This window comes from Plectropomus leopardus, chromosome 11 (genome assembly GCF_026936395.1).
Source record: "Plectropomus leopardus strain MGB_pleo_1.0 chromosome 11, ASM2693639v1, whole genome shotgun sequence".
Classification (NCBI taxonomy): Eukaryota; Metazoa; Chordata; class Actinopteri; order Perciformes; family Serranidae; genus Plectropomus; species Plectropomus leopardus.
The window spans coordinates 34467-106555 of NC_142186.1; the positions used below are offsets into that span (position 1 = coordinate 34467).

Here is a 72089-nt window from a genome sequence, read left to right on the forward strand (position 1 = left end):
GACCATTAAACCCAGAGACAACATTTTTTACACAGTCAGAATTATTTTTTTAACTAAGTGTAGGAAAATTTGCTTCTGTATTTAATTCTCACACTCATAATCCATCAAGGGTCCCAATTATGTAAATTTACACTGATCCAGCAACATAGGCCTATGTTTTTTCCTAGTGACCTCCTACCCCTGGCATAGGGGACAACTTTTTTATTACGTCCCTGTACGTCCATGCAAACTTCAAGCCCATACTGGCAAAAGTGTAGCCTACGGGATATCATACAAAATACACACACACACACACACACACACACATATATATATATATATATATATATATATATATATATATATATATATACACACACATATACATATATATATATATATATATATATATATAAGATCCTTAGCATTTCTTCATACCAATGAGCAGGCCCATCAAGTCTGGAAGTAGCACTGCATTCACGGTTCAGTTCAGATACATTGATTGTTTTTGTAAGGGCTAGGACATAATATTTGTGTATGAAATTCTGGTAAACTAACTTATGATTTTGGAATAACAAAATCAAACCTTTTAAAAATTTGGCCCTGTAATTTTCTTGCTGAATCTCAATCAAAGTGACTAGCCCAACGATACAGGTGGTGGTGCGCACAGCCGTAATGTCCCTCCAGTCCGTGGGGGCGCCAGCGTGCTGCAGCTCTGTTAGTAAAAGAGGAAGAAGAAGAAGAAGAGGAAGAAAGGAAGTGGAAACGAAAGCAGTAAAGCCAGTAAAGCTAGCAGTCCAACGGTGAGGGTACAGATGTATTGCACTGCTTGTTTTCAGTGCTCAGTTCAACAATCAGGTACTTGTAACGCATTTCGAACTCTTGATAGCAAGGCAGTAGGAACTGACTGCCAAAATTGCCACATTGCTAATACTTTCTATGCCAGCCGGAGACACTATCAGGAGCCATGTTACGTCCTTGTCACCGACTAACGCAAGGAGTCATATTACAAACAACGTTGAAGCTGTAACCCTAACTATCCTCTAACATAACGTCGACTTCTGTAAGGGATGGCCCTGTTGTTTTAGTTTGATTAGTAAAATAGTTGCGGTTAATTAGCCTTAATTTGACATTTGTTTTGATAAGTGCGTCATCCACAGCGCTAAGAGCAGCACGCATTGCTATGATGCTAACGCAACAGACAACTGCAACCCAAGGTTGGGATGCTGACTCCTTGGATACTTATTTTCGAAGATGTATTTATCAGTTGCTAACACTGAAGACCATAACAGATAAATGTTAAATTGATTTACGATGATGGTGCAGAATTATCTATTTTCTTCTGTTTGCCTTAAGTCGCTTTGAATGATTGTTTGCTACTGGAAGCTGTGATGTGCTGATTAGAAACGTTTTGTGACTCTGATGGAATTGTGTGCGTAGATATCAGGGCTGCTGATGGACTGGCTGCAGAGGCCATGGTCTAATAGTCATCTGTTGACAAGCAGCTTCGGCAATGTCTGCCAACTCCCTCCTGAGGTACACCATCAGGTAACACTGCTTTGAAATGTTCTATGACAGGACTATGTGAATGTTATTGGCTTTAGCTTTGCCAGCTTCAGCTTTCAGCTCAAGAATAGAGCAGGCTGTCATGATTGTGGTAATCAAGTGTTGATGCAAGATAGAAGGTCATGCCATAAAGGATTCATACAGGTCTATAGCAAATTTTATGGTAATACATCTAATACTTGTGGTGGAGTGTTGGGCAGACAAAATAACTGTCAATTTTTTTTAACTTAATAGCCAATCAGATGGCATATCATCACCATGTAAAGGATAATAGCAATAATAATAATAATAATAAAAATAATCATAGAACTTATATAGTGCTTTTCAAAGTTCTCTGAAAATATGAACACTTGCAATCATCATGATTTTGCAATGAAAAATGAATATAAAACTAAGCATCGGGGAATAGAATCTAGATTTTTGTTGCAGCAGAGGAGTCTCCAAATCCCTGTGAGCCTGTTTAGACCTGGTGTGTTAACATGTGTTTTGTTGAGCCAAGTGCAAGTGGACAGCTGACATATCGCAGTTCATACCTGTGCCTATTGTGTGTCTCCAGATGACCACTTGTGTGCAGATTTCATCAATGCCCTGCACATAGTTATTACACCCACATTTTTACTAGCTGCCCTGTTGAATGTTTGCTACTTACGTTAGCTGTTGTGTCAGTACAGCTGGCGATATCACTGTCAGCAGAAATAAACATGTCTCCTCCTTCCATAGGGCCAAACGAGGGATGGTTACAGAACACTTTAGTGGTTTTGACAAAAACTGGATAGGTTACAGAGCCTTAATGCGCTGTCACCATAATAACCACTGCTTCCTGCACTGATGATGAAGACGCATCAGGACAGTGTTAGCATTTATCCTACAAAAGACAAGAGGTCAGATGCACCCCCAACCACAATAGCAAGTGGTTTGAGTGATTGGATCGGACATGTGTCTTGGTGGCTGCTTACTATAATCTATGTAGGGCTATCCAGTTGTGATCAGGTCACCCAAGACGCATGTTGATGCCAGGTCTAAGCTGGGTTTAAGTGTCCTTAGCAGCTAGAATGGACAGTCAAGACCAGTCTGCTACTGAGGTTAACACACTGGTATTTCTATGATCAGCAACTACAGTATATAAACTCTATGGATGTTCACTGGTTTGATCAAGGTTTGTTTTATCCAGAGACAATCCCCCCACCTAGCTCCTCAAGTTCTGCTACCACCACTGAAAAAAAGTCCTGTATTCACCTTCGTTTCTTATAATGAAATACAGTTGATGGATTTTTACAGTCAAGGAGATTATTTATTAAACATTTGTGCCAAGATGATGCATTTATTGACAGTGCAATTGGATCATGCCAGCTTGGATACAGTGATCTTTGACTTAAAACAAATGTGGGCCAGGGGCATCAGGGGCATTAGGTCCCCCCACCCGGCCCTACTTCCTGCTCCTCTACTTTCCCCACCCTAGCTCAGACCGCACCAGTCTTTAATCTCAGTCTTTATTGTGGTCTCAATGACACATCTGTGATGTAACATTTTGTGGACTGTGTTTTGCATGGTTTTGTATCTTTTGGTGATAAAACCTGTCCACAGACAATAATAATAATAATAATAATAATAATAATAATAATAACAATAATAACAATAATAATAATACATTTGAAATCCTTCAGGTTTGAAACTGTTCACCAACATTGGGCTCAAGATTTGCAATACGCAATTGCACTTGGCTGAAAAACAAACAAGCAAGCTAATTAAACATTAAATATGTCAATATCCCCCCACAGGAATGAGTATGTTTCACTATCACCATACTTAATCCCTGTCATCTCCACAAAATGGAATAAAACTGTTAAATTAGTTAACTTTCATATCTTCTTCTCTGCAGGCTGAAGAGGAAACATGTGGCTGCATGTGTGGTTCAGCAGAGAGCTCTGTCAGGGGCAGATGCTGTTAATGCACTCAGACCGTTTTATTTTGCTGTACATCCTGACTTCTTTGGTCAATATCCCAGGGAACGGGTATGTCTTGTGTATTTCATGAATTGCTCAGTAGAATAGAATATGTTGTAAATAAAACTGAGGACTGATGACTTGTGGTTGGGCTGACATGAGGTGTTTTAATGTGTTCAGATTGTCAGTAGTAGGGATGTCCCGGAAGGATTGTCATCAGGTCTGATCAACACATTTTTCATTTGATCAGGATTGGTTATTTTAAACACCCACCCGATCCTTTGTTTATGTCAGTTGTCACAGAGTTGTCATCGATGGAGACCACAATTTGTTTATTGTAATGCTGTGACTCCAATAGTTAGAGACTGATTTTTTTTCATGTTCAGCTAATGCTGCTACACCATTTTAAGTTGAATTTAAATTTTTGTTCATTTTTAGTGAACTAGTTTTACAATAATTTTGTAATAAGTGGAATTGTGACCGAGTGTCATGTATTGTGATTGGGAATGTATAAGTTCAGCTAAAATAGTACTTTGAAGTGGAATTGTGATTAAACCACCAGTGGTTCCATTATGCTCATTTTTGGAACACATACATATTTTGGGGGTTTAATAGAATAGGTTTACATGCTTTAATGTTCAAAAAACACATAATATATCTCATACTGCCCTCTACTGCAACACCTCTGTCTGAAACAGTCTGTCTGAGCTTATGTCCCGCCTTCCGAGAAACCCAGTTTGCTCTGATAGGTCAGCTAGCTCTCTCAATGCACATTGTGTTCTATTTGTTAGATTGATGTCACTAAGTTACGGAAGTAAAGACTAAAACTCAAAGGAGCTGTTTCATGCAGCTTAGGAGCAGTGTCTTTTGAGGGAGGGAGAGCTCCCTTTGGCTTGGACATTGGTCTGTATTACTTAGTAGGGATGTAATGATCCATTAAGCTGGATCAATATATCAATTCAAAGAGCAGTGATCGCCTATTATCGATGCTAAGTCTAAACATCAATCTATATCATCCTCTTTCAGATCCACATTTTTTTCAAATTCTTTGTCACAGTCATACAGCTTCAGGCAGGTAATGGCAAGCAGACAAGAGAAAGATGATGACAGTAACGTTATTTACTCTGGAATAAATCATCAATATGGAAATATTTTGTTTTCAGAGAAACTGCGAGTCATCAGAGCACATGTCATGTGTAAACTAAAGTCAAGTCAAGTCAATTTTATTTATAGAGCCCATTATCACAAAACATGGTTTGCCTCAGAGGGCTTTACAGTGTACGACATCCCTACACCCTTAGATCCTCGCATCACCCACGGAAAAACTCCCGAAAAAGAACCCCTGTAACGGGTAAAAAAGGGAGAAACCTCAGGAACAGCGGCAGAGGGATCCCTCTTCCAGGACGGACAGACGTACAATAGATTGATAAGGAACTCAGAAACATCACGTCACGTCTCTGTGAGGGCATCACACTTTGCTAACATAATCTAGCAACATTAGCTGCTCAGTTTAAAAAAATGTTGTGCTGAAATTCATCTGCGTTGTTCTGTCGGGAGATGTGGTGACACAAACCAGTGGTGAGTAATAGAAAGCATTAGTAATACATGTAAATTGATTTAAGTTATGAGTACAAGAAAAGTCGTCTAGCCGTTAAGCTAATTTATGTTGATGTAAAATGCTGTAGGCTTATGCTAATCACCTTAGCATGTTATGTATGTGGGGGAAATATGACTCACAAAAGAGAGTTGTTTTGTCTTTGACCTCCACAGTTAGTGGGCTGAATTTTTTAGTTTTGTTAGGTGATCTTGTTTGTAGCCCATGTTTTATGGACGCTAGAAGTTTGTCTCCAGGGCATTAAGTCAGATATTCCTGATGGAAAAAGATCATGGTCTGAGGTAAAATGAAAACATTTTCTTCCAGAACAGGGTTTTCTGACAAAAAGGACCAGTTTTAATTATTTACAATTATTGAGATGTTTTTATCTCTTTTGGCAAAGACAGAAATGTCAGCTTCCTCTGTAACCAACTGTGTTAAATGGGCAGATAATATTTGCTCAAATCTAACGCAGTCCCCTAATTCAAATCGAATTAAAATCGTTTCGAGGCAGATTTTTTGATAGCGGCAAATATCGAATTGTTGCCCAAAGAAACAATGTAATATTGTTTTGTGATAAAACCAGTGATTTACACCCCTATTACTTAAGAGACCCTTTACAACCACAGAAATGCTATACGAAACAATAAAGAAAATGGAAAAATCCAAAAAGCAAAATAGGTCCCCTTTAAAATGATGTGTATTTTTATTAGAATGCTACACTCTGAAGACACATTTAAGTTTAATTACTTCATTATTTTGTGAAGTAATTTTTCATTAAACAAATGCTGGACTAGTGGATGTAAGAGCAATTTCTTGACACGTCAGTTTACTCGGTGTATCATATTAAAAAATGCTGCACTAAGTAAATTTAAGAGCATTGTCCTAAAGCATTTTAGTTTTTTAATTTGGTATATCATATTAAAAAATATGCTGCACTAAATAAATTTGAGAGCACTGTCCTAAAAAAACATACTGTTTTTACTTGGTATTTTGCACTGTCCAGCATATACACTGGATTGATTTAATAACTTTAAAGCACAATGTTTAAAGTTCACTGTGTTTGATAACCTAAAAGTACACTGTGCAGCTATGTTATCATTATTCATGCACAAGTATCGGATCAGGACTCAGTATCGGCAGTTTCTCATTTACACAAAAGGGAATGATGTTGTTACTTGGTCGTAGGCACGAGGCTGCAGATAGCCGTGATAATATACAATTACAAGATTACGACCTCGAGTGTGATATTGCTTTTTATACAACAGTTATACAAGCGTCATTTATTGGTAAACAGTAATAAGTGACACAGTGCCAGCTATAGCCATGTTGGTGCCCATAGGTGAGCCCCCACCCACTGCTCCTGTCGATCACAAGAAGTAACAAGGATTAACTGGGACATTAAGTAATAATACTATTTCTGACAACATTGCAGTGTATCAGAGACACCGGGATTTAGGCTGTAAAAGTCTATTGTTTCATTCTACTTAATGTAAAGCAGCACTATACAAATTTACTTTATTTAATTTGACTAAGACCTGCATTTAGTTTGTAACAAGATTAACAGTAATATTTAAGAAATATCACACGAGAGGGAGTGATGTTGTGCTCGTATATCACCACGGCTGTGATTCGGTCGTAGGCAGGAGGCCACAGGCTGAGTGCTGAAGTGAACGGCGGGATACTAAAACGCGTCCGTCACAGCTGCACCCTCCTAGGTATCCTCATAACTTTTAGTAACATATCCCACTTTTAAAACATATCCCACTTTCACTCTTACACTAATTAATGGATTGTGAACAGCCGTGACGTGGAGTGATACATGCAGAGTTAAAAGTTAACAGTCCTAGTGATGTTGTACTCCTATATCACCACTCATGGAATGCCTCACGACCAATCAGATTGCTTGGTCAGAACTAATTGTTGTATAATCAGTAATAACAACAACAATGATAACAGCAGTTCCTCAGAGACCACAAATAATTGGCTGAATTTACACACTTCAGAGAGATGGCATATTAAAAGGCCCTGCTCCAGCAGCTGCTGGGAGCTTCTGCAAAAGTCACCAGAGTACATCTGGACAGTTATAGAGTACACTAGCCTATTACTGCACAGGCAAAAACATGTACCTGCAGCAGACAGTGTAGGACAAACAACTGCTGCAGTTTTTTCTTAGTTGTAATTAGTCATTAATAAAATAAAAGAGGATGCACCACAATTAAACAGTAACACATGCCCATCAATTTGAGTAATTTTTTGTCCATATTGGACAGCTAATTTCAGCACAGTGTCTAACATACTTACTGGGTAGAAGGAGCAGCACTAAGCAGCCAGTAGCAGCAGCAGCAGCAGCAATGAACTGTATAAACTACTGGCTTGACATTCAAATTATTCATAAACATCCCCCAATTCTTCGCAGCTAATCATAGTATCATTATCTAGCTTTGCTTGATTTTAACTGAGATAGCTTGTACAAATGAAACGTCTTCATACAAAACTGACTTTTTTATATTATAAAAGAAGACATACCTCTATATTTGGATGTCTTTTCCTCCTCTATTCTTAGTTTTCTAAATTACACACCACACATTTTTCTATGAAAAAAAAAAAGTAAACATTGATAACTTATAACCTGCCAATTGACGTGTTGACAGGCTTCTATCCCACTCTTACCTGAGGTGTGCATCAGTAACTCATCCCTGGCTTTCACTTTCAACATGCAGTGCCGTCAGTGCAGGCTGGTCAGGGATAGGTCAATGGTGAGAAACAACAGGGACACTGAGTTTATTATTATTTCTTTCTTTTTGTGTTCATTTGTTATTTTCAAGTCAGAACATGAGGAAAGGGCACAGCAAATTATTATCTTCTTTTTTTCTCTCTCTGAGCGCAACCAGTGGCGCCCCTTAAGCGTGTAGCACTCTAGGCAATCACCTATGTATGTTAGACTGTGTGTGAGGATCCTATGTGGCAGCAACCGCCCCAGGGCGTCGGGTCAGGACACTTTTTATGTTCAGGTGTGCTTTAAGGAGAGGCAGAGTCCATAATAAAGTTCAACTGTTTATCTGAATTTTGAGGATGTACAGTATCTTGTGCAGAGTGGTTTACAGTGCGTGGTTTCTGAAACACAATCACAACAATACAGATTGATTAGAATTAAAATACAACTTAAATACAAAATACACTTGAGCTACGTATTCTAGCTAGATAACAACTGAAATGCAGCTACTGCAGATTAGCAATGATTTCAGATCAACTAATGAAATTAAATGAATGAGAAGGAATAAGCATGAATCAGCAGTACTCCACATTCTTAGATACAAATTAGAAGGCCGTACTTTTACTGATCAATTAACATTCACCATGAGATATTTAACCAACAGAGATTAGCAATACAGCAACATAAACTTCACTGATAGATGCTAGTTTGCAGTTAGCTCCGCTTAATTAGCTGTCAGCTATTTATGCAATTTAAACATTCACAACAGAGAAAAACGACTCTTTAACGACCTAAATACACTCTTAATAACTCTAACAGAGTGCAACGTAAAGTAAAACATCACCATTCACAGTTCAATGGACGCAGGCACGGCAGATAATTCAGATGATCGTCACTCTGCACCGAGCGGTCTGTGTATGGTGCGTTCAATGACTTCACAGCTGTGGTAATTTACAGTTGCGGCAACAATAACAAGGAAAAAGGGCATGCACAGAGATAACCTTTTGTACAACCTATGTCGCCTATGCCAAGAGCCAGCCCTTCATCACTTTATCTTTACTAGAGTCTTTTAGTGCTGATTCTAATGTGTTTAAGCAACTACGTAAAGTAAGGCTCTCTGTGTTTTCAGTGAAATAACTCTCTTAATAAGACTGTCTAACAGACACTTTGGTGGCCTGTGCAATTCAGATGAGTTAGTCTGATCAGACAGTTTGTCGCTCCAGCATGTGCCCACTCCTCACTGTCTCCTGTCTTCTTTTCTCCTCCCTCAACCTGACTAACTGACAGCTACATGAACAGCACCAACTAGTTGTTTGAAGCTGTGCTTACACTGCACTGTAAACATATCCCACTTTTAAAACATATTCCACTTTCATTCTTACACTAATTAACAGGTTTTGAACAGGAGTGAAGCTGAGTGATACATGCAGAGTTAAAAGTTAACAGTCCCAGTGAGGTTGTACTCCTATATCAGCACTCATGGAATGCCTCTTGACCAATCAAAATGCTCGGTCGGGACTAACTGTTGTACAACATTATACAAAGAGTGTGTAACATTTCATGTTGTGTTTTACAGGAAGTGAATGAGAATTCATTAAAGAGGCTAAATGGCTATCTGGAAAACCTGCAGAGGGCTGGCTCACGCTCACTTCAGCCAATGAAGCTCACCTTTTATGTCAGGGACACAAAGGATGGCAGTGATGTGCAGCCAGACCTTCTCGCCTCAGGTATGTACTCCAATAGTATTGCTCATAATATCTGTGAGTTCTGTCTTTGCTAATTTAAAACCTCTCACTTGGTTGTCAGGGTTCCGGTCAGTGAGTTTCACCCTGCGCACAAACGATGTCTTAAGCACAGTGATGAATGTCTTGAAGTCCTGCAGCCTGTCCATAGAGCACATGAAAGGAGTGAAAGCAAGTTCAGAGGCATCCAAAAGTCCACCTGAGACGGGGCTGCCTTTCTACAGACCTATCAAATGGGATAAGAGCTACTACACCTTCACTGGGTTCAGAGACCCCGAGCAGGAGCTGCAGCAAGCCAGGAGAGTGGAGCCTACACTCATGTTAGTAACACTCAACCTCAGCTCTGTATCTCAACTCACAAATATAACTGCCATACATGTAGTTCATAAGAAAGGCATGGCTGTCTGGTACAGACTGAGATACCATAAACAATTTAGCTTCTTCTAAACCTCAAACTTTTGATAACACATTTGTCTTTAGATTAAACAACCAAGATACAACATGTGTCAGTGACCTTTAGGGATGTTGGTAGGTGGTTTTGGACCACCACTTTGGACAGAGCAAGGCTAATTGTTACCTCTGCTTCTGTTCTTTATGCTAAAATAGGGAAACCACCTCCTGACTCTAGCTGTGTAGAGCACACAGATGTGAAATTGACTTCCATTTTATTATTTTACCCTCTCAGAGACAATGAAAAAGCAAGTTTATCATAAAAGCAAAATATTCCTTTTGATGATGTCAAGCTATGCCAGAGAGGGGTATTTGGGAAGGAGAGCTTTAGTGAATACGTGAATTTTGGCCGGCATTCAGGCCTTTACAACCCTGATTCTAAAAAGTTTGGACACTTTGTAAAATGTACTGTATTTGCAAGTTCTTTTCGACCTATATTCAACTGATTGCAGTACAAAGACATGATGGTCAGTTTTCAAACTGATAACTTGTTTGATTTTTGTGAATATATGCTCATTGTGAATTTGATGTCTGCAGCACATTCCACATTTCCAGCTGTGTTAAATTACCTTTTATTCTAACAATGCTCAGAAAGCATTTGGGAACCGAGGACCCAAGTTGTCCTTAAAAAATGTTTGGAGTGTTAAGTTTTAAAGGTGGAATGCTTTTCCATTCTTGGTTGATATACGACTTCTGTTGCCCAACAGTTCAGGTTCTCCTTTATCTTATTTTACACTTCACAATGCATCAGATATGTTCAGTGTGACACGGCTCTTGGGTCTCATCTATAACAGTTAGGTATGCACAAAACGGGCTGTAAAAGGGGCAAACGCCACTTCCCACAAAAGTTGTGATCTATAAAAACAAACTTGGCTGGTATAATGTTCACACCTCTACGGAAACCCTGACCCACACATTTTAGATATGGCAAACTGGTAGTGCAGATGGTGAGGTAATGAACTGAAGCCAGACTGTAGAAATTAACTAGAAAATGCATTTCCTGCAGAACATGCGTGTGGATGCCAATAGCTGAAATCAGTTTTCAGAGCATGTTTGAAAATGCATAAATCTGTTGCTGAATATGCATAAATTTATTGCTGAATATGCATAAATTTATTGCTGAAAATGCAGAGATGTATGACAAATTGAAGTAAATATCTGAAAAACTGGCAGAAATGAAAGGCTGAACTGCTTTAGTGAAGAAGCTACAAATTGAACTGCAAGAATGTCATAGGAAGAAGTTTACGTCAACTGAAAAGATTAAAATAGTCAATGTTTAATATTTTAGGCATAAAATGTAGAAAATAAAATGAGAGGCATAAATGTCCTTGAAGAGCATAACATTTTGACATTAATAGGTTTCTGTAGCTTAAAGTAGGCAGAGGTAGCAGTTGACCGGAAAGTACAGGAGAAATAGTACTAGTAGTATTAGTAGCTTGAGTGTTCGCTGTAGAAGTAGTAGTTGTAGTTCTGGAAGTAGAGAAGGTAGCAGTACTTCTATCACTACAAGGAGCAGTACTTGAGGCAGACAAAGACAAAGATACTTAAGAGGCCATAAGGGCCAATTAAGGGCCCCATCCACCTGAAGGGCCACAAAGGCCAATCAATGGCTTACTTGTGGCCCCTCCTCCAGAGGTCTGCCAAGTGGACCATTAATTACTAACTGGTAAATTTAATTGGCCACAAGGGCCAAATAAGGGCCCATTCCACCTGAGGGGCCACAAGGGCCAATGCCGGTAATATAAAGGATCAGTTAACCTCTTCTCCCCTCTCTCCTCTCAGGTCAGCTCAAAGAAGGCAGTTGAATTAGATGGAAATGTACCTGTCAAACTACTCAATTTTACAGCCATACCTTTCACCAAACAGTCAAAACATTGCAACGGGAAGAGAAAAGAGGTTCTCCTGAACACGCACGTATCATTTTTGTCTGAAAAAAATTCTGATAAATTGCCCAAATCATTGCGTTAGAAACAGTCTCCTCTGCCATTTTCCAGTAATTTCTCATCTCAGTTTGTATTGGATTAAATGGGGAATTTTTTGGGTCTCCCTTATTTTTGAGGTTCCATGAGCCAGCTATGTTGGGTTGTCGGCTTTCAAACGTGCGTTAATCTGACCTCCACAAGTTTTTCTACGTTAGGATGTACAAATTGTGTACATTGACTGCTAGCTGTGGGAGTAGCTCCAATTTGTTCGGAAAAATTTTAGATTATTTTTCAGCTCCTTTACACTCTGCCGAGATCCTCTCCACTCTAGCCATGAACATTCCGTCTCCATTTGACTCCATTATAAATGCAGAAATCGTCTGAAAAGAGCATAAAACTTAAATCGCCAAAACTCAAAAACTGTACGAACTGCATGAGCATCCACACTAATAAAGAGAAGAACAAAAATAGTGTGGCTGCTTAAGCATCCACACTAAATAATTACACATATAATACAACTGTCACAAATTCAATTTTGCCTCACTTCACACATTACCTGTAGATCCTCTTTATCATAAACATTCAATCCAGCAGTCTTATTTGTGCTCATGAACTATAACTTTTACATAAGCACATTTCACTTGTTCATTTCAGTTTATTTCATCAGTGCCATCTCACTGTCACATGCCCCAGAGCACAGAGGAGACATCCGGACTGTGTATGGCGACACTTGTGGTCAGCTGTGAAGCAAAATGTGCACATCATCAAAAGCATGAAATAACTGTAAAACAGAGCATCAACAGTGTTCAATAATATCTTCTAATTCAGTTCATGTATCATAAAGTACAACTTCGGGGCACCCAGGGGCTTAGTTGGTTAAGAGGTTAACTCCTCGCTGCAGCACCCACAGGTTTGGTTCCAGCCTTGGCCCTTTGCTGCGTGGAATCCCCTCTCTCCCCTTCTCACTCTTCTACTGTCTTGTCCAATTAAAGGCTAAAAGCCCCAAAATAATAATCTTAAAACAACAAAACAAAGTAAAACTTTTATTTTTATTTATTTTTGTATTTAAAATTGCTGCAGTTAACAGGACTGTGCACAGTGAGTGCACTTGAGACACCTCCATTGCTGTCACAGACACTTTGCCCTCTCCAGTCACCTCAAAGGACCCATCTTCACCACCTGTACATATGGACTGCATGAATTAATAAACTCTGTAAATAAAGCCAGTCATCTCCATGCACTCCATATCCTCTTTATGAATTTTAATCATAATGCAGGCCAAGATTGTCATAACAAACTCAAATAAACAAATAAACTGTGTTCATTTATCAAACTTTCATTTTGAAAGTCAGGGATACCATTGATGTCTCAATCATTCTGGCAAGGCGTAAAAAAAAATCAATTTGATGCTGTAGTTGTCTGTAGCCACTGTAGTCTGTAGTTCTTTGCATTGATCATTTATGGTTGAATGTGGACATGTAGGAGGTGGGATATGATGCTGATCCACTTGCGGACAATTCCAAGTTGATATGGGATTTATAAAAGAAAACTGCAGATTAGCCGGCCTATGCCTTGTTTTATATATCTGAATATTTTCGGTGCATGCAGATTTTGGCTTGCCTGTAGGTATGCTTTAAGTATGAATGCCATGCTCTGTTTTATTTATGAGACCCGTGCAGATTGTGTCTCACTGTCTCACTGGGATAAGCAGGGACATCCCTGAAAAAGATGTCACCTAGATGGCAGCATATGTTGCTCCAAAACCTAAATGTACCTTTTCAACATTTATGGTGCCTTCACAGATGTGCAAGTTACCCATGATGCCATGGGCATGAACACACCCCCATACCATCAAAGATGGTAGCTTTTGACCTTTGAGTTGTTCACAATCTGGATGATTCTTTTCCTCTTTAGTCCGGAGGACACAACATCCATGGTTTCCAACAACAGTCTTTCACAAAGGGACCAATTTTGCTTGTGAATGACTGAGCCTTTTGAGGATAGAAGGTAGATTTACTAGTTATTTTTTAAAGTTTAAAAAGTGAAATTTCATTTGTCCTTGATCCTGCTGCATCTTCAGAGTTGAAGGATGAGTTGGTTAAAATCAGTAGCTACTATGAAAATTCCATCTGGGTCTTTGGGCATGTTGCTGCTTGTGGCATCATTCAATTACTGCAGTGCAGTTTTTGAATTTGCATCTGAGTCTTGTGCCCTTATGGCTCCCAACACGGTCCACTGGTCTAGTGCACTAGCTTGATCCGAGATGTTAGGGGTCAACCATGTCTCTGTGAAAATGTGTGCAGGGCAGTCTGTGATTTCTTTGATTTTTGCTAAGTGAGTCTTAATCACATCTCATTCACTTTATTGTCTTGCAACCAGACATTAGTTAGAAAAAGGCTTGGTAGAGGAACAGCTCTCGGTCCAAGTTGGGTCAGCCTTGCTGGCTCTCCTCCCTCTCTTTGTCCAGTGCTTTCGGGTTCGTTTCTCCCGTCTGGTCTGACTGGCCACTGGGTATATGCTGTTGGTGGGGATTCTCTTGCGATTTGTTGCATTCAGTCCAAAGTCCACACAACTTTTTCCCAATGTTGATAGGTCCTTCTCTATCCTAGAAAAGTCATGCTCCAGCAGAAGGGGCCATGGAGTCGAAAAAATAGCAAAATATAGCAAAAAAAGTAGCAAGGATTTGAGGAGCTACAGAGCCTGTTGTCTACCTGCTGTCGTTGAAGCAAAATTAGCTTAAAGACCTGCTCAGTGCTGGACTGTTGTCCACCCTGCCAAGTTTGGAGAACATTCGAGCATGTTCAGTAAAGTTATAATAACTTCCCCCTCTATGGCAAAATATCATTAACATTCGATGCTAAGCCACAGACAGTCGCAATAAGTTTTGCCTGGGGCTTTGATAACTTCCAGTCTTGGAGGTCTTAAGATTATCAGGCAGGATTTCAACTGGATCCCATTAATTATGTTGGTCAAGTTTGTAAAAGTATATTTTAAAAAAATCCTGTAGCCACTAGGTGGCTACAGGATGCAGAGTGAATTTTGTCATATGGATGTGTTCAGTGCGAGACCCTTATCAAACCTATGAAGTTTCAGGTAGATTGGACAATGTTCGCACTACAGTAAGTTTCTGTTTTACGGTGAAACATCAAAATTCGACAACAGTTTTGCGCAGACCTTTGATAACTTTTCATCACGAAGGTGATAAAATTGGACACTGTGGTCAGTTCTCGGGCCCTAAAAATGCCGTTTTACTATGTATGTGGTAGGTATGCTCTTAAATCTATTCCAATGGATTTTTGGCTGATTGGTGGGCAATGTTTTACTACAAATTGTCAGAAAAGGTCCTCTGATGTCCATTTGACTCGCACCTTGTTCAGACTGATGACTCACGTGAAAATGGTTTTTCTAGATGCAGTTTTGCCCCTCATTGGGATGGCACCCCAGGTAGTTTTTTTTTAACAGGAAATAGCCACTGCTGCTGGAAACAAGCTTAATGAGTGCACTGAGTAAAAATGTAAAAGTTGTGAGGTGTAAAAAGAGGATGCTTGAAAGCTCCATAGACATGGGGGGAGCTGCATATTTGGGGATAATTCTATGTGGGTTTATCACAACTAAAGATGTCGATCATTGTGTTTTTATAGAAGTCTTCCTCTAATATTCAACTCAAACTGGTTTCATATTATCTTTTCTTTGTCAGCTTGTGGCTCAGGAACAATGAACCTGAGGCAACAAAGAAGCACAGGGCCAGTCTTCCTCTGAGAGAAGAGCTGGACAGACTGAAGAAGGAACTGTGTCAGAAATTTGACCTTGTGGATATCAGGTACACTCATCTCTAATCTTTGCCCTAATGCTTAGTAAGTGCTGTGGGAGCTGCTAACTCTGTGGTCTACCTGAAAATGTCTACTTATCTGTCTGAACAATCTGATAAGCATTGTGCTAGGCATAATAATCAAACGCTTACTTGGTTCAACATCCTGGCTCTTTGGCTCTCAGTGCAGAGTAACAACGAATGTCAGCCTAGTTAGAGTTAGGGAATCAGCAGTCAGCCCTAAGGCTTGTTCCTCTCTATTGTACTTAATGGCAAAGCATGATTGAAATGACACAAAAAAAGATTCTCATAGAAACTGGGACTCTTGAGCTTCAATTAGGGGTGGGGCAGCAAAGCTGCTGGTCCCTTTTGTTTTCCCAGGTGTTATTATATTATTGTTATTATTATTATTATCATTATTATTATTATTTTGGGCTGGGCAGCAAATCTGGTGGTCCCTCTTGTTTTCCTCAATGCAGTTATTATTATTATTATTGTTGTTATTGTTATTGTTATTGTTGTTATTCTGAGGAAATCCAACTTCCCATGCTTAAAAATAAATCAAATTTTGCACATAAGTTCCTGTGCTATGCCAAACTTCTTCAGCTGCAAACACAAGCCAAAAAGTCCTGCTGGTGGCGCTACAGCAACCCTCTAAATTTTAAAAGTTTGAAAATCTGTAATAAATCATTCATGCATGCTGCAGCTTTGCAACACACACTAAAATATAAGCCCATTTGTGAAGAACTTTCTGTACACTTTACTGTGGTACACATTATGAAGTCCATCTCTCTGTTTTTTTTTTTTTAATCAAAAACGATAAAACTAATTAAACCTCTCTTTTCCCACATTTTTTCCTCAATTGACATCAACTTGCTTCATCCTGACACTGTCCTACACAAATGGTACAGCAAAGATTTATCAAATCAAGATTTTTGATTGATCAAAAATTGAGCCTACAGTGCATCAAAATGTTTGACTAAACAGTGCTGTAAATAGTACTTACAAATTCTTGCCAAGTAAATCCTAAAGGTCCGTGGTTCATCCAGTGTGTAACATTTCAGAATTTTATCTAGCCTCATGTGATGCAGAATGCATGTTCTAATGTTGCTCATTGTATACCAACTCATCTGCTGCTTGCTGCTAAAAATACCTGGCCCTGACCCGTTGCTGCATAGCAGCTATAATTCAAGATTTGTGCCTGATCTTTTGTAAGCCTGTATACATATTACCATGATAAAGACATCAGTTGTGTTGTGTAGGTGGCAGAGAAGCTGGGGAGTGGCCCACAGGTGCAGTCAACTTCAGAGTCTGAGCCGACTGTCTCAGCAGAACCCTGAGGCCCTGATCAACCTCCAAGGTAAAACGTCTCACTGAGGACAGGACATCTCTTTGCTCTCACAGCTGACAGTAATCCAAATCTGCCTGTCTTGTCATAGCATATTATTTAAAATTTACCATCCAAACAATGGTAATCTTTTGTGTAGCTGGTGAAATCTTAACATTCAATAACCATTTGGATAGTGGTGAAAAAAGTTTAGAGATCAAGACGAACATCAACTACCTCTTTCCTTCTCTTTATTTGAAGGCCATACAACTGAATAATTCAAAAATTCATCTCTTTGATGCGTGTGATGTGCTTGTGATCTTCTGTGGTGCCTTTTTATTTGTCTCAATTGTCCCATTGGTTCCATCAGTTGTGTCCTTATCTAGTATCTTTCTCCTGTCCACTTAAAATGCAGCACAGCTCGATAGATAGGGTCATATGGAGGCATCCTCTGTAGACCGAATGGGAGGCTAGGCAAACTCTAGAGGGTCCAATGTGCTGGTCAGTGAGGAGCAGATGAAATCCTTAACCAGACATTCAAAGTACAGTGAACCCTTGCTATAACGCGGTTCACCTTTCGCGGCTTCGCTGCTCCGCGGATTTTTTTTACAGTGCATTTATAACGATGTTCTTCTCTCGGAGAAAGACTCCTGTGCAGCCTGCAGTTGAAACAGACGCTACAGCGCAGCGGAGTGAGGACGGAGAGGCACAGCTGGAGGGACTGTGAAATACGCGTGAGTGACAATGTTTCCAACCTTGTATTCATTACTATACTGTACTGTATTCAAATTATTGTTTTACAATACCGTTCTTTAAACTATCATAGTTATTTGTAAGAAAATGTTAATATTTTTATTTCTTAAACAAATTTTGGGCCTGAAAACAGGTTTTGATTTTTGGTTTCATTCTACAGTACAGTATTGCATTGTAAAATAATAGTAAAAAATAAAGCTGACTACTTCACAGATTTCACTTATCGCGGGTTATTTTTGGAACGCAACTCCCGCGATAAACGAGGGTTCACTGTACTTCATAACTACAGAGATGAAAGCCACTGGGCAATACTCATTCATGGCAGACATATTAAAACTTGTGGGTATGACAGACGAAGCCAGTGAGCTATTGAATATCATTGTGAACAGCAGTGCTAGTTGGTCACCACACAATTTGAGGACATGCCCACTGATGCCATATGGCGCCGCTGCTTTCTCGATGTTAAGATGCTTGAAAGCCCTTCTGACATGCTCAAAAAAGGGAGGCAGGTGTCAGAGGTGTACCCACCCATTCATTAATCCCTGCTATAGCTGAGTTTGCGAGTTGGGTGTAGGTGGCTTTAAAACAAGCACAGAAATCATGTAGCTCACTTGCATAAGATGCATCAGCACTTGACAAGGAGGATAGTTTTGGCTTGTTATCTGTCATTGTTGTCACCTGGAGTTGTAGTTTCACTTTCCTCCCGAAGTTCCCTTTTACTGTTGTTCTTTCATAGGCTGCTTAATAATTGTACGTTTTCCTAGACTGTGCTCCTACTGTATAGGCTACAGTGCGCATGTTAACAGCATCCCTGATAGTTCTGGTAAACCTGCTACTCATACACATTTAAATTTTTACACGTGTATACATATATATGTAGTCTGTTTTACTTAAACTTCCCTCCTTCTGTTTCAAAATAAAAGTACTCTGACAACTTCTCTGTCCACAAAAGGGTTGGGGCTTAGTCTTGTATTACATTGATACTGATTGGTCTGTGGTCTGAGATAATTATCGGGTGAATTTCAGAGTTGTCTGTCTGGAAAACAAGAGAGTTACTAATTTAAAATAATCTATTCTGGAGAAATTTCTGTGGAAGGACGAGTAATAGAATCCCATCAGTTGTTGACACAAGGCATTTTATTTTGAGCCTTTGACAGAAATCTACTCCAATCATTGGTTTTTTCACCCTGTTGACGAACGTGACACCCACTGCCGTCTGCAGTGCTTTCCTCTTTACCACCTACAAACGGGACCATTTTGGGTGCAAACAAATCCATTACTGTGGAGGTATTATGGGTGATAAAGGCGGCTAATTCTCACAATTTTTACAAGTTGTGAAGACACAAGCAAGCTTTCTGAGGTCTTGGTCCAACAGCCAGAAAGCTGCCAAATTTGGCGTAGTACCCCAGTGTTTCCTCTAGGATTTTTTTCAGCAGCGGGGGCAGGCTCTCCGGGGAGCCGTGGCGGCGTAAACAAATGACGCTTTTTAAAGGCTGAATGTAAAAATAAAAAATAATAACAAAAATTCAACAATAAAATAATAAAAACAATAAATAATAATTTCTTGATGGGGCTGTAATCAGTGGCAAAGTTTGCACCCAGGCTCAGAACAATGGATTTTTCTTGGTTTTTTGTAGAACAGCTCTAAGGCTCTGTTGTACGGAAATTCCCCAAGAGGTGGCCCGTTGATGCATACATGCTGCAAGGTGATCCCCCTGCAGCCTGTTTCTCAAGTCAGTCTTCACCTACAAATAGAAACAATAATTTTTAAATTTTTTTTTTTTTTTTTTCAACCCATTTAGGGTCCCAGCCTGATAGCCTGTGTTTCCCTTTATGTTTTTCTCCTCTACTCTCATCTCTCTCTCCTGCACCATCACTTTGCTCTCCTGCTCCTTCACTCGGCACTCCCCCTCCTGTACTCTGCTCTCCTTCACTTTGTTCCACTGCTCCTCCCTGTCTGTTACTTGTCTTATACGATTACATAAAACATTAACGGTAGATAATTTACACTCACGTCACATTTGATTACAAGTGTGAACATAATTTTTTACCTAACCATCATAATTTGAGTCAGTAAAAAGGCTAATGATACCTGACTAGTGCCATCCTCATCAGGTGTCTTTCTCTTCTTTGAAAAATATTTGAACAAGCTCATCTGAAAATGCAGTCAGCAGTTACATCATGGCGTGTATATCGCTTAATGCTATCAATTAGTTTACTCACATTAGCGACACTGAGTTGAGTTGGCACCGGGCCCAATTAACTTAAGCTACGTAACCTTAGCTGGCCATCAATATTTTGCGAATGTTTATTTAACTAATAAAATCTATTATAAGTTTTCTTAAGCTAATAAGTCTACCTTTTCTCCGGTAAGTTGCACGCTATTTTCAAGCCGACACTCCTCTGACTCTCCGACCTGATGCCTGGATGCGAGTAGCTAATTAACGTCGGCACCAATTAGTTCTGTTGAGGGGTGGGAGGGGGCGGTGGTATCTACCCCAAAGAGTAGATACGGAGCAAGATAGTTATCTGCCTCAGCACTCGCGACACCCAACGCAGTGCAGGACTGTGCTGTGATGCAGCGGTGGTGTATTTGCAATTTAAAAAAAAAAAAAACAACCAAAAAAAAAATGACATTTGAAGGAGGGGTGGGTAGGATTTAGGAGTGGCGGGCCGCCACTCCTAAATGAGTGTAGAGGAAACACTGTACCCTCTTGAAATCCTTGGATTTTTTAGGGCTTGAGCACTGAATGGGTGTGAGGACCCTATTGAAATCCAAGGAATTATTATTAGGGCCCAAGCACCAAACGGTGCAAGGACCCTCTTGGAGTGCAAGGAATTATTATTAGTGCCTGAGCACCGAACCGGGCGAGGACCTTCATCAGACTGAAAGAATTATTAGGGCCCGAGCACTGAATGGGGTGAGGACCGTCTTGAAATTGAAGGATCTGTATGAGGCATTTAATTGGCATGTTCTGCTATGAACCAGGAAGCAAACAGGAAGTGGTATGTAACTCTGCTGTAAGTGGTCCAATATGACCTAAACTTCACAAGTTTGATAGGAGTCCCGCCCTGAACACATTTATATGACAATTTTAAGCGATAATGCGAGCGCCACCTATTGGCAAAAGAAAGGCAAAGTTTTACAGTAAGATGTCCAGCTCCTAATAGGTTGACTTGATTGATCTCAAAATGGTCTCAAAAAATCCTAAAAATGTTGATGATGCTTGAAAATGAATATTGTGAGTTTTTGTTGAAAGGCGTTACCGGCTTGGGGTGGATAATTTCGATTTTTCTACATGACATCAAAAACTGTTATAACTTTGCCCCAGATGGTCAGATCTTTACAAGATTTCACAGATATGTCAACGCCTGAAGACATCTGCAAGGTAAATTTTGAATCATAGTCATAACGCACCAATTGGTAGCAGGAAGTTACTTTTTTTACTCTTTGATTTTTCCCCTGTAGCATGTTAACTCAATTAACCTCACATTTGATTAGAATATTGTTAAGACCTTCATGATGCACAAAAATTAAACTTTTGAGTTTTCATCAAACAAGTTACCCTTTAATCGCCATAAAACTGAAAGCACCTTTTGAGGGGCAAGCATGCACCAAAACTCACCAAACGTGGCACACACATCAGAAGACCTGAAACGTGATATTTGATATGATTTTTTTTTGCACTTCTGTGCCAAAATGGCTCTGTTGCGCCCCCTACAGATTTCAACGAAGCTGCCCATGTGGCACATTTCACCTAGAGCTACAAAACTTTAGAGGCATATGTAACAGCCCAAGACCTACAAAAAAGCCTCTTGGACCTATATCCTAAACCCAACAGGAAGTCAGCCATTTTGAATTGAATGTGCAATTTTGGTGTATTTTTGGCCATTTTCAGGGGTTGCTATTGCTCATTCTTCTCCTACAGATTTCATCATATTGACTTCAAAATTTAAACATCCTCTCAGAAGGCCCTGGAACTCAAAAGTTATTACATTATGAGTTTTCGTCACACTGTGTGGCCGTTACTGGGCCACACATTTCCATGTCTTGCCATTAACCAGGAAGTAGTTTATAACTCTGAAGGACATGCTCCAATCTGCACCAAACTTCACATGTTTGATTACAGTCTTGCTCTGAACACATCTACATGACAACCGTTATCATTACTTAGAGCACCCCCTACTGGCAACATGAAATGTCATGGAAATTACATGCTTTTCTTCTTTGATGGACTGCTCCTACAGATTTTATCCAATTGACTTCAAATCTGGTGACAAAACCTTTAAGACCTTAATAATGCCTCCCTCTGATGTATAGGTTTACCATGAACACTGTTGCCATTGAGTGGTTGCAGCCAAAGAGGAAGTTGTTGTAACTTCAGTTTGCATCGACCCATTCGCCCCAAATTTCAAAGTTGTGATCCAGCTGTAGCCCTAAACACATCAACATGTGATTGAACTATGATGTTCACTGCGTCACCTACAGTACTTACAACAGGAAGTATGTCTCATACCACAACTATCCTTTGATTTTCATAAAATTTACATGTTTTGGTCTACAGATGATGTAGACCAAGATGACATAGAATTTGTGTGTCCAAAGGAAGTAATTCACCATGTAGAATATCTGACTCAAGGGTCCAAACTCTCGGCGTACTTTTTCTGACTTTCACTGAAATGGATGATTGCGTTACTCAGAGTCCTGCCAGTAGCTTGGACTTGCATGGGGGTGAGAGGGCCTTTTCATCGCTGCTTGCACATGTTGGATGACAGTCACCCTGAACACATCTGCATGATAAGTATTACCATGTCTTATAGCGACTCCTACTGGCCACAGGAAATGACATGAAAATCAAAGGTTCTTCTTTGATGTATATCTCCTCCAGATTTGACCCAATGGACTTCAAATGTGGTTTCTAAGACCTTAAGACATGTGACATAACAACTGACTTAAAAAAAATGAGTTGTCATCATACCATGTGGGCGTTGCTTGGTTTCCAACTTTGATGTTTTGCCATGAAACAGGAAGTTGCCGTAACACAGCCAAACATCATCTGATCTGCCCCGAGTCCTGGCCTGAACACATCTGCATGGCTCAATTGAGTTATCATCTTGGCGCCACGTACTGGAGACAGGGAGTTATATGTTTTATATTTTGATGTGCACCTCCTTACAGGCTGACCATATTCAGCTCAAACTGGTAAGAAAAGTGTTGAGACCTTGACAATGCCTGCTTGTGATTTCAGAGCCTTTTCATGAACATCAACATGGGGTCACCCGCCAAACAGGAAGTTGACTTGACTTTGCATCAACCGATTGGCCCCAAATTTTACAAGTGTGATCAAGGTGCAGCCCTGAACACATCATGTCAATTAAGCATGATAGTCACAGCACCACCAACTGGAAAACACAACTATACTTTGATTTACATGACATTTACATGGTTTGGTGTACAAATTATGTAGACCAAGATGACTTACATTTTGTGTGGTCTTTAGCTTCACCACCACACCACAGGAAGTATTACCCCACATGAAATATCTGACTGAATGTACGCTGTTGCTGTGGCAATGCAGTATTCTCCACCAAACAGGAAGCTGCTCTAACTTCTGTTTGCATTAACCGATTGGCCCCAGATTTTTTACGGGTGTGATCAGATTACAGCCCTGAACACATCAACATGTCAGTTAACCATGATACTCAATGCACCACCTACTGGCAACAGGAAGTATACTTTGTAACACAATTATCATTTGATTTACGTGGAATTCACAGGCTTTGCTCTACAAATGATGAAGAACAGGATGACTTAGATTTTGTGGTCTCCAGCACCACCTAGTGGTCATAGGATAATACTACACTGTGTGAAATATCTCACTCAATGGTCCAAACTCTCTGCATGCACTTTCTGACATTTAATAAAATGAACTATCATGGGACATTTAAAGTTATTAAATTTTTGATTTTTTTTTCACACCATGTGGACGTGGCTTGATTTCCAACTTTGATGTTTGGCTATGAAACATGATTTTGGTCATAACTCAGCCAAACATATCTGATCTGCCCAAAACTTCTCATGCTTGATAAGAGTCCAGGCCTGAACATATCTGCATGGCTCTATCAAGTTATCATGACAGGGCCACCTACTGGAGACAGGAAACTATATGTTTTATATTTTGATGTGCACCTCCTTACTGGTTGACCATATTCTGCTCAAACTTGGTAAAAAAAAAAAGCTTTTAGACCTTGACGATGCTTCCTTACTATGTCAAAGATTTTTCATGAACAATTGCCATGGCAACATGGTCTTCGCCGCCAAAAAGGAAGTTGTTGTAACTTCACTTTGCATCAACTGATTGGTCCCAAATTTTACAGGTGTGATCAAGGTGCAGCCCTGAACCCATCAGCGTGTCAGTAAGTTATGATAATCACAGCGCCACCAGTTGGCAAAAGGAAGTAAGCCTCTTAACACAGCTATACTTTGATTAAAATGACATTTATATGGTTTGGTTTACAAATGATATAGACCGAGGTGACATGCATTGTGTGGTCTCCAGGGCCACCTAGTGGCCACAGGAAGTATTACCCCACATGTAATATCTAACTGATGGATCAAAACTCTCTGCCTGCTTGTTCTGACTTTCTCTGAAATGAAAGCTCATGGAACATCAAAAGTTATTCAATTTCTGAGTTTTCATCACACCATGTGGGCATGGCTAGGTTATCAACTTTGATGTTTCACCATTAAACAGGAAGTTCCCAAAATTTCTCATGCTTGATACAGAGTAGTAGTCCCGACGTGCATGGAGACGCGAGGGCCCGTTCATCGTTGCTTGCAGTTTTAATTATTATTATTATTAGCATTTTTTTCTCTTGAATGAATTGCTTTTTTGAGGGCTTTAACATATTAAAAAGTCATGAAACTTTGCAGACTTATCAGGTCTGGTGAAAAATTTCATATTTTAATGGTCTCCTGTGTGGGTGGGAGGAAATGTATCAGTTGTGAAACTTTGGAGGCCTGTGCAACACCCCAGTACCTACAAAAAAGTATCTTGGGGCCATATCGTAAAACCAACAGGAAATCAGCCATTTTTAGTTGAAGTTGTAATTTTGGTTTATTTTTGGCCATTTTCAGGGGTCGTAGAACTAGTTCCAGAACTTTCATCAGATTGACTTCAAATGTCATGGCTACCTTCATAAGACCTTTGACAGCAAAAGTTGTTCAAATCATGAGTTTTCATCACACCATGTGATCTGTATGAGGCATCTAATTTGCATGTTCTGCCAGGAAATGGTATGTAACTCTGTTATAAATGGTCCAATATGACCCAAACGTCACATGTTTGATAGGAATCCAGCCCTGAACACATCTATATGACGATTTTGCACATATGTGATTTTTTTGGACTGATGTGCCAAAATGGCTTTGTAAGGTCCCCTACAGATTTCAACAAAGCAGCCCCCACAGTACATTTCACCTAGAGCTACAAAACTTGGGAGGCACGTGTAACAGCTCAAGACCTACAAAAAAGCCTCATGGACCCATACCCTAAACCCATCAGGAAGTCAGCCATTTTGAATTGAATGTGCAATTTTGGCGTAATTTTGGCGTATTTTCGGCCATTTTCAGGGCTTGCAATTTTTTGATCATCTACAGATTTCATTCGATTGACTTCAAAATTTAAAAATCCTCTCAGAAGGCCTGGGACATCAAAAGTTATTACTTTAGGGAGTTTTCGTCACATTGTGCGGTTGTTACTGGGCCAATCATTTCCATGTCTCACCATTAACCAGGGAGTAGTTTATAACTCTGAGGGACATGGTCCAATCTTCACCAAGTTTGGTGACTGTCTTGCCCTGAACACATCTACATGACAGCCATTACCATTACTTTTACTAGTCCCTACTGGCAACATGAAATGTCATGGAAATTACATGCTTTCGTCTTTGATGGAATGCTCCTATATATCCTATACGGTTGACTTCAAATCTGGTGACTAAACCTTTAATACCCTAATGATGCCTCCCTCCGAAGTATAGGTTTTCCATGAATGCTTTTGCCACGATGACCCCGTGGTGACTGCCAAAAAGGAAGTTGTTTTTACTTCACTTTACATCGAGCGATTGGCCCCAGATTTTACAGGTGTGGTCAAGCTGCAGCCCTGAATACATCAACATGTCATTGAACTATGATACTCACTGCGCCACCTACTTCCAGCAGGAAGTATGGTTTCCCCTACAATTATCCTTTCATTGAGATGAAATTTACATTGTTTGGTTTACAAATGATGTAGACCAAGATGACGTAGATTTTGTTTGTCCAAAGGAAGTAATTCACCATGTGAAATATCTCCCTCAAGGGTCCAAAGTCTCTACATACTTTTTCCAAGTTTCACTGAATGAAAGTCATGAAACTTTGAGTGACTTATCTGGTGAAAAATCTGATATTTTACTTGTCTCATGCTTGGGTGGGAGGAAATGTATCTACTTCTACATGACAACCATTATCATTACTTATAGCGCCCCTACAGGCAACATGACATGTCATGGAAATTACATGCTTTCTTCTTTGATGGTCTGCTCCTACAGATTTCATCCAATTCACTTCAAATCTGGTGACAAAGGCTTTAAGACCTTAATGGTGCCTCCCTCTGAAGTATAGGTTTACCGTGAACGCTGTTGCCACGGAGACCCAGTGGTTACCACCAAACCGGAAGTTGTTTTAACTTCAGTTTGCATTGACCAATTGGCCCCAGATTTAACAGTTGTTGTCAGGCTGCAGCCCTGAACATATCAACATCTCATTTAATTATTATAATTACTGAGCCACCTACTGGCAACAGGAAGTAAGCCTCGTAACACAACTGTCCTTTGATTTACATGAAATTTACATGGTTTGGTGTACAAATCACGTAGACCAAGATGATGTAGATTTTGTGTGGCCTCCAGTGCCGCCTACTGGCCACAGGAAGTACTACACCATGTGAAATATCTCACTCAAGGGTCTGAACTCTCTACTTTATCCAACTTTCACTGAAATGAATGATTGCGACACTTGAAGTCCTGCCAGCAACCCCAACTTGCGTGGCGGTGCAAAGGCCCATTCATTGCTGCTTGTAGCTTTAATTTAATTTGATTTTTTTAAAGGCTATTGAAATGTTCTTTATCATCACACTATTGTCAACAGGAGGATGATCTTATGACAGAGTGGTAACCTTTGCATGTGATGAATGCATGAATGATTCAGACTTTCTCTGTCGGTGAGCCTTCATAAAAAAAAAAAAAAAAACACAACATTGCCCACTACTGGATTTGTATGTTAATGAATTGCAATAAACTGGATCTTCTGTTCTCTGATTGCCAACTCTGAAACATGATCATCTTACATTTACAGTAGCTAATCACACTTCTGATGTCATTTTGGTGAAAGTAAGACAAAAGTAGTGTAATGCATGGTCATAAAAAATTACCTTAAAGGCATGGATAAGTCTTGAAAAAATTTGGGTAAAAAAGTCTATAAATCTTGATTGTTTCTAATGCAATAAAAGTTCGGCCTAGCACTGTGACGCTGTCTGAACTCATGCTGATTTAGGCTCCGTTTTAGTGTGTCAGAACGTGTGAAAATGGCTGTTTGTGAGTTTGCTTACAGTCAAACAGTTTTAAGTTTATACACTAGACCAGACCGGGGACCGGGATTCAACCCAACTCGACATGGCAGTTGTAAAACTTAAGTGTTTTAAATATGCAGTGTCAAAACAGCATCATTTTCAACCTCTGATTTCTCTGATTTAGCTTCACTGCTTAAGACCAACAAAATTCACTTGCATAGATGTGTAGAATTAATCTGCCCCTCCACCTTCCCTCCAGGACACACTGTGGTGTTTGCTGACCAGTCAGGGATGAATGCTTCTGGAGACATTATGCTGGGAACCATGGATGTTCATCATCAGTGGACCAAAGTAATGCAGCCACAGTGCTCTTGCTGTCACATCTGTTTTGTCCTTCTTGTTTTGTGACCCCTCCTCTGCCTGTGTGGTTTCAGATGTTTGACCAGCTGCCCAGCTATCACAGCCTGCAACAGCAGACAGATTGGCTGAAAGAGAGGATCAGCTTCCTCCTGGGTGGGACTCAGGTGGTCCATGTGGATAGGCTGGGACCAGTCCAGCCCATCATTGAGCACTACAGCACCCTTAGCACCTTCCACAAGAGTCTGATGTCCCGACACCTTCGCCTGCACCCCAGGAGCCTGCAGGGGCTCACAATGTTGTTGGAGAAGTACGCTTTCACATTACCACTGAACACCTCAAACATGTGACATGCTACTGTGTCAGCACACAGTAAGACATCATTTGTTGTTTGTGTTAATCATAGTGACTGCTCTAACCCCAGTCTTCATGAGATGGGGCACTTCATTATCCCCACCATCTGTGATCCTCCTAAGCTGCAGGTCTTCCTCCAGAGCCACGCACCCGAGGCCAGACAGCGAACCCATCGCAAAAATCAGTGAGTCAAAAATCATAGTTTATTCTAGAGCTGCCTCCTCCCAAAAGATGATTTGATTTGTTACTTGAAAGTACCCACAGACAGCTCACATTTTATTTTTTGATTTATTTTTTTTTAAGCAGCATTATTGTTCATAGCGTGGCAGGCTACAACAGAGTACTGCCCCAAATTGACAAAACTTTAATGGAATTAGAGAAGAGATACGGAGACAAGCAGTGGGGAAAAGATTTACTGAAGGGTTTTCTCAGGGTATTGACAGGAGCTTGAAATCCTTGTAAATGTTTCAATTTATTGGTGCTTGCCCCTTTGCGTCTGCATGTGACTGAGATCTGTTTGTCTGTCTTGTTGTGTGACTCTGTCCCCTAAAGATACAGTGAGTGGAAAGTTAAAACATGCCAGAAAGGTACCTTTTTAATGAGCACTGGCTGAAGGATGAAAAATACAAAACATGGGTAAAATGAGGACCAACCCCTCATGTAGCCTCCGGCAAAGTCTCCCAAAAAGACATGCAGCTCTTCATGGTGGGAGAGTTAAGTCACTTTTATTTATCACAAATCACAGATTGCATCAGAGGTCTTTACAGCATACAACATCCCTCTGTCCTTATTCAGTTTTGTGTGTTGATGTCAGAAATACCCAGATAATTCATTAGAACACTGATATGTGTTCAATAAAGCATGTATTATCTGTATTGAGTTAGAGCTAACTGACACCAAAATGTATTTTACCATTACATTTCCTTATTAAATAAAAATTAAAACTAAAACTAAAATAAATTTAAAGTTCAGAAAAGTGCACATTTTTGCCTGAGCGGAACTTAACAAAAGTAATAAACATTTATGCAGGATTTGTCAACCTGCATGTGTGTGTGATCTACAGCTTTAGCGTTAGCAACAGGTTGCAAAACATCTGTGTGTTGTCAACTCAAATGGTTACCTAGGTTGATCGTATTGTTGCAGTGTTTTAACATTGACTCACAAGGCCCACACACTATGTAACTACTATCGACTTTGTGTATCCAAACGTCGGCTTTTAATGTTGTTGGTGCTGGTTTTAACACACCACTACATACCACTGTCAGCCTTTTAATGAATAAATAACAGACGTTGTTTGGGGGTCGAGCGGGGCCTCTGATCAACATCAATCACACTCCGGCGGCAATCACACTGCCCCCATGGGAGCGAGGGTCATTGCAACGGAAATGATTGATTTCAGGATTTTATGAATCGATATTGAATTGGCAAAAAACATATTGCACTACACTAATGACTCAATCAGGCTGAATGCTCTGCCACCCCCTCCTTCTTTCCGTCACTCGAACGAGGAAGGACTTCAGTTCAACTAAAACACAAGAAACTTGTGCTCCAGAAAAGGACAAGCTCTCAATGAAGAACCTAAGGTCACTAATCAGATATTATGGCTTAAATAGAGAGCAGTGAAAATTAACACATCTTTGGGGTAATCTAGTGGGAACCTCCTTTCATCAGTGTTTCACCTAGTTAGTCCCACAACACACACACAAATAGACTCTCTTTTTTAAAACCTCCTGAAGTCTTCTTCTCTCTTTAATACCTGCAGCTAAGCTTCTTAACACCTGATTATGTCGACACGTATGATAAACTAATTTTGCAGCTTGACAGATTATGTCTTAAGGTTGCAGTACCTGAACACAATGGGCATGATGGGTCGCCATTTACCCAGAGCTTCAGGTTCTGGGGGGTTGGCAACACATCATTAGAAGCTCCTTTTAGGAATCTAATGCGGCTCTCCTCCATACTCCACAGGTCCCTCCAGCTAAACTTCCTACTCTCTACACTTTCCCAATTCAACCATTGTCCCTGCTTAGCTTAAGCCACTGCCCTAGCACCCCTTGCAGTCTTCTCCTGCCTACACTGTAATACATTTCCTGTAAAAAAACAGTAAAGAACTGGCAGCTCAGTTGCCATTATGTTACTGTAAAATTAACATCTATTTACTGTCACTAAAATTTACAGTTTTGTACCGTAAATAAAAAAAACAATGTGAACTGTAAAAAAAAACAGTAAAGAAGTGGCAGCTGAGTTGCCATTATGTTGCTGCAATTTTGTTAAGAAAAACAAGTTACAAGACTGTCACTGACTTTAGGTATTACAAAACCTGGCCACAAGCATGGAAGGCAAACCGTAATAAAATTAACCTTTTCGATTTTTCAATCCTGTGAATAAAATGTAAGAGAAAAAGCAGCTTCTTATTGCACTTTACTTTCATTTTAATGTTAACATGACATGTAAAAACTTGACATGCTGAACAAATTGCATGTTAAACAGTGAACAGTATTACATATAAAAATTACATGTTAAAAACAGGGGGGGATCAGCTCCAAAATAACTTATACTAGCAACTTCTTCCATACAAAATTAACATTGCTGCCCCTCATTCCCCCTATTTTAAAATGTCCCAAGCCATGAACTAACACCTCAGCAAACCATAACATTCCAACCTTTAACATCCAAATAGATCATATAGTTTCAGAAACAGAACACAACACATAAAGAATGACAAAACAAATACAAGGTGTAAGACTGAGATGTCATGAGTGAATGATTGAGAGAATAGAAAATATCAGAGAAAGAGACAAGAAAAGATGTGTTCAGACAGGGAGAGAGATGAAGGATGAACGTGGGTAACAATAAGAGGGAAAGTCCCACTCCAAATCCATTAGTCTCTTTAGCAGAGTGGACACGTGGGTTGACAGTTGTGCTCTTCTTGGTTGTAACTTTGCCCGTTTTCTTGGATACCACTTTGCCTCGGCCAGTCTTGCTGCCTCTCTCAGGGTTGATTCCAATGAAACGTCTGAAAAATGATAGTGTTTAAGTATGTAAAATCAAGTTATTGAACTCAATCTGATAAATACCACAATAAAAGGCAGACAATCTATAGATGATTGAACACACAAGAAAAATTCAGGTAAGTATCTAACCTCTGGATGAACTCGAGGGTGCATGCTGCCTCTTCTTGGTACTGTAGATTAAAGGTGTAGAACGTTGAAAACAAGGCAGCAGGCCCCGTCAAGAACGTGGGTTGAATCCCCTCACACAGGATGTGTCCCTCAAGGCTGACCATCCAGCGCTGAATTCCTGCCATGTCACCTGAAACTTAGAATTTAATCCATCATGAATATTCTGCCCATCTGTATCTTAATCTTAAAGCAATAATAGTACAGTAACAGGGAGAAATGTTAAGTTTTTTTCTTGTTACAAAGTAGTTATTGTGCATCTGGTTGGATGTGTAGCAAAAAAAACAGCTGTGTTTTTTTGGTGCTTTTGAAGACAAACCTGCCTTGATCACAGAGTCAGCAATATAAAGTTTATCTCACCAATTGCACTCACTAATTTTGTAAGCAATATTGTTTTGGAATGGTACCTTTAAAAGAAAATTTTGTTGCTTGCATATGCAGTGGTTAAACATACCAAGTAGTATCAGACGAGGAGTTTCAGGTACGTTGATTGTCCTCTCAATGTCAGCTGTAGTGGCAGATCCCTATGACATAGAAAGTGAAATACAAATTGGGCTGTTATAAGATGAGTCATTGTATGACATAGTATATGTATATATAAAAAGAAAACTTACATCTGCAAGTAGGATCAGATTTGTAATGTCCTCGGGAAAGTGAGCCATCAGAAGCTGGAGCACAAAACATGGCAACTCGACATCTTCACACACAGAGAGAACCTCCTTCACTTTTGCATTGGTGGGTTTAGTCTTAAAAAATTCAATGATGGCTTTACCACACTCCTCTATGGCAAGCTCCAGAGTGCGCAGTACAGGGATGTCTGTGAGAAGCTCAAAGTGAGAATAGAGTCCTTTCTGGGAAAACAGGTAGGGCCATTTGGATTTTAAATCTTCGATTGTTGGTGCTGGCAGAACATTAATGTGGCACCGTTGTAGATAATATGTGTCTTCCGTCAGCTGCTTTATTTCAGCTCTGTCACCTCCATTTACTCTTTCCCGAGTGTACATCTCTTGGAGTTTTTGATGTTTGCTCTCTACTGTTGTTTCAGTCTCCTCTGGTGGTAGGCTGGGCTGGAATCTCGTACAGCCATATGTGTCTGTTGGTCCTCTCTTCTCGCCACGGCCAGAGGTCCAGTGCTGCTGAAAGCTGCTTGTGCGGTTGAGGTTTTCGATTCGATTTTTTTTAACTTGGATTAGGAGTGATTCATATCCACTTCCCAGAAGCTTACCATTGTCCAGTTGATCAGCAAAACTGTTCGGATATTGACGGACAATGTTTCTGCAAACTGTAAGGCACTGTGAGCGTGTTGGGTTTGCCTCATTTTTCCTCATCTCATCTGCTACTACTCTTACCATCTGCCACCGTGCAGCAGGTGAAGGCCTCTTACCATCTGATATGGCTGAACAAATGTCTGCAGGCATGAGGTTCCATGGCACCTGAAAAGATTCTGGCCATGATTTCTTTACCTGAGAGGAGGGCTGGCTGTCTTCAGTTACATTAGATGCTGAGCAGGAGGCCACAGATGAGGCAGAATGACTGGAAAGTGATGCAGAATCACTGCTATCAGCAGTGGTGGGAGAAGACAGGACTTCAATGTCCAAGGTGATTGTCTCTGCCTCTAAAATTGACAAAAAAATGAAATAGGTCACACAGTTTTTAATTTCCTTAAATGAATTATTATGATGTATAATGAAATAGCAAGTAAGCAAACATACCCAGTTTGAATGCATCCAAAAGTTTTCTCTGTTGAATAACAGGTAGCAAATCTGCAATGTCATCTTCTTTGACATATCTGAGGTCTTCTCTTGACTCTAAACTAGAGCTTATTAACCTCTCGATCAAAATCTCCTGGACAGCTTCAGAAAGATTTGGCAAGGCTCTACGGACTACCTCCTTCAGCTCGTCCACCAAGGTCACCATTGCTGTCTGTTGAGAGGAAAGAATGGTGTGGAACAACAATTGACATGTCACACAATGCATACTCTGGTAAAGGGTAATAATCAACTAGGTCGTCTTGTTTAACACAACAGTAGCATTCCCGCAGTGGTGTCAAGCCATAAACACCTATATCATGAAGAAGCAGGGCTTGAAATTTTTTAGTGACAAAATACACTGCTGAACCATTGTGGATAAGTACCACAATGATCTTTCCCATCACAAGGCCTTCAGAACTTTCATTTATAACAATGAGCATGTTTTTTTTTTTTGTACTTTGTGCCTTTCACAGTTGCTACATGAGCAATCAAAGTATTATCAGGTCCAAAATCAAAGCTTGATATTGATGCCATGATGCTGTGATTGAAGTCTGTAGGAAAAACTCAGCTGCCTTTTTCACTGCAACAGCCTGTGGGAGGAGATTGCCAGCATTGAGATATGCCTGGAGGAGCTGGTGCCTCTCTGTAAGAGTTGAGCACAAGTTTTTAAAATTGTGCAGTTTTCTTGCACACTGTTTGAAATAAGTATGCTTACTCTCGAACCGGAGTGTCCACAAACCAATAAGTGGCCCAAAACGGATTATGAGCTCTGGATAGTGGCTTACAATGTGATGTTTGGGCTTTAGTGGTTGACCAGGGAAAGCTTGCTTTCTGAGATGCAAATACTCATCAATAAGCACTCTCAAATATGCAATTTGTCCGGCTGAAATAGCTGGTGCACAAATAAGAGAAACAATTTCTCTTAACTGTAAAACCAGTTGCCAAGTTTGATTGTCACCTGGAGATTTAATTTTCTCTCCAATTAGCACTGGCAGCATCCTCAACAAGCACCAATTTTGGACAGCATGACCACCCAGCTTATCACTTCCTGGACTGACTTCACAAGGTCTATCATTTGCATCATTCCCTTGATACTTAAACTGGTTAATCCTTCGGTTCAACTCAAGATAAGTGAATTCTTTGTTGACCTTCACCAGATGCTGGATGTATAACGCGAGATCAGAGGCTACAGTGCCTTCAAATAAATCATGGCCAATACATGGAGGCAGTCCAGGCTTACATACATGAAAGAAGGACAGTTCATTGAACAAGGAGTCATATTTGATACCTCCACTTTGGACCGAACCACCTTCAAGTCTCTGTACATGTTCTCTGTATGACTGCACTGTGCGTGCCTGCAGAGAGGATCTGTCTGAAATGTGTTTCTGTCTATTTCACAGTATCTGCAGAAATGAACACTCAAGCTGAAATTCTCAAGAAATCCTCCAATCCCATGTGACCCTAAATTGTCACCAGCAATAGCATGCAGTATTCCTTTACAGACCTGTCCATCAGGTAACGCCACGCCATTGCTCTCAAGATCTTTCAAATCTTTGACCAGCTGACCCATGACCAAATCCTGACCAAAATACTACTAAATCTTGTTCTTTGCAGAGCAGAACAAGTTGCATCTGGTCAATACTTGACCTGTGGTGTGGTAATAAGTCTGCCAGTGTGAGATACATTGCAAGTACTTTGTGCTTCTTTTTTCCAGACCCTAATGGGTTCACCACTTCAAATGCATCCTGATAAAGGATCAAGTGACTCTGTTTGCACTGGGTTTTCAGTAATATTTTCCCCATCCCACACATCTTTAAAGACATCTTTAGTTTGGGCACGTGTGTGTACTTCATTGTACTGGTCTCTTACAGACTTGCACTGAAAAAGTTTACTTTTATCAGTGCTACTTCCGACATATTTCCATATTTTTCTACGTTTTGTCTAAAAGTAACAGCTCAAGTTATAGTCTTTTAATACGGCAACACGTTTGCTGCAAATTAAGCAAGCTGCTTTACTACCAACATCCGCGAAAAAATACGTGGTAATCCATGACTTATTAAACACTATGTTCGGGATAGACCTTATGCTTTTTTTTAACACTCATTTCTAGTAGCAGGCTTCTTGAAACTGAAGCTCCCTGCATCTGTATACGCTCACACAAACTGACCCGCCTCAGCCAGATGTCAATTTAGCTGACGCTTCACAGGAAGCAAACTCAACAGTCAAGCGTTTCAAAATAAAAGCCAATTTATGATATTTAATTTTATTTATTTATTTAGTTTATTTGTTTCACCCACACAATTCTGTGGTTTCCTCCTGGGCCGGGCAGAAACATCAGGCGGGCCGTGTAATGCCCAAGTCTGTTACTACACATCTAATTTTGAAACATCTTGAAAATTCCTTATGACTTGTGTTTATGGATTTTAGTTCTGCATTTAATATATGTGCAATATTTTGGTATAGGGCATTGTTTCATATCTGATGTAAGGTTGATGAATTGACTTGTGCTTAGTGTGTGTGCAATTATGTGTAGGGCATTTGTGCAGTAATCTTGTATAGGACTTTAGTGTAACTATCAAAGGTAGAGCATACATGCCATTCAGGGCACTGTTAAATGCTCTTTGGGTGTATCGACTGGTGGGGATACTGTGTGTCAATTGTAGTTTGGTTGTATTTGTGTGGGATAGTGTCGCCTGTGTTCTCTTGTTACTGTATGGATCCAAGGAAGATACTGCGTGTTAAGTGTGGTCTGACTGTATATTTGTGTAGCCTGGGTCTCTTGGGTGTCCAAGACAAATTTCTCTGAAGGGAGACAATAAAGGCTACTCTTATCTTATCAATGGACTTCAATTAGCAATTACAAATACCTCAGTGTTACTACACACGACAGTGAGTCGAAACTGCATTCATTTGCATTAACCATACTAAAAATTATTCAGTTATTCATTGATTCACACATCTGCCAAAATTCAACTGAATATAATTTTTTCTTAAATTTTCCTTTTAACCCAAACTATGAACACAGCGAACACAAAAGCAGATGTCATCAGCTCTGTTACTGACTCATTGATGTTTGTGTTTGTCCAGGCTGCAGGCAGAGGAGGAGGCTCTGGTGAAGCTGTGTCTCCACAATCTGTCTCTGAAGACTCTGTCCAAGGAGCCTAGTGTCAGCTCCAGCCAGATGATCCTGTGTTGTAAAAGGCTGGTAGAGCAGCGCTCTCCCCTTATGCAGGGCCTTCACATCTGTGTTTCTCACTTCTACTCAGTCATGCAGGATGGGGACTTGTGTGTCCCCTGGGACTGGAAGAGCTGAGCTAGAGGGACACGGCCAGTGTTGGAAAGAAGTATTTTTAGTGGTTAAATGTTGTTCAGGCAGCAAGTATACACATTTTACAGGGTCATTTGTTAGATGTCAGGTGGCCAAAACAGATTTCATATATGTTGATTCTCAATGGCAACTTTTGGAAAAAGAAATAATCTGTTATGGGGTTAATTCAAACTGACCATAGATGGCTCATCCAATAAGCAATTTATCCTCTTGCAGGAAAAGCCATATTGCGGAATTTGATTGACAGTGGAGGTTAGTTATTCCCAATTTAGGGTGAGGACTGCAGGGGTTGAGAAGAAGAAAACCATTCTGCTGCATAAAATTATGTTGTTGTTTTTTCAGATTTTTATCAAATGTTTGCTTTTATTCTTAAATGCTGGAGAATTTGATGTCTTCAGGTATGAAAATGAAAAGTCTGAGAACCAGGAAATGTTTGGTTGAACTGTGATAAGGGAAGCCAAAAAGTTGAGAAGGCAGATGTGAAATATGTATTTTTTTCTTTTTTTTTTTTTTCAGACAAGGGTTTTTTGTTTTATTAAATGTTTTGAGAAAGAATCTTAATCATAGTTCTGTGAAAGACACAATTTGTGCCATGAATGTGCACCACCATGTGCAACAGTCAGCAAACCACCAAAAAGTATTACAGAACTGAAACTTATCAGTCTGATTGACAGTCCGACACTGGTCAGATGAAAAAATGTAGTATGCTCACAATAAAATATATGTACAAACTGGAGCCTGACCACATTTAGTTCTCAGTCCTGACCGGCCACTCTGAAAGGCATGAAAACTAGTGTGTCGAAACGGTCCTGATCACATGAGCTAAACATTGTGTTTCTCCATATCAGTCTGGACCCACCAACCACAGACTGTATGGATGACAGACCCCCACTTACCCCAGCTATGCTTAAGTGAGGTTAAAATACCCCAGATATGGGCGCTGCCATCTTGCGATGTTCATGTTATTGAGAGCTGGATTCTGCTCAGTATCAATATCCACAGTGGGGGAGTTCCCACCAAAACACCTGTTTGACTAATCACGAACAGCCCATTTAAATGTGAGTACATGGATTGGCTGTCACAGCCGTCAATCATGATGGAAAATCCCCTTTTTGTAGAACTAAATAACTAATTAAAACCGAATTTATCACAAAAACACTTGAACAAACATCTGGGTGATGTGAACTACCATCTGTGACAAACTGTCTTTCGGTCTGGGAAAACTTTATGTGCTGTGTACTTGAGTTTTTAGTTTGGCCTATGTCCCATTTACTAACATGGAGGGGCAGGCTTTAAGACCTATGCTGCAGACAGACACCAGAGGGGGATCCAGATTGAAAAGTTACACTTTGGGGGAGCTGTCATGTTGTCCATCTTTATACTGTCTCTGTTGCCAACCCAAACACTTTCAGTAGGCTGGAGTTACTCACTTTGACAATACTGATGTGTTAGCATTAGTGTCTGCTCCTCTACTTCACAAATACATTGTCAGTTAATTATACTATATATACTCTGCATGTGAAGGTGACTGTTGGCAACAAACCCTATGAGGGTTATGTGATACACTGGCGTTGCAAATATAATGCAAATATGATGTTATTTCAGCATTTCTCCTTCAGCAGCCAGCTGCCTCTTGACTGCTAAATACCAGCTGGCAGCGTCCTTGTTGCCTGTCTGAAGCATTGTGAACCAGTGTACATCTGCATGGCTGTGACCCCCAGTTTTGCAGCCTCTCCTCCATCAGCCAATCAGGGGCCAAACAACAAAAACATTGTAGCTTATCTGTACCAGGGAACATTATCTTAATCACTAACAGAGCCAGTAAGTAAATCAAGCTTCCGTTATATCTGGTCAGAAAAACAGCAAATATGTCTTATACTGTGAGAAACTCTGCCAGTGCATCCCCTTGTTGTTTAATTGTTGTTGTCAATTGTATTACTGATGTAACTTCATTTACTGCTGTGTTTACTCTGCTAATGTTAGAGTTAACACTTGTTGCTGCAGGAGCAGCCTTTACTTTTTAAAAGCAGCAGCCTGAACGCTACGTCATCACGGCAGTCCCTGATTGGCTGCCTATATTTTCAGGTACAGAGTGGATCCCTGATTGGTCCAACCAGACTACAGTGGACTTTCAGGTCTTTCAGGTTGGAGAGAGTCCAAACTGAGACAGGAAGAGAAACAGATCACATCATCATGGTCTTACCACGCTAATGAAAAGTCTGATGTCAGAAAGAGGATAACAATACTATTTAAGATTTACTCTTGGTCTTTAGACAGAAATGCTGCATGGTGTCGCAGTGGTTAGCTCTGTTGCTTCACAGCAAATAAATTCTGGGATTCAAGTCCCAAGTTGAAGTATTGAATTTAGTTCCTGAGAGCTGCACGCAGCTGCTGACTGTCCTATAGAGGACAGGTAAAATGCAGATTAGAATTTCGCTGTACAATGTACATGTGACAATAAAGAATAGGTCTTCTTCATTAGTTTGTCACATTTTGTCATTTTTATCCTTAATAGTTTTATTCTACAATAACTCAACATTTTTTTTCATTAAAAGCCTTTCACGTCAGCTCTGAGCCAAAAAAAAAAATTCTACTCTCAAAAACTTGCATTTCTTCAGCAGTGACAGGTTTAAGAGAGGATTTGTGAGCACACTTACTGATCGTCTATAAAAAGCTCAAAATCTTTCTATCTATGGTCTCAAACACCTTGACACGACAAATAACTCATTTCAGACAACTGGGATTTGTACCCTTGCTTACTGATCTCACTGTGAAGAAGCAGAAAGATAACTTATTTTGAGCCTGAATTCTTTCTAAATCTGCTGTGTGTTAGACAGGAGGTTTAAACTCAGGCCCTCTCACATAGTTTATGTCTAAAAGTAGACTTTAAGCTGTCATAAAATACAGCTCTGAGTTCAGACTGTTCACATACAACATAGCTTCTCTCACAGATAACAGCCACCACTGCAACAAACTCATTCTATCAATTTAACAGCTCCATGGTCTAGAGTCAGACACACATGGCTGATTATTTACTGCTAAACTACAGCTCACAACTTGTACCAAGTGTTTTGCAGCTTAGTTACACATCCTGGGCCCTATTTCAGAAAGCAGGCTCAAAAAACTCTGAGCCCAATCCCGACCTCTGAGTTGATTGAGCCTGAATTGGGAAACTAAGTCTTCAGTTCCAGAACAGGTGATCAGAATTAACTCAATCAACTCTGAGTAGGGGGACTTTTTTCTGCATGGGCGTGGTTTGCAGGACGCAGCGGTGCACACATTTGCAGGCTCCGTGACCATCTTAGCCCTGCTCAGCTTGTACACTGAGCGCATGCTGAGTTGCTCGTGATGGAGGGAAATTTAGGTTACAATAGGTTGTTTGCACATGACGTCACGTCACCGCAACCAAACTGTTGTGCTGTTTACTACTGTGCCAACCAGTCAAATAGGGAAAGAAACAAGAGCTACTTTTGATTCCTGGAAGTAGTGACATGTAAGGGTGAACATTTTTTTTTAAACTCACAAAGAAACGGTGGCAGACATGGATTAAAAACTACACACTAAATAAGCAATATTCACACATGATTTTAGTCCCATGCAAATCAGTCATGTCCGTAAAGTTCCATGGTAAATTACCTACTTTATTTCATGAAACACAGAGGTCATGGGATGATACTTGTGCTGTGTGAATCGGAATCTCAGTGATTTGCTGATGATTTTTTTTTCTTTTCTTTTTAAATTGTTTTTTTTAAAAATGGAAACTGAAATGCTCACTGTGTGTTAGGTAAAACAAGGCACACTGTGGTAGGTATGCAAAAAAGACAGACAAGGAGCCAAGGACCAGCTTACCTCTGAGCAGTGGTGGAGTGGTCTTTGGGCAGTCACAGGCACTCTTGTGTAGGAGAGGATAGTAGTAAAGGAAAGTACAGAAAAAGAAAAATGCAGACGTTAATCAGTCTAGTGGCCTTCCTCAGGGTGTTGCTGTACTGCTCTACTTCCTCTACTTCCTCATTGAGTGGTCATCCCTGGTCACATGACATGTGTAACACAAACATTCCACTTATTTAAAAAAATAAGTGGAAATACCACACAGTGGATTTGTTTTATTTTTTATTTTAATAAAAATGGTTTAAAGTCAATTTCTTTACTCGAGCCTGGAAAAGTCATGTCATCCAGTTTGAAATTCTGAATGTTTTATTTATTTTATTTTTTAAATTAAATTTATTGATATAGAACAATGCACATTAATCAACATATCAGCAAATTTCATCCGTAGTCCTAAGGCTGGTATCACAAAGAACATAAAATGTAAGACAAATTCACACTTGTGTCCAGTTTTGTGCCTCGGCACATTACAGTCTCGTCTGGTTTGAGCTTTGGTATTTATCCTGTTATTGTGCTTTTTCCGGATAAAAAGATTTAATGGTGGGGGGGGGACAAGCCCATTTAAAACCTTAAGAACACGGCACAAATCCCTGAACATTAAGTAACTGTCAAAGTTTAAAATATTATACTTACTAATGATATTACAGTAATGGAAATGGAAAGGCTTTTTGTCCAGGAATTTGACTGTCTTCTTGAAGAGAGACTTGATGGGTTTTAATGTGCCTGCTGTTTTATGTGTCAAGGTTGTAAAACAATATGTTATGTGGGAAAAGATCATTGCATGCGGAGAAAAACATGCATACAATTTTTTTTGTGTTAAGATGTCAGCATGAGCTTTGAAACCAGTGAGACACTGGTACCGTGGCTGCAGATAGTACAACAGCAGCTTCTTGCTTTGTCTTAGTATGTGTATACAATACTGTGTTGTCCACATATAGCTAAACTTTCACAGTTGAACAAACATTTGGTAAGTCATTAACATCAAGACTTAATAAAATAGGCCCCCGTATAGAGCCTTGTGGGACACCGGCTGGGCAACTGAGGTAAGATGAACTTGAAGCACTAATTTGAACAGCTTGTATTCTATTAGACAAATATGATTTCATCCAGCAGAGGGCACTGTTTGAGAAGTTAAAATGATCGAGCTTTGACAGCAGCACATCATGATTAATTGTGTCAAAAGTTAATTTTAAATCCAAGAAAACGGCTCCAACATAGCAACCCTTGTCTCATAAACTTTCGATGTTCTCAACGGAATAGCAGGGGGTTGTCTCAGTCAAGTGATATTGGTGAAATCCAAACTGCATTGGGTGGAGAGGGGTATCACATACAGTATATTAAGATGTTCTATTAATTGCATGGAGACCCATTTTTCAGCCCCCTTCGAAACAATAGGTAAAATACTTATTGGTTGATATTCTTCTGGTTTGTTTTTATCGCCAGTCTTAAAGACTGGGGTAACTTTGGCTGTCTTTCAGACTGTTGGTACACTTGACTGTTTTATGGACAAATTTATCAGATGTGTAATTGGTCTTGCATGAGCCTCTATGTTAAGTTTTAAGAAGCTGCTGGCACAACCAAACACATCTTTGGTTTTGGAGCTTTTCAAAGAAGAAATGATTTTTAGAACCTCACAGACAGTTATGTCTTTTATATAAAACACAGGCTTGCTTTCATCAAGAGACTTAAAGAAATAACTGGCTGTTTAAAATGATTTGTTAATTCCTCAACTAAGCTTATTAAGATATTTTAAAGGTATTGACAATAACATCCATATTGCTAGTTAGCATATCATTCACCTGGAGCTGTACATTATTGGGCTTTGTGTTGTTGTTTTGACCTAATAGTTTGTTTAAGTTTTCCCATATTATCTTTCCATTTCTATTTGCCCCCTCTATTAATCCAATAAAAAAGTCTACTTTGGCTTTGCCAATCTTTTTCACCACTTTGTTTCTCGGTGAGGTGAACATGTGTTGACCACTTATAAGCCCTGTTTTTAAAGTTTTTAAGGCTTTTTCTCTCTCTTTCATCAATTTCCAAATACCGTCATTTAGCCAAGGTAGTGTTTTTTTACACTACTTGTGATCTACCTTTTTTGTGAAGAGATTGACAACTTCCTTGATATTGTTAATGAAAATGTCACTGCCATCCTCAATTTCATTACTTGTCAATACATTGGACCAGTCATAATGTTACATAGCATACTTTAGATTTTGTTGTTCATTTTTAGGTACTATGTTAAAGCTGCTAATCCTGGATGATCTAGTTAGGTGTTTTTTGTGTCATTTTCTAGTACACAAAAATTATGATCAGACAGCCCTAATAGAAGATTAAACGTTTTGGTAATCCTATCAGTCTTGCTTGTGAACATAAGATCAATTATTGTTTTTAAGGTTTTTGTTATTCCTGCTGGAACTTATATGACTTAAGATTGAAGCTGTCTGCAAATTGTTTCATTTTTTTCTGTCTGTTTTATTATCCCAGTTTATGTTAAAATCACTTTTAAAAATAATTTCCCTTTTAAGATTAGTGATTTAAGAATGTATTAAATTGATCATAAAATGTTTCTTTAGCAGAGGGGGGCTGTATAAACCTATGATGGTGAAAGACATTTCAAGGAAAAGGATTATATTCAGACCAATACATTCATATAAATTTCTGTTGGCACACAGAAAAACACAAAAACTGTTGTTCACATAAACCAACAAACCTCCCCCTCATCCTTCCCCTCTGTCCCTTCTAAATGTATTATACCCTGAGATGTTCAATGCAGTTGTAGGTGATGAGTCAGAGAGCCAACTTTCTAATAGATCAAGAATGTCAGTGTATGAGTCAGTCAGTAGATGTTCCATTTGTTGCGTTTTATTCATAATACTACAAATGTTAATTTGTCCAAGTGGAAGTCCCTTTGGTTTGGAGCGGGAGTCCCAGATGAGTTGTCAAGAGTTTGAAAGAAGTGCATTTTGTGTTGTTTCTTTAACAGCAGATTAATTGACTGCAGTCCTAGGTGCGGTGCTTAAGTTCATAGTTATTGTTGTTGCTGGGGGTGCACCAAAGTCACACTCACCATTGTTTGTGTTGGTCGGAGTAACCTGTTGAGCTAATGTGTATTGTACTTAATGTGATAATCCGGTATTGGCGTCTTTTGATCGATTCATAGAAGGTGGAATTCGATTGGGATTGTCCGTGTGAAAGCTGTATGGCACCGCGGCTGGTGGTACATGAATCTTCGATGCTCTGGAGAGCTGCACTGCTTTGTGAAGCCGCCTTGCCAGCTGCTCCAGCAGCTGCAGCCCAGACAAGGGCGCTCTGCCCCACACGTCCCGACAAGGCCATGCAGAGCCGCCGGTGCCCGTCGCTGGCTGCATCTGTGCAATCCTCAGCTCTGGTGGTGTTATGCCAGAAAGAGCATTGTTGATGCCGTGGGTGAAAAGAGCAGGTCAGTTGGGTCCACGCCGTAGGAGGTAGCTGGCACAGGGGACGCGCCACGAAGCAGGCACATCACGCTGTGGCCGCCACGCGTAGATGTAAAGTCACTATTCTGCAGGTGAGGTCCTGGTCTCAATTCTGCATCTCCAGATAATACCAGGATTGTTAGTAAATACAGAACATCCTTGGTTTGGTTGTTTGTTATACCCAGAGTTTTAGATTGTCTTGCATGGCCACTGTCAAGCAGTGTCTTAATGGCAAAGAGTTAGCTCAACATTTTAGCCAGGTGAGCCTGGTTGTCTTGTTGCATGGTGTAGCAGCAGCGCACAAAGAGCAGGGATAGGGATAGGCAAAAGCAAACTGTAAATGATTTTTGCATAGTTGTGATGGCATTCTCCTGTTGAACTGGACCATTTTTTTAATGTTTTCGCTGTTGGAATTCTGCTGTGGTGTAGGATTTACTAAGTTGGCAAGGGGTTTCTTGCATGGAATTGTTAAAGAAGTTTTTTGATGCAATCACCCTCTCATGTGGATGGCCTGATGTGTTCCATTCCCTCTGCTCTTAATAGAGTTTCATTGCTGGAGTGATGTTGGTTGAAATGTCGTGCTATGGGGTAGTCAATGTTATTTGTTTTGATGCCATGTTGTTTGTTTGTTGTTGTTTGGTGTTCACTACCGTGGTCCTTAAGTCTGCGCTTAGTTCATCCCATGTAGAAACAACCACAGGTAGGTGAGGCGATGGACCACATGGATGGTGTTACAGTTAATGAAGTCTTTGTGTTGGTAGGTGTGGTTGTGATTGTCTGGGTGCGTATAATATTGTCGCTTTTGTAGGTGCCAATTGGTCTTTTGCGTCAAGATTCATTTTTTTTTTTTTTTTACCAGAAGGTAGCTGTGCACCAGTTTGTCTTGAAAACCTGGTTGAGAGTCTGATCACAGGAAAGTTTAAGGCACTGCATTTTCCCCAGGAGCTTTTTGCCACTCCTTGTCTTTGAGACCCTGGAGACTTACGGGCAGCGCAACAAACTACATCTGCCGCTCAAGTCCTTGGAAGAAGAATTCAAAGTGTCGCGAGCCAAAGAGATGATGCAGTACTGAGACTCCAGCAATCAAAAAGTGGCTGATATTGGAAGTCAGAATGGGGAGGAAGTGAAGGGCAGCAGACGCTGTGCGGCAAGCAGAGTCAAGACTGCATCACAACAGGCTTGTGGGAGTGGTGAGGAAGAGGTGAAGCTCGACTAGGATAATTTTTAACACCTCACATCAACACCACCAAAGAAATGGATAGGTGCCGCTTAGTCCAGGAGGAGGTGAGAGCAGCACTTTGAGGAAGAGGGAGCTTGCAGGATGGTTGGAATGAGACAACAGGAGGTGTGGACAAGATTGGAAAATGCGATTGGGAGGAAGGAGATGTGGGCCAGGCTGTGGATAGCTCAACCCCAGCGGATCGAGTTTCTTATACAGGTGGCGTACATTGTGCTTCCCAGTCCATCAAACCTTTACCTGTGAGGCAAAGTAGAGTCACCAGCATGCCTACTGTGCTCCAAGCATGGAACACTGGAACACATCCTGAGCAGCTGTTTAAAGACATTGTGGGGAGGGATGCTACTGATGGAGGCACAACCAGGGGCTGAAGGCAATTGCAGAAGTCATTAGCACAGGATAGGCCAAGCGTCACTGCCAATTCAAGCAGGCCATCACCTTTGTATGAGCTGGTGAGTAGGCAAGACCCACTGCAAAACCATCTGCAGGCATCTTGGCCTTAGCGAGCGACTGGAAGCTGCTGCTGGACCTCGAACAGCAACTGAAATTCCATTACCACATTTGTGAGCACCACCTTGAGACCAGACATTATTCTCATGTCTGAGTCCACCAGACAAGTGGTTCTGCAAGTACCTTGGAAAGACCGCTTGAAGGGGGCCTTTGAGAGGAAACTTGCCAAGTATGAGGGACTGATCAGCACTTGTCAACAAGCAGGAGAGCTAAGTGTTACCTGGTAGAGGATGGATGCAGGGGATTTGCAGCCAGATCCCTGTGCAGAGCCCTCAGCTCATTGGGCATTGAAGGGGAGAGGAGGAGAAGAGCAATCTGAAAAACCACCGAAGCAGCAGAGAAAGCCTCAAGATGGCTGTGGCTCAGAAGAGGAGAACCATGGGGTGCAAAGTAGCTAGCTTGCTATCTGGACACAAGCTGGGGTCATTATACGCCCTGGAGGAGGGCGTATAATGTGGAAGACCCAAAAACCCAATAATTTCAGGAACATCACTGAAGGTGTGTCCAGAAGCATCCGTAGACATACTTGCACAGTTATATGTTAAATCTAAATGTTTAAATGTTGAATCTAAATTTTCTATGTTGAATCTTCAATCTAAATGTTATATGTCATATCTAAAGATTAAGGTAAGGTAAGGTAACTTTATTTATATGGTATAGTAGTACAGGCACATGATAATGATGTTGGCATGACAACTCTGGCAGCTCCTTCATTCTGGACAGTGTAGAGGTTGTGAAGTATTATCCTAGTGTCAGCCTCCTGCTGTGTGGATTCCAGAGCAGGAACATCCATAACATACCCTTCTGTGAGACCAAGCTCTTTGTCTTTTCTTTGAGTCCACCACATGGAGGAGATAAGTTGGGCCAAGAAAAGGCTCCACTTGTTCATTCTCCCAACATTTCTCACAAAGGAAGCCCAGAAGGTTTGCTTTGTTTGCTGACAAATCATGTCAGTGCTGGCAAGTAATCACTCAACAGTAGGTTTTTGTATCACTCAGTGATGGTTCTAAATCTTTCACCTGTGTGAAAGACTGGTGTATTATAGTGGACATAGCATCAATAACTACTGCTGTCTTTTGTCATCTGGAGGCAGATCAGGGATGTCAGTCACTTCGGTCTCATCTTGCTGGATCTTCACTAGGCTTGCCTTGGAACCAGTTCTCATACTGCCATATTCCTGGAAGAGGGATGGGGGAAAGTCACTTCATTCTTGGTTGCTGTGAAGTCAACAATGTTGGGCTTTCCAGCACTGGCATTGATTTGTGTCATGCAGTCATGTATGGAAGAGCAGTAACTTCATTGCCTTTGCCAGTTGCAGATGTTTTCCCCCAAGACTTCTTTGGTTTTGTGTTTTGGGGCAATGTTTGTGTTGACTGTTCACTACACACACACACACACACACACACACACTCACACACACACACACACACACACACACATATATATATATATATATGTATATATATATGGTTGGTAAGGTAAGATCACCCTTTATTAGTCCCACTGTGGGGACATTTGCATAGTTACAGCAACCAGGAGTAAGCAGGATAAGTAGCAAAAGAACAATATAAATAGTAAAAAAAAAACAAAAACAAAAAAAAATTGGCTGGAGCCAATCCCAGCTGTCACTGAGCGGAAGGCGGGGTACACCCTGGACAGTTCGCCAGACCATCGCAGGGCCGACACATATAGACGAACAACCATACACACTCACAGTCTCACCCAAGGGCAATTTAGAGTCACCAATTAACCTGAGCTGCATGTCTTTGGACTGTGGGAAGAAGCCGGAGACCCCAGAGAGAACCCACGCAGACACGGGGAGAAAAATATTAATACACCAATTGCACATTGAGTTAGTTGCACTAGTGAAAAAAATACACTTCAGTACAAGTCCAGTTGGTGTGCTTGGTCTACTGAGAGCAGTGCGGGTTGTACAGTCTGACAGCAGTAGGATCTGAAGAAGAGGTTGCTCTTTAAAGTTAGCAGTTATATATATATATATATATATATATATATATATATATATATATATATATATATATATATATCCCTGTGGCGGCGGCGGTCGCCGAGGCGAAAACCCGGGCGTGGGAGGAGTTTGGCGAGGCCATGGAAAACGACTTCCGGACGGCTTCGAAGAGGTTCTGGACCACCATCAGGCGTCTCAGGAGGGGGAAGCGGTGCTCCATCAACACTGTGTATGGTGGCGACGGGGCGCTGCTGACCTCGACTCAGGACGTTGTGGATCGGTGGAAGGAATACTTTGAAGACCTCCTCAATCCCACCGACACGCCTTCCGTTGGGGAAGCAGGGCCTGGGGACTCGGGGGTGGGCTCCTCTATCTCTGGGGCTGAGGTTACCGAGGTGGTCAAAAAGCTCCTCGGTGGCAGGGCCCCGGGGGTGGACGAGGTCCGCCCGGAGTTCCTCAAGGCCCTGGATGTTGTGGGGCTGTCGTGGCTGACACGACTCTGCAACATTCCGTGGACATCGGGGGCAGTGCCCTTGGACTGGCAGACTGGGGTGGTGGTCCCTCTTTTCAAGAAGGGGGACCGGAGGGTGTGTTCCAACTACAGGGGGATCACACTCCTCAGCCTCCCCGGTAAGGTCTATTCGGGGGTACTAGAGAGGAGGGTCCGCCGGATAGTCGGACCCCGGATTCAGGAGGAGCAATGCGGTTTTCGCCCCGGTCGTGGAACTGTGGACCAGCTCTGGACCCTTGGCAGGATCCTTGAGGGTGTGTGGGAGTTTGCCCAACCAGTCCACATGTGCTTTGTGGACTTGGAGAAGGCATTCGACCGTGTCCCTCGGGGAGTCCTGTGGGAGGTTCTCCGGGAATATGGGGTTTCGGACTCCCTGATACGGGCTGTCCGTTCCCTGTATGACCGGTGCCAGAGCTTGGTCCGCATTGCCGGCAGTAAGTCGAACTCGTTTCCTGTGAGGGTTGGACTCCGCCAGGGCTGCTCTTTGTCACCGATTCTGTTCATAACTTTTATGGACAGAATTTCTAGGTGCAGTCAGGGTGTTGAGGGGGTCTGGTTTGGTGACCTCAGGATTGGGTCTCTGCTCTTTGCAGATGATGTGGTCCTGTTGGCTTCATCGGGCCGTGACCTTCAGCTCTCACTGGATCGGTTCGCAGCCGAGTGTGAAGCGGCTGAGATGAGAATCAGCACCTCCAAATCCGAGACCATGGTTCTCAGCCGGAAAAGGCTGGCGTGCCCCCTCCGGATCGGGGACGAAGTCCTGCCCCAAGTGGAGGAGTTTAAGTACCTTGGGGTCTTGTTCACGAGTGAGGGAAGGATGGAACGGGAGATCGACAGGCGGATCGGTGCAGCGTCTGCAGTAATGCGGACTCTGCACCGGTCTGTCGTGGTGAAGAGGGAGCTGAGCTGAAAGGCAAAGCTCTCAATTTACCGGTCGATCTTCGTTCCTACCCTCACCTATGGTCACGAGCTTTGGGTAGTGACCGAAAGAACAAGATCGCGGGTACAAGTGGCCGAAATGAGTTTCCTCCGTAGGGTGGCTGGGCTCTCCCTTAGAGATAGGGTGAGAAGCTCGGTCATCCGGGAGGAGCTCGGAGTAGAGCCACTGCTCCTCCGCGTGGCTCGGGCATCTAATTAGGATGCCTCCAGGATGCCTCCCTGGTGAGGTGTTCAGGGCACGTCCCACCAGTAGGAGGCCCCGTGGAAGACCCAGGACACGCTGGAGAGACTATGTCTCACAGCTGGCCTGGGAACGCCTCGGGGTCCCCCGGGAAGAGCTGGACGAAGTGGCTGGGGAGAGGGAAGTTTGGGTTTCCCTGCTGAGGCTGCTGCCCCCGCAACCCGACCCCGGATAACCGGAAGAAAATGGATGGATGGATGGATATATACACACACACACAGACATACAGCATATATATATATATACATATATTTATTTTTTTCTTGAGTTGTAAGCTGTAATAATAATTAATTAAAACAATACAGGCTTGAAATATTTCCATTTATGTGTAATGAATCTAGAATCTATGAAAGTTTCAGTTTTTGAATTAAAGTACAGAAAAAAATAACTTTATCACAATATGTTTTTGAGCAGCATCCTATACACACACACACACACACACACACACACACACACACACATATATATGTATATATGGTTGTAGGATCAATTTCTGTAGCTGGTAAGTCAGACAAACTTTATTTATAAAGCATTTTAATGAAATGACAAACCCTTCCAATTCAGTGAGCTGGAAGTGGATTCTACATTCAACCTTCGCTTAACACTTCTCTTTAACAATATTTAAGAACTTGCTCTGACGCCATGTTTTTGTGGGCTACGTATGACACTAGCTACAGGCTTTAAGAGCCAGGCAGGAGATGAACTGTGAGTGGTAAGCGGATGAGCACAGGCGGCAGCAGAGCAGAGACATAAAGCTGCAGTCCAGTCAGACAGTTTTCCAGCAGCCATCAGTTTGTAGCAGGATTTAGGATCACCTTTAAATTTAATTTCTTCTTAAACTACGTTTAAGAAAAATGACAATAAACCTACTTTGTTCCTTGTACCTTGTAGGCTACAAGAAGTCACAGAAACACCTAAATCCCATTATATCTGATTTATTAAAATATCATCAGACCCATGTGTGTTTGCACGCAATCTTCAATTGTTGTTGTTGTTAATCATGACATGCAGCCTATTAAAGTGCTCCAAGTGATCTGTGATTTATGTTCAAGGATCATCCTTCAATTTGCATAAATTCTCAAAAAAAGAAACATTTTCAAAAAAATATTTTTTTTTTAAAAAAGCCTTTTATTGTTAAGTCAACATGTAAACCAATCAGCTCGATCAGGTGACATCCGGGCTTTTACAGTCATTGAGAGCAACTGCAGTACCTGGCTCCAGAAACTGCAGCCACCTGAAATCATTGTTGCCTATGTGTGCATTACATTAGAGCAAGTCAGGATCAAGTCAGACAAAAATCTAAATGGCATGAACTTCAAAAGTTTTGGAGCACTTCAAGTTATGCAAAACAAGGAAGTATGTTAGCAGAAAAATATGCAAAGATGACACGGCAAGGCACGCAAGCAAGACGGTCATGACGCAGCATCTAAAACGAAAGCGAAAGTCTCAACAAAAAACGACGTTGTTATATGTTCTTACGATGTTCAGTTTTTTGTAAAGTAAGGAAACATAAGGGTATGTTGTAAAAACTCTCAACATTTAGTTTTTGAATTGTTTCATCTTTGATGTTGTAGTTATTCATTATTTATGATTTAATATTATTTTTATTTATTTTATGGATGTTTATTTACTGCACTTTAGCACTGTTTATTTGCTGCACTTTTAGCAGTGATGGGAGAAAAAAAGGCTTATTTTATTATTATTTCTATTTTTATTTCTTTAAATCGGATTAATTGATTAATTGATTATCAAAATAACTTTAGCTGCAGCCCTAGATAACATTAACATTTTATATCTAAGTTAAGGCTGGATATAACAGAAATTGAGTTGGCATAGCACAGCATAAAATGTATTTTTCTTAGAACTGAAGCTATTTTTATTCATTTCTCAACAGTTCAAAATGTCACTAAGGATCAGTCCTCTTAAAGATATCATCATGTTGGTTTGAAGATTGACAAAATGTGGAAACCGGAGATTAAGTTCATTAATGTAGTGAAAGGTAAAAGGTAAAATTGACTTCCTCTCAAATTCTTTTAACCTAACTAATTATTCATCTCTTTAAAAGAATACATTTAGAACCAGACTGGATTTAAAAAAAAAAAATTAAATGCAACTTTCTTGTTTCTAGAGCAGCAACAGTAAAACTTACTACAGCGACATCACTATATAAACACTCATATATTAGTAAAGATGAATCAAAAGGTCAGTAAAATAAATTCTATTTATGACATCACAATTCTGAGTGAAGTATAGAAAGAAAAGGAGACATGGACATCCATTGGTAACAGTCATCCTATAATTGACATGTCCTGTCCATCCTGTCTGTTCTTTTGCTGCAGCAGCTGTGCGGCTAAACGGCATATCCAGAAAGACACCAGTGCAGCCCTGAAGTTGCTTATGCTTATGTCTCTCCAGATGGAATTTGCCTTTGCAATAAGGAAGATGATGTATATGCAGTTTGTATAGAAGAGCTCAGCCCCTCACAGAAAGCAGGGGAGAAGCTGCAGTGTGATAATTATTTACACCAAAACAATAAAAAGTTTTGATGAAGTAACTTCCACTGAGAAGCTTATCAATAGTAAGCGGTTTTGGTGCCCAATCACTAAGAATTATTCTCTACTAAGGAACCATGGTTATCATTACAAAACTTCAGGGTAAAGTAAACTACTAAAATTAAATTACTTTACTACTAGTTGGCAGCTCATCTCAGTCATGCTGCCATTGAGTCGAATGAAATGCTCTTTGGACTGTGTGTTTTTTGATACATGTGGCCACAGATGAAATACCCATTGTAGTGAATAAAATGATTTGGTTTCTAGTTCAGATAGAAAATGTCTTCATTTTTTCTTACAGGATGTGGTGTATTCACCCTAGGCTCATTCTGCAAAGGGGATTTTGTAGCTGAATACAGGGTTGACTTGATCGATGATGCCAAAGCCCAGAAGAGAAGAAAAGTTTACCACTCCTCATGCACTGCATTTTTGTTTGCATTTAACATACTTTGTACACGTTGTTGAATTTGACATACAAGCTTGCACAATCAGTGTCTGCGATTTTATAATGTGATCCTGCAATGTTAATGAAATCAATAAAAATGTTTAAACATACGTAAATATAAACAAAAATCTTATATAAGACCAGGGGGATACTTTATTCTTATGTGAAAATGTTTTTTTTGTTTTTTTTCCAGTTTGTGTACCTAAAGTATTGATGCCTCCAGAGAAGACGGTTGAACACAGACATCCAGACAGATCCTAACCTGCATAGACATTGTCAGTCAGTCAGTCATTTTCTGTAACCGCTTGTCCTCATAAGGGTTCCAAGGGGGGCCGGAGCCAATCCTAGCTGTCATCGGGCAGAAGGCGGGGTACACCCTGGATAGGTCGCCAGACTATCGCAGGGCCAACACATATAGACAGACAACCATACACGCAAGGACATTTAAAACACTTTGGGGATAACTTTAAACATCTTTCCTCCAAAGTACCTTGAAGTACCATGTAATTACACAATAAGTTGCAGGCTGTATTAAATACTATGTTTGTACCTAGTTAAAAAAATACTTCTATAGGCACAGCTGTGCACAAGGTATTTTATACTATACTGGCACTCTCTGATGTCTGAAAGATTTTGAATTTATGTGCCTTTATGTTTTTTGAACATGTGCCTTTAAGTGTTTTTTAAGCTCTATGTAGATGCCCTGTACGAAGGAGGAAGTGAGTGGCCATATATATGGTCTGGTCTTGCACTGTTGCTAATAGCATTGTACTTGTGCATCGCTATCTGGCTAGGACAGTTTGCAGTGGGGTCACTGAGTTCCCCCAACCAGTTGCTGTTGGAGAAAATGGTCTCTGTCTGACAAAAAATGTACAATGCAAAACAGGCATTGATCATGGAATAATGACAAGAGTAATGAGGAAAAATATTTTTTAATTTTGGGTGGATGTGCAGGCACAATGTTTATCATCTTCAGCACCACTAAAAATGCACAAATCAGATACTGGCAATGTGTCAATAGATAGTGTGTCCCAAAGGTTAATTTATGTTGCAGCAAATGTTAAAAAGCACAATAAAAAAACCACACTCAAAGCACAAACTATATGACATAAAAACATACTACAACAGACTGTCATCCATTCATGCTTTAAACACTATAACACTATATGCTGTTTAAAGCATGTATGGAGACAGGAATAAAGGGATTTCTACACACACACACACACACACACACATATATAAATATAAATATAAATATATATATATATATATATAAAATACACACACATCTATATGTATATATATATATATATATATATATATATATATATATATATATATATATATATATATATATATATATATATATATATATATATATATATATATATATAGGCAACAGGTTAGGCGTAGGCCAAATGGTGAAAGCCTTTACTCAGAATTGAGGGGATGGGTACAGTCAGAGCAAATAACTGGTACTTTTTGAGCACCTACTTATTAATTAAGTCATTTCAAGATCTATATTGTACCCCCACTATATTTGCCTGTTTCACAAACTTTGGTGAAGGTTGCTGAACTGCAGATAATGGAGAGTGAAATTACGGACTCAGTGAAAGCTCTATAAAAACATGTTATCAGGGTTGTATCTAATTTGAATTTGGCGAGTTTTCTTTAGCTGGAAAGGTGCTGCTGTCCTTTTTTGCACAGTATGTCAGTAGTTGGATCAAATTTTAGGTGGTTGTCAAACATGGTGCCCACATATTTGTAACTGGTGACTATTTCCACTATCTGACGCTTGACAACAGTGCTCTGGGGAGCTGGAGCGAGTCACGTTAATCTATACATGTCTTTTGTTTTAGAGACATTAAGTTGTAAAAAAGCATCTCTGCACCAGTAAACAAAATCGCCACGACCAATTTTATCATCACAAAGAAGACTGACATTTATCATAATGGTCACAGCAGTCATTTGTGTTTAAGATATACGAAAGTGGTGAGAGGACGTAACCCTGAGGTGAGGTGGATGATGTTAGTACAGAGGACAATTTCCCATTTGATTTTTACTCTCAGTGTTCTGAGAAAATTCAGGACCCAGCCTACAATACCCAAGTTGAGGCTAAAATTGCTGACTAAACTCTCAACTAACAAATGTGGCTGAATAGTACTGAAAGCGCACAAAAAGTAAAAAATTTAAAAAAAAAGCAGCCTAGGGTGGTTCCTCCTGCCCTCCAAAGTGATGGTAGCAACTTGCATGCCCCTCTTAGTCTTAACTGAAAAAGGTCCAGGAGGCCATCAGTTTTAACTCTCTCTTGAAAAGTTTTTCAAATGACTTCATAACAAAGGAGGTTAAGGCAATAGGCCTAAAGTCACCCTGAGATTTGGGGTGGCTGCCCTTAGCAACAATCACTACGACAGACTTCTTCCGTGAAGATGGCACCCTCTGTTGAGAAAGTGACAGATAAAAAATGTAGCTGAAAATAGGACCTAGTTGCTCTGCATATACAGTAAGCAGACAGCTACATATATTATCTGGGCCTGAACGTAGGTCTGAAACTCTTGAAACAACTTACTACATGTTGCTCATCAAAGGAGAGGTTGTTGGGAGGAACTGACGTGAGAGTGTTTTTAAACGCTCAAAATGTTTAACACTAAAATCATGCACATCAAGTCTATAAAAAAAATTATTAAAATCCTGTGCCAACTGCACTGCAAATTTGAAATTGCAAATTTAACACCCTCGGAGTTGAAATTAACACTTACCCAGGGTTTATATGGGAACCACTGATTTAGTGTTAAAATAAAACTTTGATACACTGAGCTCCTTTTTCTGTCTCTTGCTCCCTCACTCTGCAAGCGCTTACATCTTTTTACTGCATTACACTAACTCACTAACTTGCCTCTCAGGAGCTTTCATTGTCCCTTGTTTCAAAGTTTTCCCAGATCTTGGCTGCGCCCAGATTGTGGTAATGGCTGTGCTGATGCTGTGACCCTGACTTTGGCTGTGCTCGTGCTGTGGCTGCACTGATGCTCGCCTTGATTGTGGTCTTGGTTGTGCTGTTGCTGTGGTCCTGTCAGAAGCTGTGTCTGTGTTGTGGATTTGGTTGCGCACATGCCGTGATCCAGCTCGATGCAACCTTCTACTGCCATTATTATGAGTCATGCCTCCACTATCAATGTACGTGAATCTTATCAACACCTACAATATTTGCACGTAACATCACAGAGAGTGCATTTAGTAATTTCACATCTGTCAATGATATGCTATTGTTCCCATTATTGCTGTGCTTCTCTCCCCCTCTCTCCCTCTCCTTTTTGTCATGGTGTCTAAGGGCATGTCATATGCTGTAAAGCCCTCTGAGGCAAACTGTGTTTTATGATAATAAGGTTTATAAATAAAATTGAATTGTATTGAAAAAACATTTAACACTATGACAGTATTACCTAACATACTCATATAGCGTAAAATATTACACCAAAATGGATGACAAAGAACACTAAGTCAGTGTTCAAAATTCACTCATTAGAGACACGCATGGAGTAACTGGTCGACACTGAACCAGTTATCATGTAACACTTACAGGTGTCAATTTAATTTTTAATTTATGCTTAACTAGTGTTGATTATACTACTCATGCAGAGTGCATGGTTCATTGAGATTAACACAAGTAAGAGATAAAATGTAAATTTTTTAGTGTAACCATCACACTTCCCATGTGCAATAATCACTCCAAAAAGTACTTGAATGAAAAAAATGAAATGTGAGCAAGAGCTCTACAAAAGTAGTCTCCATTTCGGATACAAAAGGATCTACAAATGTGTGTGCTCAGAAACTTGAACTTAGCTCTCAGCTTTTATCCCTGAATGTGGCTCTTTGTCATTAGGTTTTCTTTTTTGTGCCAGTACAACTCATGTAGACTGAGCACAAGATGAGCAAAGGGGAACCTATAACGTCGTGCTAAAATTGCAAAAGGTGCATTTTGCCGTGATCTGCAAATATTACAAGAATACATTGTTTATGAACTTGGCTCTTAGCTCCTGTTAATGACTTGGCTCTCAATTCCTTCACCTTTGGACTTTCTTTTATGGTGTCAACATCAATGCTATAGACTGTTTTGAAAAAGGTGGAACCGGGTCCAAAATACAACCAGGTTTCAATCCCTACAGCAGTCTGTGTTACATTTCCCATTTATCACATACTGTGGGCTGGTAAATGCCTTGTGAAGCAACTAGATGGTCCATGGCCTGAGCTGCACTGATCTTCTGCATTTTCTTCTTCATAGGCTTAGGTGGAAGGATATGTAGGAGCAGCAGGAAAGATGCCACATTGCTGTCCCACTCTGTAAGACAAAAAAAAACACATTTTGTTTTATTTGAATCACATTTTTTCCTTCTCCGAAATTTTATTTCTGGCCATTAAACCTACCGCCCAGGAAGCCCTCAGGCTTTCTGGGTTAAAGTACAATTGTGCTCGATGTATCTGTGTATGACATGATGCATTGAAAATATATAATTTGTCCTTTATTTAAATACGTGGGTGGTCCTCTACAGATACATCATTTTACTGATTCCTGGCAGACTTCAGTAAACACTGGAGTACTGGAGTGGTAGTCAGGCTCTCTGCTTCTCTGATCATTTTCCTTTATTGGTTGAATGCCACTTCTCAAGCAGTTTGGCAGCTGTTTGTTGTCCAAAGAGGAGGCTAAAATCTTGAGGTATCTGCAGCAACAGAGAAATGAAAGAACATTTTTGGTTCTTCTGGGTTCTATCTCATGTTAGCTAATAGCTACAAATTGTGGTTACAGGAAAGGATACCAATACTTACCAGCCCATTAGTGTCCAGTAGCCTTAGAAACACTGAGAGTACATTGTGCGATTCCTCAGGACTGTGGATGAGACGCTGTTTATACTCAAATGTTTTCTTCATTTTCTGCATGATGATTTCTTTGTCACTGGCATGGTTCATCATGGATATAGCCTCTCCTACAACAATCTTCATCCAGCTGACCACTAATCTGAGGAAACTTCCTCTCCTGTCTTGGACCACCTCCTCCGTCTGTCTGCTTTTTGGGTTCTTTGAATGCAAGTTTTGCCTTTCTCTGAATTGTCTTGAGCCTTCTTCTTCTTCTCATTTCAGCATTTCCATTTCTTTTAGGGGCAGCAAATCAACCTCTTCCATCTCTCCCTATTCTTTGCATCTTCTTCTCTGACTCCAACTATCTGCATGTCCTCTCCCAGCACATCCATAAATCTCTTTGGTCTTCCTCTTTTCCTCCTGCCTGGCAGCTCCATCTCTAACATCCTTCTCCCAATATGTCCACTGTCCCTCCTCTGCACATGTCCAAACCATCTCAGTATGACCTCTCTAACTTTGTCTCCAAAACGTCCTCCTTCCTGCCCTGGATCGAATACACCCACAACTCTCTCTCCTGCTTGGCCACGGGTATGTTGCCTTTCATGATGTGTTTTGGTTTTCAACCCCCTTTGTTTCCTGTCCAGTAGGAGGCAGTGGCGGTACCTGCAGTGGGTGACCATCTGCAGCAGATCAGGGTGGTGTGGAGGACGGTACATGCGGCTCTTACCCACTTCGCCAAGAGGAAGTGCTTGGTTGATCTCCATCGCTCTCCAGCCTCCTACTATCGCCTGGGGCAAAGGGTTTGGCTCTCCTCTTGTGACCTTCCCCTCCAGACAGAGTCACGTAAGCTCTCTTCCCATTTTGTTGGTCCGTTTGAGATCATCAAGATCATAAATCCTTCTGCTGCCAAGTTGAAGCTGCCTTCTTCCATAAATATACACCCTACTTTCCACGTGTCCACTTCTCAAGCCTGTCTCCTCCAGTGACCTCAGCCTTCCAGTCCCTCCCCCTCCATTCCCCTGGCTCGTCGACAGTCACCCGGGCTTCTCCGTCTTCAGCATCCTGGATCCGTGTCCGGGTCCTCCAGTACCTTGTGGATTGGGAGGGTTACGGTCCGGAGGAGCACGCATGGGTGTCTTGGGGACTTAGTCTGGATGGGGACCTCCTTTGGGACTTTTTCCAGTTGCACCTCCATAAGCCCGGTAGGCCGCCGGGGTACTGTGGCGATCTATGTGTTGGATTGAATGTTTTGTGGCTCTCTTTGCCTGCATGCCTTTTGTGTGTCTCCCTCTGTGCCACTGTGTTGCAGGAGCTGGGCGTGGCTTCCGGGTGCTGGAACTGTCACAGGGTGAAATGAACTACTTTAGTCATAGCCACTATGGTTTGTGTGTATTGATATTTGTTTGGATGTGTGTATTTTGCTCCCCTTTTTAATGTGTGTTTTTTTGGTAGAGGTGGAGCAGTTTTTTCTCATTGCATGAACTAAACCTTGTGGACATTGACTTGTATAGTCCACCCCTTGTCACCTCCTTCGTTTCCCTGTGATTGGTAGTCAGTTAAGACAGCGGGTATAAAACAGCTGGGGATCATCAGGTCGAGCTCTCTCTCTCTCTGGGCGTGCCAACCTGTGAGTCGGGCGATCAGCTACTCTGGCGAGGTGGACGAGACGGCGTGCTGCTGCTGGGCTGTGCTGCGCCATGCTGTGACGAGACGCTGCTGCTGCTGTGATACTGTGATGAGCCAGATATCTCGATAAGTAAAGGAACGAAAACCCGCCTGATCTATGTAGCGTGTGTGAGTGGGCTGCTAACTGTTGTGGTGCCCATCAGTAATTGTGACTTGATTGTTGCAGCGATACGGATTGACGACGAGCGGAGAGACGGAAGCAGCGCAGAGACAAGAACAGCTGACAGCCTACACGCCGACGCCGGACCACGCCCCCTGCCACCGAACACTCACTGCTAACGGACTGAGTATAAAAAACTCTTGATGGACTAGACAGGAAGAAATGAGACGTTCAAGGACTGTAGTACTTTTTAATCTCTTTTAATATTTTGTTAACTTAGCTACTTAATAACCTCTGCTCTGCTGACTTTTAGTAACTAAAACCCCTTGTTTTAAACCTTGTCTTTTTAAATAAATTATAGAATTTGAACCTTCCTTTTGTGTCTGTGTTGGTGTGGCCCGGGGATATTAAGAACACAGTTTTGTCACAGCTTGTGACAGAACTCATGGCACACTTCCTCACCTGTTCATCATTTGCAATCATCCCTCTGCTGCATATATACCCCAGTTTCACTCCTCTTCAGCGCCAGATCGTTTTCTGCCTCACATGTGGTAGATCCGTTCCCGCTCCTAACCCTTGGCATACTTTAAGCCTCACCTTCTGTTCACCATAACCTGTCTGAGTGTCGCTCTTGGGTCCTTCTATTTACACAGTCCAAAACCATAACACCGTTGTCCCTCCTGGTTTTGACTGCAGGACCTGTGCTACCAGCTAAGCATATCATGACAGCACTGTATTAGGATGTCACTTGTTACAGTTACATGAGAATTAGTACAAAACAAAAAAAATCTCTCATCCAATGATATGTTGCCACGTTATCATGTCCCCTCCCATTTCCCTGCCCCTTTCGGTGGACTCTCCGCTTTTTTTTCCCATGCTTTACCCGCCCATTTCCCACGGTTTCCCCACGTTTTTCCCTATCCCTCCTGGCTTTTAGATTTGAACCAATGAGAAGCTCTTTGGAGAGAGAAACAACCTAACTGTAACCTTTTTTAACCTTTAGGGTACAGCTGCGGAGATCGTAAAACATCTTATGTAAGGGGTTACCATATGTATCAGATGTCCATACACCACTATAGTCCACTACAATCCACTACAGTCCATTGTCCATACTATATGCACGCATACACATACGCATTAATTTGCACAACTGCGGACGTGTCTCCAACAGGTGTGGGGTATCGTTTTAAAACAAAATACCGCTTTTTCAGGGTTATGCGTAAGCACACAACATGAGGTTCACAGCTGGAGATTAGTAACTACTGTTGAGAACTATGCAATCAAATCATGAGCAGCAGCAGCAGCTCGTGCGCTCGGGACAAACCTCTGCGTGCCCTGGTAAGTAAGGTAATTTATGATTTAAAAGTTTTAATTTAAGAGTTAATTAAGATTTTTTTTTTTTTTAAGATTCTCTGTTAATGCTTTCTCTCTCTCTCTCTCTCTCTTTCTCTCCCAAGTTACTCCGGAGGAATTTACTGACAAATATTTTACACAATTGGAATACGGTATGTTTTAACGTTTAGTAAACCGTTATTTTTTAAAATTTTTTTTTAGATTTTGAAGTATTTTGACAAGACTTTTGAACTTGATTTTGGTTGATGTATGTTTGAGTAAAGCAGTTTATTTTTCACATCTGTTTGAGAATGGTTACAGAGGTATTGAAGTATTTTGACAAGACTTTTGAAATAGTTTTTTGTCGATGTACGTTTGAGTAAAGCAGTACGTTTGTAAAACAACTGTTTTACAACACACACAAAAAAAACTGTATTTACTTACAGACTCCATGGACCAATCTTACACAAAATATTACCAGAGCAAAAACAGGAACGCGGGCATGTATTTAGGAAATTTCAGCAACATTTCAGACGAGCCTGATATTAATATTCTACAATTCTACAATTTCATTTAGCAGACGCTTTTATCCAAAGCGACGTACAACACAAGCAAGCATTTAGACTTAAGAAAAAACCCTTAGTAAGTGCAAAAAGTGCTTCAGGTGTGATTGGTCACAGGTATTGCCGTCTAGTGGCAGAAGAAGTGCCGCACAGCCCCCCCACCCTTTTTTTTTTTTTTGAAACCAAAGTAATAACCAGTAGCGATCTCAGCATCTGAGATTCAACAATCTAAGTATCACTACTTACGATGACAGTCAATATACAACATCACACAACTTTGTCAGTGCTAGATAATCATTAGGTGCTGGGTTTTGGACCTTCTGACTTAATCTACCCCAAAGGGCAAAGCGGAGAAGAGTCAGGTTAAGTGCCTAGGTGTTCTCGGAACAAATGAGTTTTCAATTGTCTCTTAAAAGTAGAAAGGGACTCAGCAGAACGCACAGAGTTTGGAAGTTTGCTCCACCATTTGGGAACAACAGAAGAGAAGAGTCTGGCTAGAGATTTAGAGCCGTGCCGGGCTGGAAGCACCAGGCGTCTTTCGCATGCAGAGCGTAGTGGGCGAGAAGGAGAGTAGACCTGCATCAGGGATTCCAGGTAGGCTGGAGCAGTTCTTGTGATTGTTTTGTAAGCCAAGAGAAGTGCTTTGAATTTGATTCTGGCTGCCACTGGAAGCCAGTGAAGAGAAATTAGCAGCGGGGTGACATGTGCTCTTTTGGGCTGGTTGAAGACCAGACGTGCTGCTGCATTCTGGATCATCTGAAGAGGTTTGAATGAGCATGCAGGGAGGCCTGCCAGAAGAGAGTTGCAGTAGTCAATGCGTGAGATCACAAGAGCCTGAACCAGAAGCTGTGTGGCCTGTTGGGTCAGGAAGGGTCTGATCTTCCTGATGTTGTAGAGGGCATAACGGCAAGACCGAGAAACTGAGGCCACATGAACCTTAAAGGTCAGCTGGTCATCAATCATGACACCCAGGTTTCTGGCTGAGTTTGTGGGCACGAGTAGGCTCGAGTCAAGTTGGACACTGATCTGAGGCTGAACAGATGGACAAGCTGGAAAGACCATGAGTTCGGTCTTAGACAGATTTAGCTGAAGGTGGCGTTCCTTCATCCATGTGGAGATATCAGCCAGACATGCTGATATCCGAGCTGAGACCGTTCTGTCATCAGGTGGAAAGGAGAGGAAGAGCTGAGTGTCATCAGCATAGCAGTGGTAGGAGAAACCGTGGGAGCGGATCACTGCACCGAGTGAGGTGGTGTACAGAGAGAAGAGTAGGGCACCAAGCACCGACCCCTGAGGAACCCCTGTCGATAGGCCATGTGACCTAGACACCTCTCCTCGCCATGACACTCTGAAGGATCTGCCTGTGAGGTAGGACTTGAACCACCATAGGACAGAACCTGAGATGCCAAGCTCAGAGAGTGTGGAGAGGAGGATTTGATGGTTCACTGTGACAAAGGCAGCAGACAGGTCAAGCAGCAGTAGGACAGAGGATTGACCAGCCGCTCGAGCCAGTCTCAGTGACTCAGTGACTTTATTTTTATTTTTTCTATTTTACAACAGAAGCACTATGAAGACGTTGTTGGAGGTTGTCATTGATCAATCAACATCAAAGGAGACTGGGAAGGAGACTGGCTACAGCAAACAACAATGACCGCAAGCAGTTATTCCTTCAAGGAACTGTTGATATGTATAATGCAACCATCCAGGCATTAGTTAATTAATAGCTCAAGACAGATAAGGTGTGAAATTCTCTTTTCTTTTTTTTTCTGTGGAAAAAAAAATCATATCTGACCAACACAGTATTCCAGAAGCGTTACTTGAAGCTATTAATGAATTAAATCACAACTCTGACCAACACAGTATTCCTGAAGCGTTATTTGAAGCTATTAATGAATTAAGTCACGACTCTGACCAACAGTATTCCTGAAGCATTACTTGAAGCTATTAATGAATTAAATCATGACTGAACAGCGCGGTATAATTCCGTTTGCATTCCGTGAAGCTATACAACATGTTGAACAACCGAATGAACATAACTCTAACCCTGACCCAGTGCGACTTATAGAAGATGCTCTCCATCACGTTCGTCAAAACTTTCAAAGTGTTGAGACTGAATCTTCTCAACAGCAACAGCAGCAGCAACAGTCTGAACCTTTGTTAGAGTCAGATTCTCAAAATTATAGTGGGGGGTCTCTGGTAGGGACAGATTTTCAAAATCAGAATGAAACTATAATGCGACGCGACCGTTTTGACAATCTGGAAATAAGACGCAACTTTAACATTCCTCCCCTTGAAGATGTACCTGATCTTGCTCATTTTTATTTAGACATTGTGCAAAACCTTACAGATTGTTTGAGTATGTAAGTATGTAACCTAAATGTCTGTAACTGAACAATGATTCTAGCTAAAGTGTGATTATAATGCTAGGATAGGGTAAGATGGAGAACAAGTTTTATGTGACATGAGCCCTTAAGGCTCTCTCCAAGCAAGGCTAGAATTGTTATGTAACTGCAAGAATGCCAAAGTGAGAATGCTGAAACTGGCGTTAGAAGAACTGAAATGCTACTGTATTAGTCATTTAGGAGTGTCATGTGAAGGTCACCCGTATGCACAGACAAAAGGAAGTATGTTATGTGTAGGTGAGACAAGAAAGGTGTGGGTGTCTGGTTTCTGTGATTGTGTTTGACAGGACTTGCAGGAATGAAAAACAACTCCTAATAAGGCGCTGTGTTACGGGGGGTACAGCAAAATGATTGGTGTTGACCAATCCAGAGAAGACCCCGCGCCCTTGAGAAGAGCCAGATAACGAGGGGATCCAATCAGAGGGAGACAACACCTCCATGCACATTTCCTCATTGTAAATAGTATAAAATACTGGATCAGGGAAAGACAGGTCGTCAGAATGCAGGCTGACTCGCTGATGTTATCGGCTAGGGAGAGGCATTTCTGATCCAGAGCTCTGTAACTGCTGATTGCTTGCTTGAAAAGATTCACTACAAGGTTTGAATTCAAAATTCTAAATTTTGTGTGGACATTCAGTTATTTACTGTTTACTGAGTTGCTTTTAAGAATTCTGAACATAGCACTCACCCTGGGAGGGTGAGAGTTTTTCTACTTGCAGCAACCAAGAGGAAAACTCCTTCAAGATCTAGCAGAGAGAGTCAGACCCTAGGTTAGACGTAACGACATCTTACAGCTAGAGATAATTGGTGAAAACGTGCAAGATCACATCATCATTAAATACGATGATCACGACGATAATAACATCGTGTCTGCTTGTTAGCGAGGCTGATACAATCTCACGGACAGATCAACGAAGGCTACTGTCTAGAAATAGTCGTTCAAGTGATGCAAAACCCTCAAGGCGGTGCTAGACGAAAGCAGCATAAACTGTTAGATAGTGAAATCATAAACCTGAAATGATCTCACCTGTATGTGGTTAACAATGAAAAAGACCATCTCTGCTATGCCATCAGCTTGGCTCATCTCACAAATCCCAATTTCACAGATAGTCAAGCCCACAAACGCGGCAGAGTTGCAATGTTTGGCAGGCCTGAACGATCAGACGGAAGTAACCCTTAGCAACATAGGCAGATTTGAACAGATAATGAATCTAAAATTCAGTATCGACGGTCTGAGGATCGAACTCTTTTACTGGTCGAAACAGATTTTCCCAAGTTACCTCATCCCTTGTATCTTTTCTTGTTTCAAAACCACTACTACGGTATAAAAAATCTTAAAGCTCTTTTAGGAGTCCTGTATTCTGCAGTTACTGTCACAGGGACTACAAGTCCCCCAAGAAACACTTCTGTTTCGATCATTGCAATCTCTGCCTCAACCCCGACTGTGCTACTCATTATTCTGACGCTGTATTCTGCACAGACTGCAACAGGACTTGTCGTACACGAGCCTGTTACTTGAAACACAAACAACCTAGACCTTTCTCTAATTCTAATCTCAGTATGTGCCGGCAGATGTACAAATGCCTTGGCTGTAAACATCTCACATCTCATCTCACGCCACGAGGAGCAACATAAGCGCAGAGCTGACAGATGTAGAACCCATCCATCCATCCATTTTCTTCAGCTTATCCGGGGTCGGGTCGCGGGGGCAGCAGCCTAAGCAGGGAAGCCCAGACTTCCTTCTCCCTGGCCACTTTGTCCAGCTCTTCCCAGGGGATCCCGAGGCGTTCCCAGGCCAGCTGTGAGACATGGTCTCTCCAGCGTGTCCTGGGTCTTCCCCAAGGCCTCCTACCGGTGGGACGTGCCCTGAACACCTCACCAAGGAGGCGTCCTGGAGGCATCCTAATTAGATGCCCAAGCCACCTCATCTGGCTCTTCTCAACGCGGAGGAGCAGCGGCTCTACTCCGAGCTCCTCCTGGATGACCGAGCTTCTCACCCTATCTCTAAGGGAGAGCCCTGCCACCCTACGGAGGAAACTCATTTTGGCCGCTTGTACCTGCCATCTTGTTCTTTCGATCACTACCCAAAGCTCGTGACCATAGGTGAGGATAGGAACGAAGATCGGCTGGTAAATCGAGAGCTTTGCATTTTGGCTCAGCTCCCTCTTCACCACGACAGATCGGTGCAGAGTCCGCATTACTGCAGACGCTGCACCGATCCGCCTGTTGATCTCCCGCTCCATCCTTCCCTCACTCATGAAAGACCCTGAGGTACTTAAACTACTCCACTTGGGGCAGGATCTCGTCCCCAATCTGGAGGGAGCAATCCACCCTTTTCCGGCTGAGAACCATGGCCTCGGATTTGGAGGTGCTGATTCTCATCCTGGCCGCTTCACACTCGGCTGCGAACCGATCCAGTGAGAGCTGGAGGTCACGGCCCAATGAAGCTAACAGGACCACATCATCTGCAAAGACCCAATCCTGAGGTCACCAAACCGGACCCCCTCAACACCCTGGCTGCGCCTAGAAATTCTGTCCATAAAAGTTATGAACCGAATCGGTGACAAAGGGCAGCCCTGTCGGACTCGTACCCTCACCGGAAATGAGTTTGACTTACTGCCAGCAATGCGGACCAAGCTCTGGCACCGGTCATACAGGGAACGGACAGCCCGTATCAGGGGGTCCGAAACCCCATATTCCAGGAGAACCCCCCACAGGACTCCCCGAGGGACACGGGGCAAAAACCGCATTGCTCCTCCTGAATCCAGGGTTCGACTATCCAGCGGACCCTCCTCTCTAGTACCCCCGAATAGACCTTATCAGGGAGGCTGAGGAGTGTGATCCCCCTCTTAGTTGAAACACACCCTCCTGTCCCCCTTCTTAAAAAGAGGGACCACCCCAGTCTGCCAGTCCAAGGGCATTGCCCCCGATGTCCACACAATGTTGCAGAGTCGTGTCAGCTACGACAGCCTCACAACATCCAGTGCCTTGAGGAACTCCGGGCGGACCTCGTCCACCCCTGGGCCCTGCAACCGAGGAGCTTTTTGACCACCTCGGCAACCTCAGCCCCAGAGATAGAGGAGACCACCCCCGAGTCCCCAGGCCCTGCTTCCTCACCGGAAGGTGGGATTGAGGAGGTCTTCGAAGTATTCCTTCCACCGATCCACAACGTCTCGAGTCGAGGTCAGCAGCGCCCTGTCCCCACCATGCACAGTGTTGACAGAGCACCGATTCCCCCTCCTGAGATGCTGGATGGTGGTCCAGAACCTCTTCAAAGCCATCCGGAAGTCGTTTTCCATGGCCTCACCGAACTCCTCCCACGCCCGGGTTTTCACCTCGGCGACTGCCGCCGCTGCATTCCGCTTGGCTTGTCGGTACCTGTCTGCTGCCTCCGGAGTCCCACAGGCCAAGAAGGCCCGATAGGACTCCTTCTTCAGCTTGATGGCACCCCTTACTGCCGGTGTCCACCAGCGGGTTTGGGTGTTGCCGCCCCGACAGGCACCGACCACCTTACGGCCACAGCACCGGTCGGCCACCTCAGCAATGGAGGCATGGAACATGGCCCACTAGGACTCAATGTCCCCCACCTCCCCCGGGACATGGTCGAAGCTCTCCCGGAGGTGGGAGTCGAAGCTCCTTCTGACGGGAGACTGTACCAGATGTTCCCAGCAGACCCTCAAATGCATTTGGGTCTGCCAGGTCTGACCGGCGTCCTCCCCCACCATCGGAGCCAGCTCACCACCAGGTGGTGATCGGTTGACAGCTCCACCCCTCTCTTCACCTGAGTGTCCAAGACATACGGCCGATACGACTACAAAGTTGATCATCGGCCTAGGGTGCCCTGATGCTAAGTGCGCATATGGACACCCTTGTGCTTGAACATGGTGTTCATTATGGACAATCTGTGGCGAGCACAGAAGTCCAATAACAAAACACCACTCAGGTTCAGATCGGGGGGGCCATTCCTCCCAATTACGCCCCTCCAGGTCTGACTGTCGCTGCCAACGTAAGCGTTGAAGTCCCCCAGCAGAACGAGGGAGTCCCCAGAAGGAGCACTCTTCAGCACCCCCTCTAAGGACTCCAAAAAGGGTGGCAATAAGTATTGCCACCCCTGCCCGGCGCCTCTCACCAGTGGCAACTCCAGAGTGGAAGAGAGTCCAACCCCTCTCACTAGGACACACAAACCCCTCCACCACGGTAAGGTGGTAGCTCAGGGAGGGGAGATGTAGAACCTGCTGGGAAAGCTCAAGGACTCTGAAATTCCCTCTGGCCGGCACCTGTGTTACATGCGACCTCTGTCAGCGGAAGAAGAATACACCGATGCTATATTCTTCTACAATTTTGAGATATATACACAGACCAGATACAGACCGTATCTGGTATGTACAAAATTGCTCAACGGTGAAGAGTGGAACGCCTATGGTCTAGAATGTGTTGAAAAGTTTGTCAAAAATTTCAGGCGGGTCAAATACAGAGAGGCTACGTTTATAGCACACAATGCTAAAGGATTTGACAGCTACTTGATTCTTAGTTACCTGGTGGGAGAGGGTATGACTCCCTCTATAATCATGCAAGGTAGTAAAGTTATCAGCTTCACAGAATCTGATTTCCAGTTAAGGTTCATCGACTCTCTGTCTTTCCTCACTATGCGTCTCAGCGCTATGTCCAAGGCATTAGGTTTTGAGGATAAATCCAAGGGTCATTTTCCTCACAAATTCAGCTCACAGGAGAGGTTAAACTACACAGGTTCTTACCCACCTCCCTCCGAATACGGCGTAAAACACGTCCTGTGATGAGCAGGAAGAGTTTTACAATTGGTACAGAGAGGTCTCTCAAGGTGTTTTTAACTTTGAAAAGGAGTCTGTGCTACTGTCAAAACGACGTTGATATTCTGAGGGAGGGTTGCGTGAAATTCAGAGACCAGTTTATCCTTTTAACTGCGTTATCATAGCCTCGGCGTCTATGAAGATGTTTCTCACCAATTTCCTGCCTGAAAAAACCCTGGCCATACCTTTGCCCGACAACTACAGACGTTGATCCAAAACATACTCAAATGCATCCATCCAGCGGTTGGAGTGGGTAGTGCATTCTCAAAAAATCTCCATCGATCATGCTTCAAACCGCGGGGAACATCAGATCGGTCCGTACTTTGTAGATGGTTATGCGTTGAGAGATAATGAGCAATGGGTCTGGGCTTATCTGCTACAAGCCTGATAAAATCTGTCCTCTGACAGACGCTCCCTTTGACGATCTGCACGCCGCTAGTGAAAGAGATTGCAGGAGTTGAGGAACGTTTACACAGAAAATTTTGAAGAGTAAATTTTACTCCATTTGAGTAAAATTTTACTCCCAAAAAGACAGTATTTGGTCCCAGTCCAAAAAGAGTAAAATTTACTCTTGTCAAAGAGTTAAATTTTCAGAGTTATTTCTGCTCTATCTAGAGTTCATATTTTACTCCACAAGATTAAAATTTACTCAATTTAGCATAAAGTGAGAACAACTCCAACACCATTTCACTCAATACAGAGTTGTATTTTACTCTGTTCAGAGTAGTAACTGCCTCATAAGAGTTCTATTTCTACTATTAATAGAGTTGTATTTTACTCTGTTCAGAGTAATAACTGCCTCATAATAGAGTTCAATTTCTATTATTAATAAAGTTGTATTTTACTCTGTACAGAGTAGTAACTGCCTAAAAACAGAGGTCTAATTCTACTATGAATAGAGTTCTATTTCACTCAATAAAGAGTTGTATTTTACTCAATATTGATTATAATAATGATAACTCTGGATTAAAATGTTTGAAATAAAAAAGACCAGAAATGAATATTCAACAATGCACTTGTATTTTTCTTAAATGCATAACACATGCACTGAGCACCCATAATATACATGTCAATATTGTTTGGCCTATGACAGCATTGTATAATACATGCAACAAAAATCTCCATGAATAAGGCACCACGGGCAGAGTAATCAATGAGGGAAAAAAAGTCTTTCAGGGTGACACATCCCTATAATTTCATAATAAAAACAAACAGAATATTGCAAACAGGTATGCGCACTATCACCACACCATCAGTAGCTGCAGATAAGCCTGTAAATTTTTGCAATAGCCATCAGCCCAGCCAAAACATTCACACCCATCACAATTTGGACACAATGTGCTCTTTGCAATTGGGTGGATTAGATGTATCAGATAAAAGAGGAGAAAATAAAAATAAGTTAAAATTTGAGTTATGGGCAAAGAAATTCTGAAATCCATTGTTCATCCCGAGTGCAATAGTTAGAGCTTAGCGATTCTTTTATCACAGGAAACAGTATGGAACAATAAATGGACTTGAATCATCATTACTGTATGACATCTGCATATCGAATGCTTTGTAACACAAAAGCTCTTTGACGTCAACAACATGAGGTCCATCTGCAGTACACACAACTTTAAATGCATAAAAATGCTCATCCATACACACTGTTTGTAGTGCAAATGTAACCAACAGTAACCTCTCATCTTTAAGAGCAACATGGTGGATTTTGTGAAAAACTGGCATCTCATTAAGCACTTTCAGACAAACAACTAAACCTGGACGATACATATTTCCATGGTGTTTGGCCCATCTAACATCTAACACCTTAGTGTCAATTGCTACCTGAAGAGCCTCTGCTATCTCACAGCCCCTATCCATCACGTTTAAAGCTACCATTTTACTTGGACCAAGCACCAGTCTGTCGGGCTCAAATATCTGCCAACTATATGCTACTTGACTTTGGTGTTTCTTTGCCAATGTTTTAGTTATATTTTTGAAGCTTTTTAGTTGCTTTTTAAAGAAATTGTGCTTCGCTGCATAGCGCATGCACCAGGTATGCAAAAGTGGTCCAATTTTACGTATACATGTAGGATAATGCACCATAAAATGATGCTTTGGTAGTAGTTTCTTTTTGGGAAACAAATGCTTGAATAACCCATGGTGCTCTGAAATCAAATGTTTCAAATAAATGGTAATGCCAGTTGATAACACAGGTGAAAATACAATATCTGCTATTTGAAGCAACAACAGAAGCAAACACCAGTGTTGATCATCTCGACAAACCAAGTCTCCAAATATAAGTGGTAGATTGCGAAGTAAACACCAAGATTGGCATTTAAACCCAAGTCATTTGACTCCTCTATTAACTTCAATGCAGGTGGCTTGTTGTTTTGTTCCATGTAGCCATAGTTAAAGTTCTTAATTCTTCTGTCTATTTCCTTTGATGTTGTGTAGTTTTTGATCAAGTGTAGTATTAGCAGCTTCATTTCATATTGTGCCACACCCTCCAAGATATCGTGCATAATATCTACAGAGAAGTTTTCACATGTATTGAAATACTGCAAGGAATTTAGAACACAAGAACGTTTAACACCCATCACATAGGGAAGACTAGCAGTTTTCTCCATTATTTGGCAGTGTTCTGGGTGAAGTGCTTGAGTTCGCATCACTATCTTGGGTGAATCTTCTGTGAATTCTGTCTGAAAGTCTTCTTTCTCAGCAAGACAAAAGCGGCAACAATATCTGGCACTGAATGATTCTACGAAACCAAACAAACCATGAAGGCCAAGGTTATCACCAGTAACTTGGACAATAGTTCCATAAACATTTTCCTCATACAGTGGGACCCGAATTCCTTTAGTCTCCAGCTCTTTAATGTCTTTCACAATTGGATCAAGTATTTTGGAAAAGCCATATGTTTTAATGTCTTAGGCATGGAATAAAGCGACCAAATGAATATTAAGCAGCACTGAGTTGTGCTTTGGAGAAAGATTACGTAAGGTGAAATAGATTGCTCCTAATTTATGTATTCCCTTTTTACTGCCCAATGGATTTGCGCATTCAAAATCATCATAGAAGAGTTGCAACTGAATTGCATGCTTCTGTTTTGAAAATAAAGGATGACTCTTGAAAAGATCTCCATCACAAAAGTCATTAAGAAGATCTTCTCTTGAACTGGAATGACTCTGCATCATCTCTTTTATCTTCGGGTGTTTGTAAATTAAGTCTAATGTTTTCAAAATTGGGATATAAACAAATTTATCAGTAACAACAGCTGGATCATAAGTTCCAGTAGTCCGATTGCACCGTATATTAAATCTTGTACCAAGAACACATTCAACGGGTTCCACCCTTCCCCACTTCTCTGTGAAATGCTGCCTTCTCTTAGTTTCAGAATTTAAGACACCAAAAGGATTTTCAATTTTTTCAAAGGACTGATCAATTTTACACTCAACCTCAGTTTTGATAGGTTCATGTAAAGATAGACACTGCTTCACAGATTCTTTTGCTTGATTATGGATATCATCAACAATCTCTTCCATTGAAGTAATCAAAGAGTTAATGATTGTTTCGCCTACATCTGCCACTTTAAGTTCAGCCACTGTTGCAGCACAGTTGTCTACAAGACTCTTATTAAGAAGGACTGAGTCAGAAGGGGCACTGTTTGATGGAAAGTCATCAACAAAACTTCTGGCTAAATCTTCAGTTGTAGAGGGGCCTTCACCAGGATCATCACAAGGTTCATGTGCTTTAAGATGCTTTCGAAACCCAGAAAAAGTACCAAAAAAATGAGAACAACCAGGTTGACCACATTTCAGACGAAGTGTCTTTCCTGAACAAAGTCCATGGATCAACTTTAAGTGCTTAATTAGTGAATTGGCATTTGCCTGAGGGCCTTTGCAAATAGAACAAAACATCTCAATCACAATCAGTACAGCATCAGAGTCCTCAAAATAGATCTTTGCAGTATAGCATCAGAACCCTAATTATCCTATAATTGGAAACCTGCACAGCTGTCCACAAGCGGCAGCGCGCAGTGATATGAACAGAGAGAAAATAGTGCCAGGCGATTTTGAGGTCTGACTTTTTTGAGGACAATAGTTTTGTGATGCAAATATATCACTCTTCTGAACGCATATTGTTTTGAGAAGCAAAACGCTTTATTTAATGACCCCAGACAACTAGCCGGACTACCTTCGTCAACACCAAAACCAGGCCGGAGC

At 41.4% G+C, this 72089-nt stretch overlaps 3 protein-coding genes across 6 annotated transcripts; 2 read left to right on the forward strand and 1 right to left on the reverse strand.

Moving 5' to 3' along the window:
- Positions 1–715: 715 nt before the first annotated feature.
- Positions 716–38858, forward strand: tcaim (T cell activation inhibitor, mitochondrial). 3 transcript variants are annotated; one of them, XR_015778070.1, is made up of 12 exons: positions 716–837; positions 1420–1527; positions 3425–3557; positions 9375–9525; positions 9605–9860; positions 15610–15732; positions 16983–17080; positions 27671–27762; positions 27846–28078; positions 28175–28306; positions 34453–34567; positions 36140–36275. XR_015778070.1 is itself a non-coding variant. In XM_042490860.2 (11 exons), exons 2-11 carry the CDS (start codon positions 1493–1495, stop codon positions 36363–36365), a joined length of 1479 nt encoding a protein of 492 aa, XP_042346794.1. In that variant the 5' UTR covers positions 716–837; positions 1420–1492; the 3' UTR covers positions 36366–38858. The 3 variants fall into 3 exon arrangements, 2 of the variants coding, with proteins under 2 accessions (XP_042346794.1, XP_042346801.1); XM_042490860.2 differs by lacking the exon at positions 34453–34567 and having other exon boundaries at positions 36140–38858; XM_042490867.2 differs by lacking the exons at positions 34453–34567; positions 36140–36275 and adding an exon at positions 32347–32377.
- On the reverse strand, positions 30185–40375 carry LOC121946337 (uncharacterized). Of its 2 annotated transcripts, XM_088084917.1 has the most exons (6): positions 40230–40375; positions 33014–33224; positions 31916–32916; positions 31756–31825; positions 31266–31440; positions 30185–31138 (listed from the first exon to the last, which is right to left on the reverse strand). In XM_088084917.1, the coding sequence occupies exons 2-6, from the start codon at positions 33216–33218 to the stop codon at positions 30814–30816; spliced, it is 1776 nt and encodes a 591-aa protein (XP_087941043.1). In that variant the 5' UTR covers positions 33219–33224; positions 40230–40375; the 3' UTR covers positions 30185–30813. The 2 variants fall into 2 exon arrangements, with proteins under 2 accessions (XP_087941043.1, XP_087941042.1); XM_088084916.1 differs by lacking the exon at positions 40230–40375 and having other exon boundaries at positions 33014–33284.
- A 15240-nt stretch (positions 40376–55615) lies between these two features.
- Positions 55616–59135, forward strand: LOC148188170 (uncharacterized). The gene is made up of 3 exons (XM_088084918.1): positions 55616–56462; positions 57620–57818; positions 57945–59135. The coding sequence occupies exons 1-3, from the start codon at positions 56440–56442 to the stop codon at positions 58122–58124; spliced, it is 402 nt and encodes a 133-aa protein (XP_087941044.1). The 5' UTR covers positions 55616–56439; the 3' UTR covers positions 58125–59135.
- Positions 59136–72089: the final 12954 nt, after the last annotated feature.

Coding starts and splice junctions, on each gene's coding strand:
- tcaim (XM_042490860.2), top strand. CDS start 1,493: ATGTCTGCCAACTCCCTCCTGAGGTACACCATCAG. Junction 1,528..3,424: donor CTCCTGAGGTACACCATCAG/GTAACACTGCTT, acceptor TCTTCTCTGCAG/GCTGAAGAGGAAACATGTGG. Junction 17,081..27,670: donor GGCCCTGATCAACCTCCAAG/GTAAAACGTCTC, acceptor CCTTCCCTCCAG/GACACACTGTGGTGTTTGCT.
- LOC121946337 (XM_088084916.1), bottom strand. CDS start 33,278: ATGCATTGTGTGACATGTCAATTGTTGTTCCACACCATTCTTTCCTCT. Junction 31,826..31,915: donor ATCTGATCCTACTTGCAGAT/GTAAGTTTTCTT, acceptor TCTATGTCATAG/GGATCTGCCACTACAGCTGA. Junction 31,139..31,265: donor ACCCTCGAGTTCATCCAGAG/GTTAGATACTTA, acceptor ATCATTTTTCAG/ACGTTTCATTGGAATCAACC.
- LOC148188170 (XM_088084918.1), top strand. CDS start 56,440: ATGCCACATTGCTGTCCCACTCT. Junction 56,463..57,619: donor CCACATTGCTGTCCCACTCT/GTAAGACAAAAA, acceptor TTTCCTGTCCAG/TAGGAGGCAGTGGCGGTACC. Junction 57,819..57,944: donor TCCCCTCCAGACAGAGTCAC/GTAAGCTCTCTT, acceptor CCACTTCTCAAG/CCTGTCTCCTCCAGTGACCT.